We start from the raw sequence: 72,089 nt of genomic DNA, 5'->3' as shown, positions 1-72,089 counted from the left end.
CCGACCTGACCGGCAATCGAACCCGGGGCCTCCGGGTGAGAGGCCCGCACGCTACCCTACACAACGGGGCCACTTGCCGTAGCGCTATACAATAAAGCTAAGATTTAGCATATAAGACAACAAGGTTTGTACAAATAGCTTTTCTAAAATGATTCCCAGTTCCAGCTGACTAAAGTGTAATAAAATGTAATATTTACTCTACAAAGTTGGGGTGGGAGCGACTGTCCCGCCGCTACTGTTTGTAGACACGCCAAAGATGCAGTAAATGGAATCTAATAACTTATTAATTTATACACATGTAGACATTCAACTCGAAATAAGAGTTGATTATATGGAACAAAAACTAATACTGTTCGGCGAAATATGAGTGTAGAAGGCGTACGTCCGTTTGGAGCTTCTGTTGCACTCCGACTAGGTTGTTCAGTTAAAATAATGTCTGTGTATTCACCATTGCTATTCACAGTAGCCATTGCTGATATGCAGACAATAAATATGGTGCGGCTGTACCATACACCACCCTAGAACTATGTGGTCAAAAACGATGTTTACTAATGCAAGGGGTGCATTAGACCGGGAACGCTGAGTAACATGCTGCGAGCAACACTCCGTTTCATATCACTTGACATTCTGACGTAACCTGCCCGCTGTCAGGAGTTCCCCTGTGAAAATCAGTTCGTAGGCATCCCATTCTTCATTTGTGCATGCGGGGCATTTATAAGTAGAAAGTACGGCGTTCGAGAGCCACCTGGTATAACTCAAGAACTGAATATCCATATACAGGTGTAAATGGTACAAATACAATCTGTGTAATTTGGGAGAGACTAAGCCCATGTGGTATTGCGCGTCACAAGAAACTGAGTGAATTGTCTGTGCAGTTCGATCACATTGCTGAGAGGTTGATTCGGGAGGTGGTGGTTTCGAAATCCTCAGTCAGTAGATCTGAAGTGCTTTTCTTTTCGTGGTACTCTCACTCTCACTTTTGGCGAATTCTGTGGCTGTACCTTTATTAAGGCGAAGATCGCTTCCTTTCATTTAACTCCTAGCCCTCTTTCCTATCCCATTCTTGCCTTACAACTTGTCTTTAATCAGAGTGATTTAAGCCAATATATATAAAAATCTGGTAATTGTGTTTCACTCATTATTGCCCCTGTAGATTTTCTGGGTTTCCCTAATGTGGGAAGCTCGAGATACACCAACTTGCAAGCCACGCATACGTTTAAAATGTACCCCCGTCCCCTAATGCTTATTAAAGAAAGAAGAAGACAACATCCAAGCAAAAGGACCTACATGGCAAGTCCTTGAACTTATGGAACTTGCAATAAAATATACAATCTCGGTTTCTCTCCCTGCCCCCTCCCTTTGAGAATACGGTTATAGTAATGCGTACATCAAAATAAAGTCAGGAAATATTGAAATTTAATTTAAGCTGGCGAAGGAGAGAATGTCTGTCTAGCTCGGGTTGGTTTGTTAGAGTCTGGCGGTATTTGAGGGTGCTCAAATACGACAGTCTCATGTCTGCAGAACTACAGGTACGTAAAAGAATTCTTGCGGGACGCAATTTTGGCTCCTCGGGGTTTATGGAAACCATAGAAGTAGTTAGTAGGACTATTAAAATTATCATTCTCAATTCAGCAATGAGTCTGAAAGCTGACCTAATTTCCATCCACATAGCTGAGCACATTAGTTCTCCTCTATGTTTCCTGGATAAGCTTGAAGATACAACCAGCCTGAAAACTGAGAATATGCCGAATAATCTCTCTTACTGGTTATTTAAGGGAGAAAGGAACTGAAAAAAATTGAAAGAGAAGCAGCTTCTTTTGTTCTGGATGATATCCGACAAAAGAATAACGTTACAAAAATGTTGCAAAGTTTGGGCTGGGAAGACTTGAGATAATGGAGACGAGCTGCTTGACTAAGTGGTATGTTCCGAGCTGTCAGCGGAGAGTTGGGGCGGAATGACATCGGTAGACGAATAAGTTTCAGTGGTGTCTTCAAAAGTAGGAAAGATTACAACATGGAGATTAAGCTGGAATTCAAGAGGTAAAATTGGGGCAAATGTTCGTTTATAGGATGGGGAGTGAGGGATTGGAATAACTTACCACGGGAGATGTTCATTAAATTTCCAATTTATTAATAATCATTTAAGAAAAGGCTAGGAGAAAAACAGACAGGGAATTTGTTACCTGGGCAACTGCCCTAAATGCTGATCAGTAGTGATTGATTGATTTATTGATTGATTAATTAATCGATTCATTGAACGATTGATTGATTGATTGATTGATTGATTGATTGATTGATTGATTGATTGATTGATTGATTGATTTATTTATTTATTTATTTATTTATTTATTTATTTATTTATTTATTTATTTATTTATTTATTTATTTATTGAGCGATTCATTGAACGATTGATTGATTGATTGATTGATTGACTGACTGACTGACTGACTGACTGATTGATTGATTTATTGATTGATTGATTGATTGATTGGTTGATTGGTTGATTGATTGATTGATTGATTGATTGATTGATTGATTGATTGATTGATTGATTGATTGATTGATTGATTGATTGATTGATTGATTGATTGATTGATTGATTGATTGATTGATTGATTGATTGATATGTAAAATTAATTTGAGCAGGAGTAAGAATGTGTGTTTATTTCCTTAACCTTTTCATCGCCAACGTCCGATTGATCAGGCGTTCGATGTTCAGTCTAAAATCGCCAACATCCGATTGATCGGACGTTCCGGAAAAAAATTCTTTCCAAGTTATTTATTCGTTTTAATAATGTATAATACATGTTTTGGACTAGTACTGGATTAAAAAAGACTACATACAACAAGTTTGGTTGAGGAACTTGGCTGCCGAGTAGCTTGGTGGCCGAGCGGCAATTCAGCTCCCGCGGGTGGGTAACGAACCCCTTACTATTTTACCGAAAAAAAGGAACGCAACTGTTCCGTATTCAGAAAGATTAGTACTAGTCAAGGTGGTAAATGGACAAAGTCCAGATACATTTGTGAACAATGTAAGGAGGGTTTACAACCCTTTGTTCCTCCCTAAGCACATTTGCTAGAACACGTAATGAATATGTGTAAATATTATTAAATAATTTTTGTGTCATAATTTTACGGCAAAAATGAATTTTTGAGCGTTAAATCTGTGTGAAATAGACATTAGTAATCATTTTTACTTAAAACGAACCAGGAACTGCAGCATTTGCATATAATGTAGGATTAGAAAATTTCACGGTAATTTAATAATAATAATAATTTTAAAAAATATTGTAACTGTATTATTGTACATAAGGCCCTATATTTTTATATGTAGCATAGGGAACACCACCTCTCTAAAATAATGCAGATTTGATAGTAAAATATTTTTTCTGACCGGTTTTTGATCATGAAATAATTTATTTTTCAAAGAAAGGAAATATTTATTTGAATTATCACTTCATAAAATAAGCATTTATAAAATAAGGGTGCATTAATTTACGTCAATAAAATGCCCGAAGCATTACCTTCGAGAAAGAAAATGCCCATCCAATTTACATAAATTGAACATAATTTATTACGAATAATTTACTGGAAGGTAAAAAGTGCTCATTAGGCCTTGGCGGCATAGGACATGGACACCGCGTATGAGGCTGGCGGTCAGATGCATATATGGGTGAATACAAGATTGAGGCTACGGATTCGATCCCCGTATGATTTCCTCACTGAGCGCGGGAACTGGCTTAATTATGAATATCTTGATTTGTTTCATCTTAAATTATATCATTTAATGCTGTAAGAGAACGTTCATGATGGATGCATACAGTGAGGTTAGTTTGTTATTGTTATGTCTAGTGATTGTCATGTTGGCGGGAGTGATGAGCCTTAAGAAAGAGATTCGGGCGGTGATATTTACTTTTTAATGTAGGGCCTTAAGTGGCCATTACTATAACTAGGGTGCTTGGTTGCGTCCTCACCCATATCTGCATCTGAAGGCTCAGTACCTGAGGGTACTATGAGCACATAATGAAGAAGGAAGACAATCTTCGAAGGTCCTAAAGAATGCCTCAAAATTGCCTCCGATACTCCAGACTTCGTGCCCTTCCACAAAATTGAGATAACGCACTGGTCACGGTCATTTTAGATTCAGGAAATATTATGCCCATCATTTTGATAGAATGACATTCGAATCTGTGGTACTGTTGTAAATTTTCTGAATATGTGTCATCTTTATAATGTGTTTCGGCTAACTCTTCCCCCCTAGAAATTTTGGGATTTATCTATGCCAAAATTCGTATTTCAAAATTTACGTGGAAATCTATGTTATTTGTTGCTAAAAGTTTGCCATGCCCTATTATACTAAAAGCAGATTTCCTGTCACATTCCTCTATGCACGATGTTCAAAGTAAATTCTGCACATTCCAATCTAGGAGTAATTCTCATCTTCCGTACCTCTTTTGAAATGTAATTCTGTAGCATCTTCTATTATTTCGCCTCCCCATAGTGAGATGTCGTTTGACCGTAGGCATCTACCTGAGGATCAGGCAAGTTGCATTCTTAAAACATGTCGGTCATTTTCCAACGTATTTTCGGAAAATCTAGGTGTGACTGACTTAAGTGAATACAAGATTGAGGCTACGGATTCGATCCCCGTAAGATTTCCTCGCTACAGGTTTTCTCCGCCGAAAATGTAGGTCCTCAGTTAAATCATTGACCAAATGCTGAGGGATGGTGTCATTTGACTCTCCAAGTCGGCGTATTCTGTAACCATTTTTCTGGTGTCGAAACCTCCAGGTGGCTTCAGGCCAGTAATTGGTCACAGGGCGTTAAATATTAAGATTGTTCTACAAGCAGTACCCCCTTCCCGACTTGCATTCATGTTTCTCTTTGTTTCGGAAGGCTACGTTCTTCACCACCTTAGATCTCCACCAAGCCTATAATGAGATACGTCTGGTGGAAGAACCAAAACATAATCTGACTGCCTTCGCTACCGACTGGAATCTGTATGAATACAACCGCGTGCCTTTATCCTCACCATGGGCACGGTGGTTCTTATTAGGCTGCTAGATATGGCCTTCTGGGATATTAAATTAGTATATCTGTACCATTATCTACAATATGTTGTTTTATTGAGACCTTTGAAGAACCCTTAACTCATCTAGATGAAGCTCTAAAACGCCTTCGTAATGCTGGACTGACGTTGAAGTTGTAAAATGTATCCTTTGATTAATCATCTCTGTTCTACTTGGGGCATATTGTGTCACCTGATGGAGTTTCAGTCGATCATTCCAGAACGCATGCAGTCCGTAACTTCAAGCCTTGTAATGATGCTAATGGTGTTGTTAGATTTCTTTAAGAAATTCATCTCCAACTTCGGCAATTGGGCGGCAGCCCTAAGCCGTCTCCGCAAGAAACCTGTCAAGTTTGAATGGAGGCCGTTGCAGCAAGCAGCGTTAGAGGATCTGAAATTTGCTCTGGGTAACGCCCCGGTTTTGGCTATGCCAGATTTCTCCAAGAAGTTAATTGTACACACAGACGCCTCTCAATCCGCGGTCACTGCGGTTCTTCTTCAGGAATCTGAACTAGGATGGCGGCCAATGGCCAATGCGTCTAGAACCTTGCCACCTCAAGACGCCAAGTACGCTACGTACGCGTTAGAAGGACTGGTCTTCCCATTCCGCTTAGAAATTTTTCGTCTTTACCTTGAGCATGTTAAATTTCAATGAGAGACTGACAATCATTCACTGAGGTGGGTTCTGTCTAGGCACCGTCGTACCGGGCGAACCGGATATGATCGTTTCACTTTTACGTGCGAGATATTCGGTGATCTGAAAGTATGGTCGCAGCTGGATTAAGCCGAATGTTTCCCGGCGATTCTGATGTTGTTGACTCGAAGAAAAGCCCTTTGTCTTCTATTCCCACACCTCCTATTATAAGTGCGATACTAACTGATGCCCCTTTGTTATTTCATGACATAGCGAAATACCAACGTGAATGTCAGTGCTGGCTCCTATTACAGAAATACTTCCTTCTGGGGAACATGTTGTCTATTGTGTTTTGATGAATGGGGTTCGGTGTTGCCCTTCGAGGCGTGATCACAAGATGCAAATTGTTGTTCCAGCTGTTCTATTGCCTATGATTTTCAAGTATTGCCATGAGGCCCCATTAGATGGACATCTACGCATTTTCAAAACAAGAGAAAACATAAGGGAAGTGTTTGTCTGGGAGAGTATGGACGGCGAGATTAGGGAACTGGTTAAAGCATGTAAGTCGTGTTTAATTAGCGATTGTACATCGATTACGCCGGACCCTAGCCTCAATCCAAAGGGAATGGGAATACATTCATTCTTGTGTGTGTGGATCGTTTCACACGGTTCTCATTGCTGTTTCCGACTAGGAATGACCCTGATCAGTCCACTGTTTCTTGTTTCAACACTATTTTTCCATCTTTTGGACCCTGTCAATATATTGTTTCTGATATCGCTAATGCGTTCCCCTCTAAGTTATTTCACGAGTTCTGTTTCGATCTGTCTATTCATATGTCATGACGTCTGCGTACCACTCACAGCCATCTCTAGCCCAGCGGGTTAATCATAATCCCCGAACTGCCCTTATTGCTTTCCACCACGAAGATCATTCTCGTTCGGACACTTCCTTACACTGGTTATCATGAGCCTTTAACTGGGCTGTTCATGTGTCCCACAAGTATCCTCCACTTCCTCATTCTTTTAAGTTTGTCCCAAATATTCCTTTGTCAAATTTGTAGTCGATCAATGAGCTATTGCCAGATGCAACAGACCCAGACAATATCTGGGATTTATGGAGAAAAGCTAGAAATAACCTTAAGGCCTCTCATAAGAAAGTAAAACTTGGGTATGACCGTGGACAAAGAACCACCAATTTAGAAATTGGAGATCAGGTTATGGTTAAACATTTTGTTACCGCGGGAAAGCTTGCTCCCAGATTTCATGGAACTTGCATTATACTCGATTTCCTTTCTCATGTCACCTTATGGTGAATAATAATAATAATAATAATAATTATAATAATAATAATAATAATAATAATAATAATAATAATAATAATAATAATAATAATAATAATAATAATAATAATAATAATAATTGATGGTTAATGGTGTCGGTTACTCTGGTCACGTTCTAGTTCGTGAACCATGGGCAAGAGCTGAGTGCCCTAGTAAGTGGTCCTGACGGTCGGGATACCAATTGCTATGGAACGGGATTGGGTTCTCGGACATAACCTCTGCAATGGCCCTTCTTGCGCTCAGGAGGCTAGGACTAAAATTCCACTGGTTGTCCCTAACCCGTTAAAGAAGAGATCGTCACTGTGACTATGTGTAAGTAGGATACCATCCTGCTTCATGAATTTACCGAGTTCAGAACGTTTGAAGCAAACCTCCGAGCTATGGGAGTAATGGAGTCCCAGTCTCATTTGACAGGCGAAGGACTCCTTTGAAACAACTTGTCGAACGAAATTGAATTCGATGGGGAACTATCAATATTAATTATGCTAGTGGAAGAAAGAAAGTAAAACTGGCTGCTTCAGCAAACGGGACGAATCCGGCTATACAAGGTGTACCGTGAGTGATATTCAGGTAAGAAGAGATAACGGGGAAGAGACAGGAGGTGATAAAAGTTACTTGATGGGTGTTAAAAAGGGAAGGGCAGAGTATGTGGAAGGACTGTTTATTTGGAAAACTACTGTACGCAGCATAGTTTCTTTTAGGCGCGTGAATGAGCGAACGCTGTGGGTATATATAGCAGTTGGAGGAATTACGACGAGAATTGTCTCAATATATTCACCGTGTGAGGGTGCAGATGAGGATGAAGTTGACAAGTTTTATGAAACATCGAGTGACATCGTAGTCAGGGTCAACAACAAGGATGAGGAGGGTGCTAATGGGCGATACCAATGCGAGAGTTGGAAATAGAACTGAAGTATTCGAAAGGGTGATTGGTAAATGTAGGGTATACACATAAGGGGAATGGGAAGCGTTTGTTGGACTTCTGTTCTAGTTTGTGTTTCGCAGTTACAAATACATTCTTCAAGCTTAAGGCTATTCACATGGGGGGGTAGAGTTGGGTCGTTCATGAACTAACTAGTTCATTTGAACGACTCGTTTATTTGAACTAGTACGAGTTCGTTCAAATATTTTGAACGAGTCGTTCACGCGAGCATACAGCATATTAAAGGACGAAGACGTAAGCAAGCACCATCTATTGTAAAACTTACGTACTAGCTCACGTCCAGCACGGAATACTATCTGGTGCTGTTGCTAAGGTAGCTTTACCTAGTTCATTTGAACGAAATGCCGCGAGGGCTGCTTCCATGAAGACAGCACAAATGAACTACGTCGTTCATTTGAACGAAATGCCGCGAGAGCACAAATGAACTACCTCGTTCATTTGAACGACAAAATAAGCACGCACGCAAATGGCCAATGGCGTGCCGTGTTAATGATTACATGACAGCACATTTCTCAACTGGTGATGGAGCAGGGAGAAGAGTTATAAAAAATTAGAAAGTTTACCTGTTTCTCTGTCTCTCGTAGATGCCTTTTCTCCACCTAGGCAGGCTGGCGATGCTGCTGGGCACTGGGCAGCTGTTTTCTGCTCATGCTAGGCGTTCCGCAAGACGATGAAGTACCAAGTTCATAGAATGTCGTACTAGCCGCCTAGCTTTGTAACTGAGCGCATGTTGGTTCGAGTCCGGTCCTATGCAAGATACGGTCCTCGAAACACACGATGGGGTGATAATGTCGCTCGTGTACCTCTTATAACAACGATATCCCACATAATATTATCGAACAATACCGTATTCAAGGTTCCTCAGAATTCCATTACGAAAAAAAAAACACGTGTTCACTGTCTGGCACTTACGTAAGCGTTCTACCATACACGACAGTTGTGGGGAATAATACACGGGCACCGGTAAATCAATACTCTGTCTACACACAAAATAAACAATGTCAACAACGAAATCACACGCACTTGGAGCGGAGTAGCAAAACCATGCTAGCACATGGTAACAGATACAAGACATCAGTATTATAATCAGTACACATAAGTTATCTTAAGATGCGATTGACACAGAATACGCCAAAGTTTTCATCATTTCCAGCATCATAAACCACATTAAAAAATAAGCCTTAAGAATATTTTCTTTAAACAAATACATCTTAAGCAAATATTACCGTAAACTACGCTAAGGTGAATCAGGAGTGAAAATTTGGCTATTTCCGTTCAAATAGGCCTATCAATATTTCTGTTTCGGGCTTTAAAAACTGTTCAGTTTTTCCTGTATAAAAATGTAATTACTATCACCCTACCACCGTTTTTACAGCTCAAAGACCAAATTTTAAATTTTAAAAGGAAGTGGTCGTGTGTGTAAAAAGTGCACTCATTCAATTGCTATATTATAATAATAATACCGAGCTCGATAGCTGCAGTCGCTTAAGTGTGGCCAGTATCCAGTATAAGGGAGATAGTAGGTTCGAACCCCACTGTCGGCAGCCCTGAAGATGGTTTTCCATGGTTTCTCATTTTCACACCGGGCTTAATTAAGGCAACGACCGCTTCCTTCCTACTCCTAGTCCTTTCCTGTCCTACCGTCGCCATAAGACTTACCTGTGTCGGTGTGACGTAAAGCAACAGCAAAAATATAATAATAATAATAATAATAATAATAATAATAATAATAATAATAATAATAATAATAATAATGTCCACCTCTGTGGTGTGATGCTTTACGTGATTAGCTGCCATCCCTGGAGGCCCGGATTCGATTCCCTGCTCTGCCACGAAATTTGAAGAGTGGCACGAGGGCTGGAACGGGGTCCACTCAGCCTCGGGAGGTCAGCTGAGTAGAGGTGAGTTCGATTCCCACCTCAGCTATCCTCGAAGTGGTTTTCCGTGGTTTCCCCACTTCTGCTCCAGGCAAATGCCGGGATGGTATATAACTTAAGGCCACGGCCGCTTCCTTCCCTCCTATTTGTCTATCCCTTTTGATTCCCCCCCCCCGCCACAAGGCCCCTGTTCAGCATAGCAGGTGAAGCCGCCTAGGCGAGGTCTAGTCCTCTTCCCCAGTTGTATCCCCCGACCAAAAGCCTCAAGCTCCGGAACTCTGCCCTGAGGCGGTAGAGGTGTGATCCCTCGCTGAGTCCGAGGGGAAAACCAACCCTGGAGGGTAAACAGATAAATAAATTTATTATTGAAAATGAAAACCTACAACCTGTTTTCCAGTCATTGACCGGGTCAGGGATGTAATGAATGAAACATATATAGGCTGGTATTACAGTGGGGTCGCCACTCCCAAGGTGATTTATATTAATGAGTGATAAATGCTATGAAATGATAATGGAGAGTGTTGCTGGAATGAAAGATGACAGGGAAAAGCATAGTACCCGGAGAAAAACCTGTCCCGCCTCCGCTTTGTCCAACACAAATCTCACATGGAGTCACCGGGATATGAACCACGGTATCCAGCGGCGAGAGGCCGACGCCCTGCCGTCTGAGCCACGGAGGCTCCCAAATTTATTATTATTATTAATAATATTATTTTAAGTACGTTTCAGCTACCATGTACAGGCATTTTGATTTGACGTTCTGTTTTATTGATCTGACTGACTTAAGGTAAACACTATATGTGTTACCAGCGATCTTTTATATGCCGATAAAGCACGATATATTTTCGAACGGATTTCTTTCCGCCCTTCAAACATCCGAGTACTTCTGCCGGGTTTGAACCCCCAATCTTGCGGATAGGAAGCAGACTACTGATCTACAGAGGGAGTTTTTCATTCCCATTAACCTATGTACGTATTTATTGTCACTTTGTCGTATACAAAATGTTTTTCTATCATATTCCTTCGAAATTACCATGCATTCTTATGATCAAGTGAATAGAGCAAAGAACTACGCTTTTACAATGGTGTGATGAAGATAAATTGAAATTGTGTATCTCCTACATTTCTTCCCTGACAACGAAACTATTAATTACGTCTGGGATAAGAATCAGCTGACCGCATTTCAAGTTCATAATGTCAGTCACAACTCACTGTAATATGTTGTAATATTAATGGGGAATGTTTATCGATGAGGGAATTAGATATTTTATACCTATAGAGCATATCATAAGTTAATGGACTTCTGATAAATTTATGTGCATACACCTATCATCGTCAGTGGATAGGGCCTGACACATTCCACTCTGATGGGTGTAATGTCAGGCCTAAGAAGAAACTCTAGTTTTATACAGCAAACGCCTTGAAGGACTTACATCTGACATTATTAGTCAGCTATTCAGGAACATCCCTTATTAACAGGACGCTTCATACGGTTCGTCCTCCCAGCTCTTTAACAGATAAAAAGGACAATTATCATCTTAGAGCAATGTTTTCCCGTGTATAAAGGCGGTAAATACAGTAGCTTCTTCTCTCTCAAACAGCTGATTCATACGCCCCTTAAAACCACCGAGCTTTAAACAACGTAGGTTGGGTGGGGTCAAGGCTGTATGGTTTGCTATTCAATTAAAGGAAGACGTACGCAAGTACCATCTGTTGTAAAATTTACGTACTAGCTCGCGTGCGGTACGGCAAACTACCTCTCCTCACGCCGCTAGTGCTGTTGCCAAGAGAGCTCATAATAAACTACCTCGTTCATTTGAACGACTTCGTTCGTTTGAACGAAATGCCGCGAGAGCACAAATGAACAACCTCGTTCATTTGAACGAGAAACTAAGCTCACTCAAAAATGGCCAATGGCGTGCCATGTTAATGGTCACGTGACAACAAATTTCTCACCTGCTTATGAACTACCTCGTTCATTTGAACTAGTTCATTTGAACGACTCAAGGCGATGAACGGTATCGAATGAACTAGTTCAAGCAAATGAACTGACTGGACCCATCCCTACATGGGGGGCCAGGGGTACCAGATTCATAAAATAGACTATGATTTAACCGACTTTATATTCAGGAAGTCTGTTAGGAATGTATTTTTTTCGGGAATTTTTCGGTGATCCAGACCACTATCTGATCTGTAGTGAACTAAGTATATCTAGGACTAGGATAAGGAAAGTGAAATATGTCTGAAAACGAATAAGAGTAGAAAATCTCCAGGACGAGGAAATTAGACAGAAGTACATGGATTTGATCAGTGAGAAGTTTTGAACAGTGGACAGTAAGCAGGTTCAGGATGTAGAAAGAGAATAGGTGGCAAACAGGGATGCTGTAGTAGAAACAGCAAGAGAATGCCTAGGAACAGCTACGGTATGTGTAAAGGTGGGGAAAAGCGAACATCTTGGTGGAATGATGAAGTGGCAACAGCTTGTAAACGTAAAAAGGAGGCTTATCAGAAAAGGCTCTAAACAAGGGCCGATGCCGACAGGGAATTGTACGTAGATGAATAAAACAGCGAAACACATAGTTGTTGAATCCAAGAAGAAACCACGGGAAGATTTTGGTAATAACCTTTAGGCTATGTCAAACAGCAGCGAAACCTTTATGGACAGTAAAAAGGAATCTTAGGAAGTAAAGGAAAAAGGAAATGAGCAGTGTTTAGGGTAATTCAGGTAAACTCATAATAGACCCCAGGGTATCACTGGAGATGTGGAGGGAATATTTTGCAAATCTTCTCACCGTAAAAGGAAATCTTTCTGGTGGTGTCGCGCACAACCAAGCAAGTGGACAGGCAGAAAGTGATGTTGGTGAAATTACGCTGGAGGAAGTTGAAAGGATGGTAAATAAAGTCCATTGAAATAAAGCAGCAGGAATAGATGAAATTAGACCCGAAGTGGTGAAGTATAGTGAGAAGGCAGGTATGAAATGGCTTCATAGAGTAAGATTAAAATGGCGAGTTGGTAAGGTACATTCAGATTGAACAAAAGTAGTAATTGCACCTACCTATAAGCAAGAGAACAGGAAGGATTGCAACAACTATCGAGGTATCTCGTTCATTAGCATAGCAAGCAAAGTATTCACTGGCATCTTGGAAGGGAGGGTGCGATCAGTGGTTGAGAGGCCGTTGGATGGAAACCAGTGCGGTTACAGAGCCCGGAGGGGCTGTCAAGGTCCGATGTTCAGTACGCACCAGGTGAATGTAAAATGTTACGATATGAATAGATAGTTGTGTTTATGTTTCGTAGATCTAGAGAAAGCATATGACAGGGTACCGAGGGAAATGATGTTCACCGTACTGGGGAGGGATGGTGATATTAAGGGTATATTATTTAAATCAATCAAAGGCATTCATAATGACAATTGGCTTGCAGTGAGAATTGATGGTAGAATGAGTTCTTGGTTCAGGATACTTACAGGGATTAGACAAGACTGTAATATTTCACCTTTTCTCTTCGTAGTTTACGTGGATCATCTGCTGAAAGGTATAATTTGGCAGGGAGTGATTCAGTTATGTGGAAATGTAGTAAGCAGTCTGGCCTCTGCTGACGACTTCGTCTTAATGGGCAGATTGTGCCGAAAGTCTGTAGTGTAATGTCTTGGAACTTGAAAATAGATGCAATGAGTATCGAATAACAATTAGCCTCTCCAAGATTGAAATGTCAGTAGGTAAGAAAGTCAACAGAATTGAATGTCAGATTGGTGATACAAAGCTGGAACAGGTAGATAAGTTTAAGTATTTTTGTTATGTGTTCTCCCAGGATTTCATATCAATGTATATGAACAAAGACAAGACTTATTGTATTGATGAGGTGGTCAAATTAATAAATTAAATTGTTATTATTTTTCCCCCAGGATGGTAATATAGTAAGTGAGATTGAATCAAGATGTAATCAAATCAAATACAGTAGAGACAATACACGACACTTACGGGATTCCGCTGTGCTAAAATGGGAGACAATTCGACGGTGGCGCTCCTAGTGACTTGACCTGAACAAATCGCGCTAAATTCAAATATCAATGGAAATGTATATACGGAAATGGATAAATAAATTACGTCTAGAAAGAAAGTGGTATTGAGATATTAACTTCGAAGTTGCTAAAGCAAATCTGGATAAATGAATGAAGAATTATTTAAAAGGTTATTATTCAAAGACTGAAATTAGACATATAAACAAGGTGTGAAATGGACTGCTGTGAAATGGCTTGATCTTTCATTTAAGCATTACTTTTTTAGCTTTAGCATACCTGCCTGAAATCTTACGGTTGGATTTGTCTTTTTTTCCTCATTTAATAACACTGTATCATCACATTCAGACATTTGTCAATAAAAATATCGGCACATTCCTTACACATATGATGCAATGAATTAACATTTAAAAGCTGGACAATTTTCCTCTTAACATGAAGCCAAAAGAAAATCTATAAAATCCCGCTTTAATCTGAGAAGAGGGATAAAAGAAAGAAAAGTTTGAAAATGTTGTCGATAGTGATGCTTTGAGGAATATTTACGTACAATTAGAGTAAAAATGTAACATACCCTTGGCTGTATAGTCGAGGATTTTTAAAGTCGCTGGCCTGGAAATGATCTGAACAGATCTTATAATTCTTATACAAGCGTAACGTCCCTTCTTTCTTGTACACTTTATCCAAATCACATCTGTGACATTTCAAAACCCACAGATCACACCTACAACGACACATCGGTACTGAAGGTTAACTGCTGCACTATACAATAAAATATGCGTATTATATTTTAAGCCCGTTAAAACATGGGTCGAGCAGGTCAGAAGATTATGAAGTACTATAAAAATCTCTGTCACTGGAAGAATATATATGCAAACACAATATTACTTACATGTTCTTGTCACGAGGGAACCTGAAGAACGACCGCGCAATTTTCTCTACTTCGTAATTACTGCAGCCAAACACAGCACATACCTTTCCCCTCATGTTGAGAGGACATATCAAGGAATGACACACGCTACTATTTCACTATGTCAACTCACTGAAAACGCATAAATAACACCAAAAACTTCACACAAAAATACACGTGCTCGTATGACAGAATCAGTACCGTTCAGGTCTATCCGCTAGAGTGAGCTCCATTAGCTGTCCCTCGATATCTTGCGCAGTGTCGCGTATTGTCTCTACTGTATTTGATCAAATACAGCAGAGGCAATAGGCGACACTTCCGGATTTAGCCTTGTTTAAATGGGAGACAAGTTGCAAGTGGCGCTCCTAGTGGCGTGACCTGAAAATTCGCGCTAAATTCAAATATCAATGGAAATGTATATACGAACATGGACAAATAAATTACGTCCTTAAAGAAAGTGCTACTAAGATATTAACTTCAAAGTTGCTAAAGCAATTCTGGATAAATGAATGAAGAATTATTTAATACATTATTCTTTAAAGACTGAAATTAGGCATGTGAAATGGACTGCTGTGAATGGCCTTGATGTTTCATTTAAGCATAACTTTTTTAGCTTTAGCATTCCTGTCTGAACGTTCAAGGCTAGATTTGTCTTTTTTCTCATTTAAAAGCATAGTATGATCACATTAAAATGCTTGTCAACAAAAATATCGGCACATTCCTTACACACATGATTCAATTAATTTACATTTATGAGCTGGACAACTTTCCTTTTAACTTGAAGCCTACTAACAGAAAGAAAATCTATAAATTTAGCCTCAAAAACATTCAATTTTTCCCTATAAGCAATACTTGGCACAATGCCATTTCATTATGGTGAAGCAAATTTGCATCATCGTATTGTTTCAACAAAATATATACATTTCTTAAATCACCCATATTTTCTTCACTTCTTGACAACGCATTACGGCATTCCAAATGGAACTTGGAACACAACTAACCACACATATATGCGTATGTATTTTCCTTAATTAAATAAAACCCACAGATCACACCTACAACAACACATCCATGTTGAAGGTTAACTGCTACACTATACAATGAAATAAGCTTATTATACTTTTTAGCCAATTCAAATGTCAGTCGCGCAGGTCAGAAGTTTAGGAAGTACTATAAAAATATCTTTGTAACTGGAAGAATATATATGCAAACACAATATCTACTTACATTTTCTTGTCACGAGGGAAACGGAAGAAAGACCGCGAATTCTTCTGCACTTCATAGTTATTGCAGCAAAACACTGCAGATATCATTCCACTCATATTGAGAGGAGATGTAAAGGAATTACACACGCTACTATTTACTTATGTCAACTTAATGCAAAGGCATAAATAACGCCAAAAACTTCACAAACAAATACACGTGCTCTTATGACATAATCAGTAACTCTCAGGTCACCCCGCTAGAGGTAGCTCAAATCGCTGTCCCTCGATATCTCGCAGAGTGTCGCGTATCGTCTCCACTGTATTTGGTGTAGTAAAGCTAATGCAGTGAGCAGGCAGTTGCGATAAAGAGTGTTCTGTAAGAAGGAAGTCAGCTCCCGGACGAAACTACCTTTACATCAGTGTGTTTCCAGACCATCCTTTCTTCACGAGAGCGGAAGCAGGGTGGACTCAGGATATCTTATTCGTGAGTTAGAAGTTACAGACGTGAAAATAGCGAGAATTATTGCTTTTACAAATAGGTGGGAACAATGACAGGTGAGTACTCGGAACAAGCAGATAAAGGCTAAGTTAGGAATGAACTCGATGGATGAAGCTGTACCATCTTCGGTGGTGGGGAAATATGCGACGAATGGAGGAGGATAGGTTACCTAGGGGAATAATAGTCTATATTTTGGAGGGTAAGAGGAGTAGAAGGAGACCAAGATGACAATGGGTTGACTCAGTTTCTAACGATTTAAAGATAAGAGGTATAGAACTAAATGAGGCCACGGCACTAGTTGCAAATAGAGGATTGCCGCGACGGGCCGTTTTGTTAAACTCACAGAGGCTTGCAGATTGAACGCTGAAAGACATAGCGAACTATAATGATAATGCATGTATATATGTAGAAAAACCGTAAGATTTTATTTCCGTTAGTGTACGAAGAATTGGATCGTATAGTTCAGTCAGTTGATCCCTCCATCCATGTTTGTCCACGGTACGTTAAGAGCTATGGACTTGCTTTCTAGTTTTTTTTTTTTTTTTTACACCCGGAGAGACTCCTCTCTTATACATCCTCTTTTAGCAGGACATAGCGTAACATTGCACCCAGTGCTGCCAGTGCTACAACTCTGCCCACAGTTTTGTATTTTGGTATATATGAGTGTTACAGTGTGATTTATTACAATTATTGGAACTGGGTGATATAACAAACCCATTCATATTTCAAGAGAAGAAGAAGTGTCGCATACTCTGCAGTGTAACTAGTAAAACATGCTTTCCTAAATTCTGCCTGTTTTACTGACTGTTACAAATGAAATTTGTTCTTCAAGAGTTTGTTTTAAGTGATTAAGCAACATCCAAATACATGGTTTTGTTTCCAAGTGGCTGGTATGTTGTTATATAAGGCGCGTATTAGCCTATTCTACAGCTTATTCCGTTAAGTGAGTTATGGATTTTCTTCATTGAGGAATTGTGATTTCTATCATTTTACTCTGTGTCCACAACCTCTAACATACTCTCGGTAATGTTCAAATTCAATAATTAAATTTTGCTAAATATATAGATCTCAATTGAGAATGATAGAAGTTAATAGTAATCTTTCTCAGTTTCAGCATTTACATATTTTTAATATTTAATGTTATTAATTTTCTTAAATTTTATTTTAAATTAAGCATGAAAAATGAATACGCATATAACTAGCTTGCTTTTTGTAAAACTCCCAGCCTTTGCGTTACAAGTGCCTGCAAGTTGTGTGTAGAAGCCAGGGTGCGAAATCGCGGGGGGTGGGAAGGGAAGGATGTCTCCCCCCACCGATGATTTTATCTCAGAGGTTCCCCTCCCCCCCACTAAAATTGCCCGGGGGTACCTTTCATTATAAAATAAACAGGAAAATGTAGAACCGATAGTTTATTACTGAAATTAATGACTTTAACTGGGCATATTTTCATAAAAACAACAGAAATAATTCAAGTGACTGCCAGACCTTGAGCAATTAAACAACGCAGCAGTGACAACTCCGCACCTGCAGCCTATTGTTGATGTTTCACCCTGCCAAGTCCGTCCTCACTTGTCATTGCTATAAATAGCTCGAGTTTACACCACTCCTGTACTTCTTGGAGTGGGTCTGTTTCCTATAGGTATCAATAGGACAATATTCACTTGAGCAGGGTACAAACTGACAAATTTGTTCAGTCAACACATAGCCCTGGTAGAGGAAAGTTCCATTAAAAAAGCAATAAACCATGGAAACTCGCGCCTCGTCTGGCCTTTCTTAAGATGGCGAGTCTCTCATAAACTTCTCAGCTGATTGGAATAACGTTCTAATGTTTATCATTCCTGTTATAACAGCTAAATTCGAACAAAAATATCTCAAATTTACATTTTTTTGGGTGGAGAGGGTAATTAAAATACAGGGGAATTTTAACCCCCCCTCCACCAGGTACTGCCTGAAAAAAATTAGTAGTTAAGCCCTATGTTCCTTCTTCCCCCCTCCCACCACTTCTTTCTGATTTCACACTCTGGTAGTTGCAATATATCTTACATCTAAATTTAGTGGAATGAGGATTTTTTTCTGAAGAGCAACGCAGATGAAGAAATGCAGATGGTAGTTTCAGAAAGAAATTGTGATATGTAGTATGTAATTTTAATTATTATTTTGCTGTGTTACTTGCCTTTTTGTGCAATTTTATAGTGATGCTGTGAACATTGAGTTGTTCTTTACTCTGTATGCTGCGACGTATGGTAGCAGGATTCAAAATCTTGAGAGGTTTCTATTTAGGATATCTGCATCTTGTTACATCAGTGTTGTTATGGAGATTCTCCTGTATCTCATCATTACCCCACAGCAGCTATATCCGGTATTTATTCGTGATGATTTAGGTAACAGTAGGCTGCCTCTCTGATTTATTGGTGTGTAAAAGATTTTTAGGGGTGAGTGACGGTGAGTTTGCATGGGGTCGAATCCTATGATGTGCAGTTCTGAAATACTTTTCTGTGGTTTCCCCATTTTATCATTAATTAACCTTAATTAATGCTGCTGCATACCTAATCTTATCCCTTTCTTTTGGAGTTGTTAGTGCAACATTAAACTGCTAGCAGGAATGGAAGAACAATCTTCAGGAATAAATTCTGGCTGTGGAAACAATAAAAGTTAGTTGCTTGAAAGTAAATTCAGTAACATATTATTAGAATAACCTGTGATGGCCAGAACAAGTAAACATGGCACTCTTCAGTATTGTCCCCTCCAGTGAAATATACAAAATACAATTGATCATAGTTACCTGAATAGATATGTGTTTACATAGAAATCTGTTCCTTGGCAATGCGTAAGAATCAACTCGATTGGCCACAGGAACGAAGCTTGTATAACCTGTAGGAGAAATTTTAGTATTCATTGTTAGTGCAGTATGTTTACATTTACAGTAATATATCACAAAGTGACTAACGAACACTGCTATAGGGTGAAATGAATTCTGAGGCACTACTCGAGGTATTCAACATAGACAATTTTTTTGCCACCTGGGGAACAATAAAAGCTGCTAAACATTTAAACCACTCATTTGACATGGAACTCCCTACAAGGGGCACTCTGGTAAACACCACTCGATTGTGTAATTAGACAAGACATGCATAGAAAAATAAAGAAAAGGCACTTAATTAAAGGTTGGTGGCATTGTTCAATGAAATGAGCTGATAGCAGTATTATATAAATTTTTGTCTTTATTTCATCAGAATATTCTACATTTCCCATTTCCAGTCTTTTGGGTAGAAATGTGATTCAAGAACCTCCTCAGTTTTTCTCTCTCCACCACTCCTTTCCTACCTCAAATTTTTTTTCTACTTTTACTCTACTCTTCTCAGTACTCTCCTTACCGTAGCCATTCACCCCTTTCTGGGCAATCCTTGATGTCTTTCTCCTATGACTTCCTCTGTAAATACTTACTGTGGAACTCTATCCTCTTCCATTCTCATCATTTGTCCATACCATTTCAGCTTACAGGTCTCTATCTTGCCTTTCAGTTCAGGGTATCCAATTCACTCCCTCATTTCTATGTTTCTGACTTTATCCCTTTATGCCCTCCCTATATTTCTCTAAGGAATTTCATCTTGGCCTGTTGCAATCTGCATTATCATGTTTTTGTTGTTGTCCATGTGCTTGGTGCATATGTCAAAATTGGTGTGTAATACATTGGGTGCAAAATTTTCTTGCAATCCATTGGATGTCCCAGTTACAGACTATACATCTCACACATTGGTAAAACTCATTGGCTTGTTCAAGTCCCTATCCAATTTCTTATTTTATTTACCCATCTTCAATTATTCTCTCCGAATACTTGAAGCTTTCCACAACTTCTAATGGTCTTCCATTTACTTCAGTATTCCCACTTCCTTCTTTATTACCTCTCGTCACCACTACTATCATACTCTTTTCCACACTTATTTTCATTCCATATTCCTCCATCTCCTGATTCCTTGCATTATCTTGTTCTTGTGCTTCCATTTCATCTTCTGCCCATATTACTGTCTCATCTGCAAAGTGCGAGGCCTTTGCCTCCTTGGTTCCCATTTTTTGTTGTATACTCTTGTGGATTTCATCCATGATTGTAATGAAGATTGGCGGGGATGAAACACATCCTTTTTGAAGTCCTGATTCTACTTTGAAAAAGTTTGTTTTTCCTATCGTAGTATTCATACTACATACTCACTCTTCGTTCATGGCTTTTATAATTGGCTCTTCACCTCTCTCTACCTTCTTTTTTATCAATGCATCCAAGACCACTTGCCATGGTACACTGACATATACCTTCTCAATATCGATAAATATCATCACTGAATCCAGTTTAAATTCCCATCTGTTCTCTATCACGTTCTTTAGGTTCAACAGATTGAAAAATTTTAAAATTATTTTTACACTGAGCAAGGAGTATGACACTGTATGGAAGTGAAACACAGATAATAACTGGTGCCAAGAAAAAACAGAGTTGAAGCCTGTTAGATGCCGTGTTATCAGAAGTTCTTGAAGATGAGATTGATAGAACATGTCTCAAATAAAGAGATAGTGAATAAGCTTAATGAGAGGAGAATGGTTTGAGAGAATTTGATCCTGGGCAGGTAAATTTTGATAGAACATATCTCAAAGAACTGTGAACTTTTTCAGTTAGTTTTGAAGTTGATTACAAAAGATAAAAGTGGTAGGAAGATTCCAGTATATGGACCCGGGTGATCAGATTGATATGCAAACCATACAGTCACTGAATTTTCAAGAAAGGTCATCTTGTTGCGGTTTCAGTACCATATAAAACTGTATGTTAAATAGCTATTAATATGATATAAGGTGTCATGTAATACTAGGGGTCCTATGACTATGGTCTTGATATCGACAGATAAGTTAAATTATATTACGGATGTGATCACTGTTTTAGAAATCATGTAAAACTGCAGGTCCTTAGCGTTGATTGAAGTATTAGTCATAGAAAACTTGAGGTCTTATAGGTATGATCACAATATCAACAGTCATGTAAAATTTTGGGTTTTTTGTATGATCATAATATTGCTGGTCATTTAAAATGACAAGGTTGTTGCTTAGTCTGTTAACAAAGACCATAAGTATCAATGACATTAATAAGGTAATATATTTTTCTGGCTTATGTTTCAGTGTAAGGTCAGTAGAAGTAATCAACCATTCCAGTACCTTCTAACTACTTCAGTTTGCAGTGCAGAATGGACCTGGAAGCAAAGATCAAAGAGGAACCAGGCTGGATTGAAGGAGAAACAACGGCATCACTTGTAAGTCTCATACCAGATAACTTTATAGGGGTCAGAAATTAACCCTTAATATCTGAATAAGTTTGGCAGGGGCACAATTTTCTATGTGCTTCCTCAGTATTAACACCAGCAGTCACCAATTGCTGAATGAGCATCTATGCGTAGTAAACTCTGTTTTTTTTTTTTTTATATGTCTGGGAATACACCCCAATGTGCTACACAAAGCTGCCAACTCTTAGGAACTTAAGGATAGACTTGGATTAGTCTGTACTTTTTACTGTCAGTATTGAAATTACTTTGGTTTAGGGGTTGCACCTTTTTTATTTTTCCCCTTTGATTATAATAGATGATGGTTGACCGATCGTACTTTTTAAAAAACTAACATCCTCCTACAGTACTGCACCACCATTAGCACCACATGTTAAGAATTATTACTCCTACCATAATTAGTGTAGAAGGAGTTAAATCACAAATCTTTCATTAGTGTTTCTGAGCCTGGATACACTAGTCTGCTAAACAAAATGTCAACACTGGTGTGATAATTCTGGGTTACCCTCACACCCACAATGTGCTGGAAGATATTACGTGTTTCAAGGAATGGATAGATTTGCCTATGACATACGAGGGATGAAATACCTCAAAATCTGAATGTATATTCTCTCAAAATAAATATTTTGCTCATATGTTGCATTCTTCTAGAAAGACGGAATAGTGATTAGCTCATTTTATTCCTCAAATACAGGTCAGGTTCTATGATATATATACAGAAGAGAACCATGTCTAACGGCTCTAGAATGTATGATTTCTGAGAATAATTTCTTTTATATGCCCCTTCTTAGTGGGCTCTGACAATTTAAGGACTTCAGGCACATTAAACAGAATTTTTTCTTTCCTCATTGTCATTATTTCCTTGTCCTTTTTGTGCATCCTTTTCATCCATTCCTTAGTTCAGCCACTGTTCTCTTCTGTATTGAATTTGTTAAGTTGGTATATTCTAGAACTTGTTACTTTAATTCACTTTTATTAGTTACTTAACTTACATTAGAATATAAGCTTTTCATCACAGTCCCTCCCCCCTTTAATGCTGACAAGGTTTTATGAATCCAAGAGTGAAATTTAAATGTCTCGTAGTAGATCATAAAAGATCTTCCGAAACTGCAGATATACACTCCAACACTGCTGATTCTCCACTGTCAGTGTCCTCATCCCCTCAGCTCCTCACAGAACACTACATAACATGCTTATAGTAGTAAAATATTTCATTTCTAGCTGCTTTAACTTTGGGCTTCATCACATCTTTCACTGTTATATGACTGTGATAAGTCTGCTTCTTTCATGTTTATGTTTTTTATTTTACACTTGGAATCATTGAAACAGAACTGTATTAATGTTTTATGTAGCTCCTATGATTGCAGCAAAACCATAGTAGAGAATGTGATTCCATTATTTCAAGTAATTTTAATCTGTCTTTAAACAGACTCTGTGCTGAGAACAAAAATCATTTAGAAGTGTTGTAATGCTTCTAATTGGTTCAAACAACTTTTATGATTTGACTGATATGATTGAACATATGAAAACAGTTCATACAATTTAGTGTTTATGCATATGGCTGCTTCCTTCCAAATTCTGTGTGAGATAGCCCTAATTCCATCCGTGGTATTATATCTTCTGATATGGCTAGAAAATATTTCGCATTTTATATTTTGTTCTCAGTCTCATCCTTTCTCTGACATAAGGAGTGAGCAAGAATAATAACACCTTTCTCAGTACAGCCTTTGGTTATAACAATCCTCTGCTGGAAGAAATCTTCCTTAAACATTAATGAAATTCCGAAAGTACCTGTAATACTGGAAATTAATGAATTAACATGCTCATTTGTTAATGACTGTATTTGTAGATGTGTGTTATGAGCATACCTAACATATCTTATTTTCCACAGGAAAATTTCGAACATGTATCCGAAGTGATAGCTCTGAAAGAAGGAGTTAAATCAGAGTTAACAGAGCCAGGGTCGACGCAGGAAAACTCTCTTGAGGTAATGTACATAATTTGATAAGCCATCGTCAGATAATCAAAATGGGTAGAAAATGGCTCAACAGATACTGGGGTTTGATCCATCTTTTTAGTGCACATGATTCATAGTCCTACTGATAATATATGAGATTGACTGTTTACATACCTAGTTTTCACTTTTCCTTCAAGTTGTTCCGCGATCTTGCGTTATGAATTGTGCAGCAGTTAGGATTATTCCAAAGACCTCTACTCTATGTCATTTGGTAGCTGGTATCATTCCTACTAATACTTATGAATTCGTAAATTAGTTTCGAACACCAAGTAGCTGAAAGATACATTCATTTTTTACTGTTACAGGATATTTTACTAGTTGATTCCAAATGAAACACTTTTGTTATCTTATTGATTATATTAATTATTGATTTCTAGGTAATACAGTAATTTGTTGATACAAGTTGCTGGTGATACGCTTGTTTATTGTGGGTGTTCGCTTAATATACTACACACATTGTAGCCATCTCGTGGCAAGTGACCTAATGTGGTCTGTGGTGTTACTTGTCCATTGTGACTTATAATATTTGTACTAGGAGGTGCACCTCAACCCCGCACATGTAAAAGAAGCGCCTTAAGGAACACTATCTATCGAACAAAACTTGAAACCGCTAATGCATAAAGTTGGGACATTGATCAGAAGACCTCACTACTGAATAACTGAGTAATATGTTATTTTAAAGTTTCCTAAACTGACTGTATATCTTTGGTTTGTTTTGGTGTACATCAGATGTTTGTATTTTTATCCATAGATATCCCTACAAACAGTGGAGGTCATGCACTCTGGTGCAAGGTGGAATGATTAATGATTTAAAGAAGTTTTGGGTTTATAAATTTCCTCAACTACATTGACTTTCATTTATTTTGATACTTCAATGATTTACAACACTTCCTTCTCATCCTGCCAGCTTTGAAGTCTGGCCAATCACAAATTTTCTGTATTTATTTTTCAGCCAATCATAAGCTTCTTGTAACTTTTTGAGTATTGAATAAAATGGGAGGGTGTGGTCGGATTTAGCCCAGAGCCTTCTTGAACCCTCCCCTTGGGTATAAAAGCTGCGGCCTTTTCTAGTTACCTTGTCTTATTCTCGTCAAATTTCTGAGTGTGTGTGTTAAGACAGGAGGTGGGGTGCCTAATTCTTTGGCAGGCAGAACGTCAGTCCAGGTAATGGCCACCAGTATTCTATATCTTTAGCTGTCTCCGCAAGCTCACAGCTGTTTTCAAAAATGTAAACTTTCATTCTGCTAATGTAAAATTTCATACAGACTTAAACTGTAAATTGGGGATAGAGAGTGAGTTTCCCTCTCAAAATCCCTTTCAGTTTATCTTGAGGTGACTACGATTTTGTAACTTTTTTCTCCTGTAAATCACTCATTAACTTCTCTTTTGCATCACCTCAGTTGTGTAGAATTTGTCCCTGCATCATCGGGCCACAAGCCCAAGTAGGGTTTCAAAACTTGGTTTTCAAGGAGCGCAAATTTACGACTGAATGCATTTTGAGTTTGGGCCAGTAATACAACCTGTTGTTCTTTTCCATGAAGGCCCAGTATTATGGGTACTAGATACCCCTGTGTAAAGGAATTGTAAATTGTAGGTTGTGCTTAGAGATGCTAGAAATTGTAAGGTTTTGTGTGATGTTTCCTTGAGTAGACTGTAAAGAATTGGGAGCACAGCCTCCTTGGTTGAATTTAAAGAGCATGTAAACTCTTGTCTGATATTGGTACAATTTTGAGTGGGGCCTTTGGAAGGCCGTATGTGTAACCTTTGGAGGAAGGTGCTCTTGAACTGTGCCTTGGGAGATATCTCTCGTTATCTAACCAAACGCAACATTTATGAAGTTGTAAACTTGTAAATTGGAGCTGGAAGCTCAAAACTTGTAATTTCCAACCCTTGGATTTCTATTCTTGTGTGCTATTTTGTACCTGACATTTTGTTCCTTGACTTAGTGAGGAATTTTGTTAAATTTGAGATCTGAAAAGAAATATAACCTTTGTTTTAAAGTTTAAATTAATCTTCGATATCGTAGATAGACCCATTCAAGCTGACACCTTCTTTCACCTCACTGCGTTCCACAGGTAATCTCACAACAATATTACTTAAACACGCAATGAATAAATAAGCCATACAAGAGTTACCTTGCCTTTCTGTTTCATACTTCGTAAGGGATAGTGTTTGTGAATAGACCTTGTAAGTTCACCATTACTCACCTGAACATTCGTTGCATATATGAATTCATCATTACCAGGATGCACATTTGATCACTGTCATCGTCCACTTCATAGCATGTGTGTCATCTTCTTTCACTATAACTATGTTGCTGTGGGGTATTTCATTGCCCATTTATTGAGATATTCATTTCACCATCTCTTCCAGGAGTTCTGGGTTAACTGCAGAAAATATAGCCATGTGGGCAAGGTTGTGATCAGAGAGGAAGTATAATCGTGATCAGAGAGTGTAGTAATTGGCTCTCCTATAAGGAAATGTGTCGTAGTTATGTAAAAAGTGTCAAAAGGTTGATCATTTAGCTTTGGTGAGAGGATGTATGTGTTTCAAGAATGGTCCATTCTTTGTTGTTGAAGTGATAAGAATCCATCACTTGTCTGGGGCGTTAAATCAGACTCTTGACAGCTGCTTCCCAGATTCTACCAATGTGTGGTGTTGAAGGAGGGTTGAAATGCCACGTCAGTCCCATGCCTGCAGTTGTGCGAAGAGTTGGTTTTCTGAGGGTTGTTTTGCAGGAAGGCCTTGATTTCTGTAGCTGCTCCAAAGAAGTTTGTGCCATTATTGCTGAAAATGTTCAGGGTTGACCTCTATGAGAACTAAGTTGTTAAAGTGCGGAGAGAAATGTTGTTGTGATGAGATCAGGTATCGTGTCTGTGTAGACAGCCTTGGTAGCTAGGCAGTCTGGTCTTGTTCGATTTCACACAATTTTTTTTATTAGAACTGGGCCAGCACAGTCTATTCTAGTTTTAAGGAATGGGTATGTCGAGTTTAAAGGCACCATTTGTGTATTTCTCATTAATTATTCCTCTATGTAACACTTTGACTACAGTAATCAGGATCCTGATTTTTATCCCCCAAGCATGAGATCACGGCTGACGATGCCCATGCAATGGGCGAAACATAAATTATTATGACACGATGTAACACCTGAGACGTGTATGAGTGTGGCTTCTTTCCGTTCCCCTTTCTGAAGAGATTCTAAACTTGTCTCTCAGAGTGTTGAGTGCCAGGATGAAATAGTCCAAGGTGTTCTGCCATCATAATTATATTTGTGAGGTGATACAGAATTTCTAATGTTTCCAGTCCACTAGTATTGGAGTATTGTGCGGACATCCACTGACAAGAAGATGGCCTTCTTAATCTATGATTGGATAAATAGTGTTTATACGAGTTGTTAGTTTTCTGCACAATATTAATGTAATATTTGTGTACAGAGTTCAACTCCGATACAAACAGTGGACTTTAATTTCACTCCGTGGATTGTTTACAACAATCTCAGATAATTATATGTTACAAATCTCATGACTGGTCCATATTGAAATGTACATTAATTCAACAATGTTACAAAAGTTTATTGAAATCCACGTATTCAATATGCATTGGGGTCTTAAAATTAAGATTTATATATTGTAATACTAATTTAAGGGGACATGTTTCGCCCAGTGTTAGGGTATCATCAGCCGTGATCTCATGCCTAACGGATTAAAATACAATCCTCATTACTGTAGTCAAAGTGTTACGTAGAGAACCGTGTGTTATATAAAGGAGGAAACTTGTAAGTTCACAAACGACAATTTACACAATTAAGACACGTTAAAAAAATCTTTGGTGAGAGGATGTATGTGTTATAAGAGTGGTCCATTCTTTGTTGGTGAAGTGATAAGGATCCATCACTCCTCTGAGGTGATATATCAGATTCTTGACAGCTGCTTCCTTGATTCCACCAAAGTGTGGTGCTCTCAGGGAGGGGGGTGAAATGCCGTATCAGTCCCATGCCTGCGGTTGTGTGAAGAGTTGGTTTTCTGAGGGTTGTTTTACAGAAAGTCCTTGATTTCTTTAGCTACTCCGAAGCAGTTTATGCCATTATCGCTGTAAACTAACTGTAATACTGAAAATTAATGTAATAATATGCTCATTTTTTAGTGACTGTATTTGTAGATGTGTGTTAGAGCATACCTAATATACGTTATTTTCCACAGGAAAATTTTGAACATATATCAGAAGTGATAGCTCTGAAAGAAGAAGTTAAATCAGAGTTAACAGAGTCAGGTTCGATCCAGGAAAACTCTCTTGAGGTAATGTACATAATTGATAAGCCATAATCAGGTAATTGAAATGGTTAGAAAATGGCTCAACAGATATCAGTGTTTGACCCTTCATTTCATTGCATATGATTGATAGTCCTACAGAAAATATACTTTTTTATGAGATTGACTGTTTACTTACCTATTTTCACTTTTCCCTTGAGTTGTTCCATGATCTTGCGTTATGAATCGTACAGCAGTTAGGATTATTCCAAAGACCTCTACTCTCTATCATTTGAGAGCTGGTATCAATCCTACTAATATTTTTGAATTCTTAAATAGTTTTGAACACAAAGTATTTATAAGGTACATTGTTTTGTTACTGTTTCAGGATATTTTACTAGTTGCTTCCAAATGAAACACCTTTGTTATCTTATTGATTATATTAATTATTGATTTCTAGATAATACAGTAATTTGTTGATACAAGTTGCTGGTGATACGCTTGTTTACTGTGGGTGTTCGCTTAATATACTACACACATTGTAGCCATCTCGTGGCAATTGACCTAATGTGGTCTGTGGTGTTACTTGTCCATTGTGACTGATAATTTTACTTAACCCTTTCACATACCATTTAACTGAACTTATTTATGCCTTGGTGTACCATTTATTTTCATTACTTTACATGATATTATCACTGACACTGAAAAAGCATGCTTTACTGCAAAATAATGAGAGGAAATATCCAAACTGCCGGGCTGAGTGGCTCAGACGGTTAAGGCGCTGGCCTTCTAACCCCAACTTGGCAGCTTCAATCCTGGCTCAGTCCGGTGGTATTTGAAGGTGCTCAAATACGACAGCCCCGTGTCGGTAGATTTACTGGCACGTAAAAGAACTCCTGCGGGACTAAATTCTGGCACCTCGGCATCTCTGAAGACCTTAAAAAGTAGTTAGTGGGACGTAAAGCAAATAGCATTATTATTATTTGAAATATCCAAACTACTGTCAGATGTACTTTGTGAAGTCTTTATGAATATGGTAGATCATAAAACAGTCACATTCGTGCATCGCCACCTTGCACCGGTGGCATTCAAATAAAGATTCCTTCCTCAGAGCCCGTGTCACACTGACTTTGCATCTCTGTGATGGGATAACCTTCTTCGTTGTTGGGGGTATTTTGGTCGGAAAGTGCCCCAGTGACTCTCTTGAAGCCTCAGTGGTGTATCCCCAGGGCTTGGGTGCCTTATTTTGGATAGTCAGGCTGGTCTCACTTGCCAACAGCTGTTCGGCCAAATTGATCCGGAAGGTGGTAAAGCCTACTCGCTTCTTTTCAGGGTTGAGGAGGGGATGAGTGATGTTGGAATTCAGAAGTGTCATGTCTAGCATGTAGAAGTATATTTTTTATATCCTTTTACATACTTCCTCATCAAGGGGAATGATGCGAGTCTCTGGTCATGGGAATCAACACCACCCTTTCCACAGTTGTAGTCAACAACAAGATTGGGTCTGTACTTCTTCTTGCCATCGTACTTTACCACTTCAAGGTAATCTGGCCTTCTTTACATCCACAGATACAGGAAACTAGAGTTCCTTTCCAAATGACATTACCCCATTTATTTCCTCGGCAGCCGATACAAGACATTTAGTTGCATAAGCATTTACCTCATTGGTTAGATGTTCCCGAAAAGTCTGCTGTTAGAAATTCATTCACAACTTGTACTTCGTTCGGGCATTGTCCTAGGTGCCTGTGGAAAACACTTTTTCACCACTTGCGATGCATGAATGATACTCTGGAGTATTACTTACGTGCTCCCAGTTCGATTGCCTATCTTGTAAAACATGATTAGAAGCCGCTGGTGCGGCATCAGTTGTAGGCCTAAAAGTGACATATTTGACGGCAAAACACCACTTTGTTCACCCCTACTAGCGCTGAAGTTTCTATCACATGAACTACTTTCACTACTTTCCATATCCACTAAATACTTCGTCACTTATTTCTATATCAATGTCATTCTCTTCTAAAAATTCCCATATAATCGCTTCATCACTCAACATGGAGGCAGCCATGATTTCGCTTACGATGGGGTTGCTAAGATACTGGTTATTCTTTCCATGGAATAAATCCACAGACGTGTTTATCGAATACATCAATGGAATAAAACAGTGATTCCATCTGTCAAGAGGTTACCTAACTAATATCAAATCCTTCGCAAAGGAAACCTGCTTGGAGTGGGTCCGGAAATAAACAGTATGCGCGGACGGAGCGATCCGTCTTTGTACCGGAGTGCAGTCGAGAGCCAGGACGGAGAGATCCTTCAAAGTACATCAAGTGGTTAAACATACAATGGAATAAATAAGCCATTCAAGAGGTATCTTGCTTTCCTGTTTCATACTTCATAAGAGATAGTGTTTGTGATAAGCCTTATAATTTCACCATTACTCGCCTGAAAATTCGTTGCATGAATGAATTCGTCATTACCAGGATGCACATTTGATCACTGTCTTTGTCCACTTCATAGCATGAGTGTTCTATGATGAATGCAGATACCTCAGAACAATTAACGTGTAATACACAAATGGTGCCTGTAACCCAGAATTACCCATTCCTTAGAACTGCTGGCCAAATTCTAATGAAAAATTGTGTGAAATAGAACAAGACCAGACATGTATCAGTGAGGCTTCTTTCTGTCCCCCTTGCTGATGAGATCCTAAGAGAGTTGAGTGTCAGGATGAAATAGTCAAAGGTGTTCCGCCATCATAATTATATTTGTGAGATGATACAGAATTTCTAAATTTTTTACTCCACTAATATTGGAGTCTCCCGCCAACAAGAAGATGGCCTTCTAGTCTCCTGCACAATATGTATGACTATGTTGCTATGGGGTATTTCATTGCCCATTTATTGAGATATTCATTTCACCATCTCTTCCAGGAGTTCTGGGTTAGCTGCTGAAAATATAGCTATGTGGGCAAGGTTGTGATGAGAGGGGAAGTATAATCAATATCAGGGAGTGTAGTAATTGGCTCTTCTATAAGGAAATGGGATGTAGTTAGGTAAGAAGTGTCAAAAGGGTCATCATTTAGCTTTGGTGATTGGATGTGAGAGTATGTATTGTAAGAATGGTCCATTCTTTTTTGGTGAAGTGATAAGAATCCATCACTCATCTGAGGTGTTATATCAGAATCTTGACAGCTGCTTCCTAGATTCCACCAAAGTGTGATGCTGCACAAGGGATGAAATGCCACATCAGTCCCATGTCTGCAGTTGTGTGAAAAATGGTGTCTGAGGGTGGTTTTGCAGAAAGGCCTTGAATTCTGTAGCTGCTCCGAAGGAGTTTGTGCTGTAATTACTCTAAATGTACTCTATGAGAACTAAGTCTATAAAGTGCAGAGAGAAATGTTGTGGTGAGATCAGATATCATGTCTATGTAGACAGCCTTGGTAGCTAGGCAGTCTGGTCTTGTTCTATTTCACACAATTTTTCATTAGAATTTGGCCAGCAGTTCTAAGGAATGGGTAATTCTGGGTTACAGGCACCATTTGTGTATTACACGTTAATTGTTCTGAGGTATCTGCATTCATCATAGAACACTTGACACATGTATCAGTGAGGCTTCTTTCTGTCCCCCTTGCTGATGAGATCCTAAGAGAGTTGAGTGTCAGGATGAAATAGTCAAAGGTGTTCCGCCATCATAATTATATTTGTGAGATGATACAGAATTTCTAAATTTTTTACTCCACTAATATTGGAGTCTCCCGCCAACAAGAAGATGGCCTTCTAGTCTCCTGCACAATATTAATATAATATTTGTGTACAGGGTTCAACTCCGATACAAATAGTGAACTTTAATTTCACTCCGTGGGTTGTTTACAACAATCTCAGATAATTATATGTTACAAATCTCATGACTGGTCCGTATTGAAATGTAAATTAATTCAACAATGTTAAAAAAAAGTTTATTGAAATCCACGTATTCAATATGCATTGGGGTCTTAAAATTAAGATTTATATATTGTAATACTAATTTAAGGGGACATGTTCCGCCCATTGTTTGGGCATTATCAGCCATGATCTCATGCCTAATGGATTATAATCAGGATCCTGATTACTGTAGTCAAGGTGTTACATAGAGGAATGTGTGTTTATAAAAATGAGGAAACTTGTAAGTTCACAAACAACAATTTACACAATTAAGACATGTTAAAAAAATCTTTGGTGAGAGGATGTATGTGTTATAAGAGTGGTACCTTCTTTGTTGGTGAAGCAATAAGAATCCATCACTCTTCTCAGGTGATATATCAGACTCTTGACAGCTGCTTCCCAGATTCCACCAATGTGTGGTGCTGCAGGAGGGATGAAATGCCATGTCAGTCCCATGCCTGCAGTTGTGTGAAGAATTGGTTTTCTGAGGGTTGTATTGAAGGAAGGCCTTGATTTCTTTTGCTGCTTCAAAGAAGTTTGTGCAATTATCACTGTAAATGTTCAGCCTACAGCCTGCAGCGCATAAGCTCAATGTTCCGCCCATCTCCTCTCCTCCACCACACCCCCTTCCATCAATTACACACAGATACAATACAAGAAGTGCAACTGTCATTGGTTCTGATGCTGCAAAGGCAACTACTTCCCACCAGAAAGGTCGACGGGGTGAGTAATTTTGTACACAGCATTTTTCGTCAAATTTTTCCCTTTTTGCTATAATCTTAAAAATCCTTCTAGCCTCCTCTCGTTACAGATTCTTCACCACATATCCCTCAATATTCAATTTCAACAATGAAGCTGTAGCCAACTTCTAGCACAAGCATCCCCATTTGACTAACAGGACAAGAGGAGGCTATCACATCAGCTAGTAAAGACACACATGGCAACACACAGTCATGAACCTTTTTTCACGTTTTCAAAAAAAATAAGAAGACTGTGGCCTCACCAAACAAATACGGTATTAACAGGGTGTCCACCCATATGGAATACTGGTAACCGGGGAATGTCAGAGAATTCCAGAAATAGTGGGAAACCAGGAAATGTCAGGAAATTCAGAAAACAATCTGGAAATTCGTTCTTCTGCCAGATAAAATGGACATACCCTATTTGTTCGTTAATAGAAGCATATTTTTAAATATTTGTAAGATTAATCTTGGGCATGATTTTTTATGCCAGGAATAAATTGTAAAGAAACCTGAGTTAACATTAACAAAACCAAGTGTGATTGCGAATATGAAGTAACTGATATCTTCAATAGCTATGTGAATAGCATATAGCAAGCAGTAGCGACTATGTTCGATCGAATTTTCAATGTTTTGATCTGCTTACTATTGTATATTCTGTGTTGTTGGGGAATGGTGAGGCTTATATTGCGTACTCAGTTTTCTAATCGCTTAAATGTATGGCTTCCACAGCAAAATATGCATATAGACAAAATTCCACTACCCAACAAATTACTGTTTGTTTACTATGTAATGACGTGTGCGATAATCACTACCACATAAAATGTAAAAAGAGAAAAGACACTGACTCAATGCAGGAAAGTGTGAAATTCGCTTAAACTTAATACTCCTTCGAGTGCTTATTATTATTATTATTATTATTATTATTATTATTATTATGATTATTATTATTATTATTATTATTATTATTATTATTACAATAATTATTATATGTGCTGATGTAGGTAAACCTTGTGTAAATGTGACCAGCAATGTGAAACTGTTCGAGTCGCGCCATGTTGAGTTTCTAACCTATCTGATGAAATGGTTGGTGACGGACGTCAGTGAGTGAGGCTCCACAGTAATCAAGTGATTTGAAGGTGTTGTACTTCAGTGGAAGTGATAGAAACTTGCGGAAGCGTTACGTTTGTATTTACGAATCGATATACCCATATTTTTTGTCGGTGTTGATCTTTTTCTTCCAAATTTGCAATGTAAAGAAAATGGAGAAATGATGGAGTTGGAAGCCCAGCCACTACCAGTGCTGCCAGCGTAGACCACCTCGTGAAGTGTGTGCTGGATGATTTCAATAACTCGGACAGCTTCTTTGAAAAAATTGTGCAGGACATTTCGACCCGCATGACACAACTGGTTGTAAATGAATTTGAAAAGTGTTTAAATTTTAATATCGAAGCATTTTTCAGATTTAACTGAAGAACATGGTAACAAGGAGGCAGAAATCCGCAAACTGAAGGAGGATATGGATGCCAAGTGCAATTCATTGGAGCAGTACAGAAGGAGAAGTAATGTAAGAAATTTCGGCATCCCTAAATGTTCGAACGGAAACTGTGATGAACTAGTGCTCAACGTGTGCAAAGTAGTAGGTGCAGATGTTAGACTTAATGACATTGATAGGTGTCACAGAGTAGGACCTTGATTACCAGAGAAAACAAGGCGTATCCTAGTGATATTTGTGTCTTATCGGTCACAGCAGGATGTCTTCACTAGGAAAACGAAACTGAAAGGCTTATCCACAACAATCCATGAAGATTTTATGGCTATCAGAATGTCCATCCTGAAGAAAGCAATCCAGTGTTTTGTTCTTACAAACACTTGGACTGACTCAGGAGACATCGTAATCAAGAAGGCGGACAGGATGGAATTAAGAGTGTGCCAGTTAAAGGAACTTCCTATGGCATAAGCTTCTGTTGCAGTGCTGCCTTATCACTTGACAATGTGAGACAACTCCCATCCTTTACTGTAAGTCGCAGCTGAGAAGCTACCTTTTTAAATTTTTTTCAAGTAACCTTATCTATCTATCTAGGTATCTTTCATCTGTCTACGTATCTATCCATGTACCAAATTGATTTATCTATTTATCTAAATATCTATTCGCTTATCTGTTTTCTTATCCTACCACCTGTCCATCCACTTACTCTTTAATAAAATTTTCCTATCTGGATCTAATTTAAGTCGGGCCTCTGTATTACGTCTACATAGATCTAACATCAACACTACATAGAGTAAGCTCCTACTTGAGTATTCTGTACTCCTAATCTGCTGTTGCACGTTATCACTATTATTATTATTATTATTATTATTATTATTATTATTGTTATTTATATTATTATTATTATTATTACTCATAATTTCATTATCTAAAATACATAAATTGCTGACCGTTCTTAGGATGTAGTCGCATGCTGTTTTCTAGTTAGTTTCATTTTAGCAGTTGGTAATGCATACCACAAACAGCCGTAATCCCTGTGACCATAGCAGTACTTGCCTTGCCACACTTCCCCTTCCCCACCCATCCCTTCAAACTGTCTACCTGCTAGTCCATTGACCCAAACTCCACCCCTTGAATCTACAACACACATTCTCTAGTCAGCCCTAAATAGACATAAAAGCGTACTTGACATGTCACCTTAATGCCGAGAGTTTAGTTTCTCAAACTCGTATAGATGAAATAAAAGCGATTTTCATACCACTGTCCTTTGATATAATCTTATGCAGTGAATGTTGTTTTAAAGTCAAATATCAGGCTAAGAATCTGGAATTACCTGCCTACTGCCGTCTGAGGAATGACAGACCTGGCAAAGGGGGAGGTGGGTTCTGTGCTTTTGTCTCTTAGCGCTTTAAACTTCAAATTATCTGTCAGTCTTAACAGACTGTTACCTATATGCAAACATGTTATAATGATGGGTGACTTCAGTACAAACCTTCTATATCCTGATTCATCTGAAACCACCCATCTATTGAATACGTTTCAGGCATGCAGCATGGCGATCCTGCCACTTTCCCCCACTCAGCACATTAAAACTACACACATTACTGGACCTGGTAGTAACGAACCACCCTGACAGAGTATTATATCAAGGCCAGACGTCTGCTCCCAGACTGTCAGCCCATGACATTTTCTTTATGTCTTACGCACTGCAGTGCCCCAGACATAAACCTAAGTACGTGACTTACAGAGACTCTAGCCGTATTGACAATGCAAACTTATTAGAAGACTCTTTTTCGATGCCGTGGCAGGATATAACTCATAAAACTATCATTGACGACATGGTCACGACTTTCAATACCATGATACTACATACTATGAACAGCACGCATCTGTAAAAGACTCTCCCCGTGGCTAAATGATGATAGAGCAATGATGCTTAAGCGGGATGCAGCTCTTACGAAATATATTCTCACCGCTCACCACCCTCTAGGACCCCGGTTCGACCTAGGGATGATGAGGTGAATAACCTTACCCACCAGGGTGAGAGAAGAAGAGAGAGGAAAAAGGACAGAGAGAGAGAGGAAGAGAGAGAGAGAGAGAGAGAGAGAGAGAGAGATAGATAGAGACCCTGGTCAGAAGGTTGCTAGCGTGTCCGCCCCAAAATGGGAGTTATAGCGAACACGAGGGAGAAGATGGGCACAAGAAGAGCAACAACAAATGTTCAAGCACAATGAAAAAAACAAGAAACCATAGAAATAACTTACCGGAAGCCGCGGAGGAAGACGACTTAAGGCCGTGGTAGTTAATGAACAAGAAAATCGGTGGCAGTGCTCCACCGAACGTGGCGAATGAAAACCAGCACTCAAAAAGGTTAAAGAATTTTAATGGAAGGGCAAATAGTAGGTAACAAACCAAGTCATTATGTTGATAAAACCTATGTTTATTTTAAGACGTAAAGCCAAAATGTAAATAAAGTCAACGTAAAGTTGAAAGGTGGAAAAAGTAATTAACAATAAATAAAATAAATCAGAATATACCCACGTATGGTTTAAAAGAAAAATTAATTCATTATTAATTAACAATTAATGGTAAATAAATACTCTTTAACAGATAATAAATTGAAAATTTTATGAAAACAACAAGAAAGGAAAAGGATGACCTCCGTACCTAATAAAATGTGATCAGAAAACAACGGAAAACCAATTGACTTCCTTACATAAATACTACCTTGAAATAAAATGTGATCGATCACGGATAGTTAATTAATAAAAAAACATACTCAGTTAACAATTATTCGATAAAATGGATCTTCAACGCGGCCGCTTCTCATAATTACCAAAATTAAAAACGTTCAGTTTCCACCAAAGGACAGTTTCCAAGACATATAGAATTTTACGTAAAAATACACACCACCCGGGGCAAGAAAATAGTAACACAACTTTAAAGGGTGGTCAAAATTAATAAATTAACTTTAAAACAGAGAACGATACACTCAACTCAGAAATATATACTTCTAGATGCACACCGGCTCCATACGCCAGTCAACATTAAAACCCCACAACAATCACCCACCAAACGTTGCCAAGGTAACCACCAAACAAAAGCAACGCCTCCAAATAACAAGGAGGAAAACAGGCTAGAGAAAAAAATGTAATTCACCCAAAACCCCAGAAGGGGGAGGGGAGAAGAAAACATACCAAACGAATTAGAAAACAAAACACAGGAAAGCAAACAGAAAGCCGAAGAAGGTAAAGCTCTCTACCTTGGAGACTGTACCTTGGTTCACAAAGAAGGTTACAATTTAAAGTGCCAAAAGGAACTCAGTAAAATTTTAAACTAAAAATCCCAATTCAGTTCACTGTGAACCTTCCACATTACTGTGATTAGTTGCCGAAACTGTTTTTCAGATTTTCGATACCACACACGCAAATAGGTATTAATTTAACGACGAAGTCCAAATATTTATTATTATTATTATTATTATTATTATTATTATTTTTCCTGAAATCTTCGAAAATATCAAAATCCTCTTCTGGACGACGTTTAAAATGATTCAAACACTGGTACATACCTTTGGCGGTGAAGAAATGAGAGGAATTTAAACCTGGCCATTGTTGACGAAGAATGCAGTCACACGACCGGCATCAGACCTTGTTAGCGAGTATCCAGACGAAATATAGATCCAAAAACATGATCAGAAGAAATGGCAGAAGGTCTCCAACTAGTTCACCTGGGGAAAATCCCCGTTAATGCAGTAACTACGGGGGTTTTCTGGTAACCCACCGCTCCATGGCGCGGGACACAATCGCACACACACTCGACATGGCTGCCTCAAGCGAACTGACTTTCGCGTCAGACGCGAGGAAGAAGCAAGACTCTCTGGTAGTAGGCCGGCGCATGCGCAGTTATGCGCAACCTCACGGAGCCAGAACAATGCCGCGCGGGATACATTAGCTTAAAACGGTATATTGCAAAGCAGCCAATTGACACAGATATTCTAGGGCGCAAGGCCAGTTCAAAATGTTTATAAAGGGGCGGCTCACACAATTTAATATTGTCTCAGCCCTCCCGCCCCGAAACGACGACCAAAATCTCATGCCTATGCCATCAATGATGTGGTGGTCACACATATACTAAATTTGGGCGAAGTAGTCCAACAGAAAACGACCACCAAGATTAACTAATTTTAGTTAGGAGTTCACATGACCAGGTTAATAGTCCAAGACACAGTTCCATATCACATAGTTTTTAGAAATAATTGGCGGGGTGCGATCAACATCAGTGTCCAGAAACGTTAACCGAGCACTCGGAAAATCACCAGAGTAATGTTTGTCATCCAATAGAGAGCACAATGACCAGAGTTCACCAAATATTCAGGTTCACCCAATACACTTTGTTTCAATGCATCACACAATGATATAGTTTATGACACATGACGCAGTTCACCTTGAGGTTTGGCAACTCTCACACTAATCACAGATATACTGACAAAAATTAAACGAAAACCACATGATTATAAGTCCACGCATCCAGGTTATTTTCTCAAGCACGGTGGTAAATTGATTTTTTTTAATGCACGAATACCTTTACAAGTCTCCTTTGATATTAAGGAAATGCATGATCTCGTGTTGCAAAAAGGTGAAAACAGGGGAAATGAAACACACCGGAAAACCCGAATGGGGGCAAAACCACAAGAAGTGGGAGGAAAAAAAACCCAGGAAATTTAAAGTAGGTGAGTATTCAGTTACAGGATCCACAGATCCGCCAATTAACTTTACATAAGCTAGTTACCAACAAACTAGCTGAAGCCCAGAGCTTTCCACTTGGTCCGATATAGCACCGAAGGAAAAGAAGGGTCCATACAACGACAATTAAGAAATCAAAGGGAAACTACATAAAATATACCATGTTACTCTTCCACGAAGGACACTTAGCCATGACACGTGGAGAAACAATTAACAAGAACACAAGGAAACATAGGGTACAATCCAACACATAATACCAACTAGGACTAAGACAGATATCCCGAAGGATCATGAACATAACGGAAGGGAAAGCAGTAATATTACTCAAGCACAAATCACCACAAGAAAAATATATAAGGTACAGGACCACTCCAAAGAATAGACGTCCTTGGAACATAATGGTTTAGAATAGCAGGAGTTAAACTAAGAGGACACATGAATGACCTATCAAATTACACTTTTAGATATTGGAGTGACACACACACAACCACGGAGTGGCGAACTCGTCAATCGGTCCAAGGGTCAAGAACGAGGGGATGAGCAAAAAACACACCACACTGGGATCGGCCACTTATCCTAGTTCACCAACCAGACACAGGGAAAGACTCAAGCATAGAAACCTAATTTTTGAACAGACCAACGGAAAACCATCAGAGAGAAAGGACGCAGAAACCACTCGAGTTACAGAGAGGTAAGACAGGCAACAGTAGCATCGATGGGCAATCAGGAGACTCCTATAGGTTACCAGATGGAAAAATCGCGATCAGTCAGTCATCCATAACGGCCACATCGAAGTACAAATACAAGAAAAATGCACGGGGCAACGTGGTACAGAATAGTAACCACAAACCTAATTCTGCGAGAGGAAGAACAAGTCGAAAATCCCAGAGCCAACAGATAACTAAGAATTGCCCACCCGAAGGTGTACTTCCTCGGAGTAGTGGATACCAAACCAACAGCCAAATCTACCTTGACACAGAGGTAAATTAAAGGACAAATCACATCCCAACCAAGGTGTCTTGATAGCAAACAACGTAATCCCAAACACGATTACCTACATAATGACAAGCTAGCAACACGGGTTATTCATAGAGAGATAAAGGATACCTATCCTCAACGCGTGCTCACAGACCACAACCCAACAGCACAATACAAAGCAGAAATTACAACAGCAAACCCGGTACAGATAAGGACTAGGTCCATCCCACAGAAGCACAAAAGGAGAAATATCCTCAGGAAGGAAATCCGACTGTACCACCGAAAACTCCACACGCCAACCGGTAGATAAGGAAAATTACACTACGTTACAAATGGTCCACATTTCAAAAGGATCCTAACAACTCACAACAACATTACCAAGTTACAACACAGGAGATACAACCATAATGCTGGCAGGAGTGCACCAACCGAACGCCCACAGAAAAAAATCGGAGACAGATTTTCTACATAACCCCAAAACGACCCCCAAAATCAAAAGGTTAGGAAGATAAATTCAGCCCAAAAACCCATTACAGGAAAAATAATATAGAGGGTTCACGCATAGAATACCACTTTTAGAACAGCCGCGAAGAGCGCCCAAAGAAGGAGTGTCAGATCACTCAATCATGGATGAATACAAACATCAGTATCCGGAACAGAAACACCTTTCAGACGCGCAGTCCATGCAGAAGGCAAGCAGGGAACTTTTCCGACACCGATAGATCGAAACACACCACAATCAGAAATCGTACAATACTAAAATGGCATAAATAGCAACCCAATCATGACTAAGCACCACACATCTTCAGACACACGCACACAATGAAAGGATGACAAAATGGTAAACACTCAGGCACCAGACACACTCCCTTACATTCCATCCCAAGCACACCATAGCTCAGCAATGATTAAGTCACAAGATGATCGAAGGGTTCAGCGGAAGGAATCCGATGCGGAGCCACAGAAGAAACAAGTCTTTGAAATTACATACTAAAAGCCTAGAGAAAACAGAGGGACAACAAAGCACAATTTAAGTTAGATGTCATTAGATTTCCCCAATGGAACTTCGGTAGCGCACCACATAAGCATAAGGTCAGATAACGAGGATATCTATTCCAAGGTATTAATACTACCATCACGAGACAATTAAGGAAAGACAATTTCTAACTACAAGGATCCACACCTAGAAACAGTAACATACAAGGAGTACTAAATTAGTGTCACCAACACGAGGCACAGAAAGGACCAGATTGACTCGTTCGCCATCCCACAGTATGCGTGCTAAATTCACTAACGATACAGGTCAGTTACCAAAGGTGCATCCATCCAGCGGAAGATGCGGTACAATTTGCCAGATCAACCGGGTTTAATTTGAGAAACATGAACGCGCCTAATTCGTTTTGCTACAGGGTCACTTACCAAAATAGAAACGGGAGACAAGAACTCCAACACCGTGCACGGGCCTTGGTACCTAGGGGCAAGTTTTGCCGAAAACTTATTCACGGCCTTACTCATTGGGTAGCACTTAACATACACGAGATCACCAACATTGAATTTTGACGGTTTCCTACCTTTATCGTACTGTCTTTCGACCTTTTTGTATGACACAGCTAGATTCCTTTTTGCTTCGTTCCAGATCTTTTGAACATCATTAGGCCTAGATAGGTCCGGGAGAAGATCCTCAATACATAGCAGGTTAGACATAGGGGAGTACGGAGTATAGCCAAACATTAAAGACATAGGCGTCTTACCATGGGACTCATGAGTAGCGGAATTAAAAGCATGGGCCAACCAATGCAGACTGGAGTCCCATTTGGACTGGTTGTCGTGATGATACGCTATCAACGCAGATTTTAAGTTCCGATTCAACCTCTCTGCATAAGAAGGATTTGGATAGTATGGAATAGTGGTGACATGTGAAATGCCCAACTCAAACAGATACCTTTTGAAGGAGTTACTGGTGAAAGAACTAGCGTTGTCAGATACTAAGAACTTAGGTGGGCCAAACGATGCAAAGATGGAATTTAGACAGGAGATAGAGGTACGTGAATTAGTGGACCTGGTGGGAAAGATCCAACAGAACCGGGAGAAGGCATCTATACAGACTAAAATGTGGGTGTTTCCCAAGGAAGATCTGGGGAGGGGTCCTACGAAATCGATGAACAGTCGCTCCATGGGGCGCGACGCTTGTGATGAAGACAATAATCCCACCCGATTATTCAAATTAGGTTTGCTGATGGCGCAAGATTTACAAGATTTGACCATGTTCCTGATATCACTATCCATTTTCTTCCAAACAAAGAATTGCCTGATTTTCAAACGAGTTTTGAAATTTCCTAGATGACCGCCAAGGGGTGAACAGTGGTAATACTTGAAAATGACAGGTACCAGAACTTTAGGAACGACAATTTTGGAATTATGCTCCTTGCGACCCTTACAACAGAGAACACCCTTAGATAAGGAGTAAGGTTTTACTTCGATCCCGCTACTGATTGTATCAATGATCCTTTTCAGATCCGGATCAGTTTTTTGATGATCTCCAATATCTTGGTACAGCAATGGGGAATCGGTGAGGATGGCACTAACTCCAACCGTATTGACAGCAAGCTCATCGACACACGGGTTGGCTTCCGCACAAGGACTACCTTCAAACATCCTGCTCAAGCCATCGGCAATGACGTTCTCAGACCCACGAATGTGGCGAACATTGAAATTAAAGGATGAGATCCGTAATGACCATCTAGTTATCCTACCGGTCCTTTTTGGTCGGTTCAACACCCAAGAAAGAGCCTGATTATCGGTTTCCAGATCAAAGTTGACGTGTTCAATGAAAGATCAAAATTTTTCCAGTGCAAACAGCACAGCTAGACACTCTAGTTCATAAATGGAGTACTTAGACTCCAGATCATTGAGGACCCTGGATACGTAGGCCACGGGCCTACGCCCATCTTCATGTTCTTGTAACAGAACGCCAGCAATAGCACGCCCGGAGGCATCAGTTTGGACAATGAAACGTTTCTCAAAATCAGGAATAGCTAACGAAGGTGCATTAATCAGTGCGATCTTCAATGAATTGAAAGCTTCCTCCTGGGCTTTACCCCAAGTAAATTTTACATTCTTTCTCCTAAGGTCGTTCAACGGGGCAGCCACTTCAGCAAAGTTAGGGATGAATTTTCTAAAGAAATTGACCATACCAATGAATCGAGCAACACCCTTGACGTCTTTGGGAGGTGGAAAATCCCTAATGGCTTGAGTTCTGGAATGATCTATGGAAACGCCCTCAGAAGAAACTACATGTCCCAAGAAAGACATGCTGGGTCTGGCGAAAGCTACCTTTGATAACTTCACTGTAAGGCCAGCTTTCCTTAACCGTAGCAATACTTCCCTCACGTGCACCATATGTTCCTCGAAGGTATTCGAATAAATTAATAAATCGTCCAGGTAATTAAAGACATAGCTGAACTTAATGTCAGAGAGAATGGAATTTAACAACCTCGACAACACGGCTGCTCCACAGCTGAGCCCGAACGGAAGTCTGAGGAACTCATACAAGTTCCAGTCGTTGATGAAAGCAGTGAGGGGAATTGATCTCTTCGATAAAGGCACTTGGTAATAAGCCTGGTTCAAATCCAGGACAGTGAAAAATTTCGCACCTGAGAACCATCCAAAACAAGTATGAAGGTCAGGTAGGGGAATAGATTGGAGTACAATCTTACTATTTAGGGCCCTATAGTCAATCACAGCACGATAACCACCAGAAGGTTTGGGTACCAAGAACACAGGGGACGCATACGTGGAAGTCGAAGGTCTGATCACTCCGTCTCTCTCCATTTGCTCAATGATTTTCTTTAGTTCCAACATACGGGGTGGGGAAAGGCGATAAGGAGGGGATCGAACAGGCTGCAGGTCAGACAACTCAATGTCATACTCGAGTACGTCGGTCAAGCCTAACTTGCTAGTGAACACATCGGGAAATTCCTTGCAAAGATCACGAACTTGCCGTGCTTCGGCATCTCCTAAATGATTCAGGTCAAGCCGATCGATATCACTAGACTCATCTGACTCAGTGTAACCCGCACACAAAACTTTAGGCATTTTCAAGGGAACGTTAATCAATTCAAATTTCAGGTCAGGAGAAAATTTAAAAAAGAAATTTCGACACTGAGGATCCAAAACAACACCGGCCCAAGATAGAAAATTGGTACCCAGAATAATGTTACATGATAAATTGGATGTCACCAAGCACTTGATCTTCCAAGTGAAATTCCCAATCCTCAACTTGACCTTCACAATACCCAAAATATTTAAAAACTGACAATTAGCCGAAACGCATCTTAGATTAGTGGGTTTTATTTCCGGAAGTTTACACGAGGATTTCTTTTGACAATACCAGGCATAATTCATCAAGCATACTACGCTTCCAGTATCAAGAAGGGCATCTACGGGTTCATTGTTGACCTCGACAAATGTGCACGTGCCAGAGGAGGGGGCATGAGCAGAAATACTATTGCACCTTGGGGGACACACCGGTCTTTTACGAGATTCAGGGTTTACCAACTTAGTATGGGCAGACCTTGCCCTTTCCCTTTCTAGTCATTGAGTACCATTTCTGTCTACCAAGGGGCAATTTCTTTTAACATGCTGCCTAGAGCCACAGGAATAGCAAGCGCCTGGACCACGTCTAACGTCAGGGCAGGAATTTCTTAGATGTTTTCGGGACCCACAGTTGTAACATTTACAGGCATTCACTACTTTAGGTGTTGACGGAAGGACGGGACAATTGGTAGTAGTAGGGGGAGGGAAATTCACAGGTCTGGAGGCATCCCCATGTTTGACATCTTCAGCAAAGGAACAGGCCTCTTCCAATTCTTGAAAGGTAGTAGGGCAACTGGTTAAGGAAAGATAGGAGCGGTACGCAGGAGATATTCCTTTTAAAATTCTAGAGACCATTTCACATTCTGGCACAGAAATTCTAAAATCCTTGCAAAAGAATCGCAGATCCAGCACATAAGTTAGCAAGTTCTCATGCAGGAACTGGGTCCGGAAACAGTGTTGGGGCACAAGACTTTGGAGAGCAAGAGAGGGAATAAATTTGGAAAGGACAAGTTCATGAAAGGTACTAATCGATAAATTTTTAGAGATAGCTTCAGAAATTTCTCTCTTTAGAATCCCTTCACAATGAGGAAAGAGGGCGCGGAAAATCCCCAAATCATCGACTGAGTACACATTACCAGTCTCAGTCAACTCCACCAGAAACCGTAGGAATCGAATACACTCATCGATAGAATTTACAGAAAAGGAATTCACTCCGCGAAAAACTTCCTTTAAACAGTTAGGCGATGACGCCGAATTTAGCTTAGATACTAAGGTTTCCAGTAAAGGAGCAGTCACACAACACGGACCTTGGGCATGGGACGAGGACACAATTTGGTGGGAATGGACACTCAGGGTAGGTACAGTAGGGTTAAGTCCAGTAGAAATAGAACAATTCTCCATATCTCTGTTAATCAACAGCAAATCTAAATCAGAGGTGATGCCAGAAACCACCGTTAACAATCTAGCACATTCTGACACAAAAACAGAATCATGCTTAATGGATAATATATCCTGAATTCGGCCCGAGTAGTGGTCAGCTCTGGCCCTCAGCCGGTTTACTTGGGCCTTGGACGGAGGCAATTCAATAAATTCTTCACGAATAATGTTAATTTCGTTAAGATTGTCACAGATTAGATTAAGGTACTCACCCACTCGACTCCTGTCAATAGAAAATACATTAATGGGGACCTGGGAGTTGGCTGATAGCAAGGCAGCGCATTCAGCGACAGTACGGGCAGGTTCAAGGCCACGAATGGATAACTCGTACTCCAGTTCGGCACGACGCAGGAAGGAGGGGTTCGTAACGGCACGCGCCATGGTAGCAAACATGGAACAAAATAATTTAAAAAATTACACAAGATCCTTGCACTCCCTTTCACAATAGTTATTGACAATAACACTTTTAGCTTCTTAATTTTTGATTTCCATCCACCAACATTCGCCACAGCACTGCACCAAGCAAGGGTAGGAGGGGAGGAAAGTTAGGCTGCACAAGGCAGAAACAACAGAGATTAGGCAGCAGAGCAACAACAACAACAACAACAACAGGTCTGCTACCACTCAAATCGGGTTCAGAACAACAGTGGAACAACAAACAACCACCGCTCTGATACCACTCTCACCGCTCACCACCCTCTAGGACCCCGGTACGACCTAGGGATGATGAGGTGAATAACCTTACCCACCAGGGTGAGAGTAGAAGAGAGAGGAAAAAGGACAGAGAGAGAGAGGAAGAGAGAGAGAGAGAGAGAGAGAGAGATAGAGACCCTGGTGAGAAGGTTGCTAGCGTGTCCGCCCCAAAATGGGAGTTATAGCGAACACGAGGGAGAAGATGGGCACAAGAAGAGCAACAACAAATGTTCAAGCACAATGAAAAAAACAAGAAACCATAGAAATAACTTACCGGAAGCCGCGGAGGAAGACGACTTAAGGCCGTGGTAGTTAATGAACAAGAAAATCGGTGGCAGTGCTCCACCGAACGTGGCGAATGAAAACCAGCACTCAAAAAGGTTAAAGAATTTTAATGGAAGGGCAAATAGTAGGTAACAAACCAAGTCATTAAGTTGATAAAACCTATGTTTATTTTAAGACGTAAAGCCAAAATGTAAATAAAGTCAACGTAAAGTTGAAGGGTGGAAAAAGTAATTAACAATAAATAAAATAAATCAGAATATACCCACGTATGGTTTAAAAGAAAAATTAATTCATTATTAATTAACAATTAATGGTAAATAAATACTCTTTAACAGATAATAAATTGAAAATTTTATGAAAACAACAAGAAAGGAAAAGGTACCTCCGTACCTAATAAAATGTGATCAGAAAACAACGGAAAACCAATTGACTTCCTTACATAAATACTACCTTGAAATAAAATGTGATCGATCACGGATATTTAATTAATAAAAAAACATACTCAGTTAACAATTATTCGATAAAATGGATCTTCAACGCGGTCGCTTCTCATAATTACCAAAATTAAAAACGTTCAGTTTCCACCAAAGGACAGTTTCCAAGACATATAGAATTTTACGTAAAAATACACACCACCCGGGGCAAGAAAACAGTAACACAACTTTAAAGGGTGGTCAAAATTAATAAATTAACTTTAAAACAGAGAACGATACACTCAACTCAGAAATATATACTTCTAGATGCACACCGGCTCCATACGCCAGTCAACATTAAAACCCCACAACAATCACCCACCAAACGTTGCCAAGGTAACCACCAAACAAAAGCAACGCCTCCAAATAACAAGGAGGAAAACAGGCTAGAGAAAAAAATGTAATTCACCCAAAACCCCAGAAGGGGGAGGGGAGAAGAAAACATACCAAACGAATTAGAAAACAAAACACAGGAAAGCAAACAGAAAGCCGAAGAAGGTAAAGCTCTCTACCTTGGAGACTGTACCTTGGTTCACAAAGAAGGTTACAATTTAAAGTGCCAAAAGGAACTCAGTAAAATTTTAAACTAAAAATCCCAATTCAGTTCACTGTGAACCTTCCACATTACTGTGATTAGTTGCCGAAACTGTTTTTCAGATTTTCGATACCACACACGCAAATAGGTATTAATTTAACGACGAAGTCCAAATATTTATTATTATTATTATTATTATTATTATTATTTTTCCTGAAATCTTCGAAAATATCAAAATCCTCTTCTGGACGACGTTTAAAATGATTCAAACACTGGTACATACCTTTGGCGGTGAAGAAATGAGAGGAATTTAAACCTGGCCATTGTTGACGAAGAATGCAGTCACACGACCGGCATCAGACCTTGTTAGCGAGTATCCAGACGAAATATAGATCCAAAAACATGATCAGAAGAAATGGCAGGAGGTCTCCAACTAGTTCACCTGGGGAAAATCCCCGTTAATGCAGTAACTACGGGGGTTTTCTGGTAACCCACCGCTCCATGGCGCGGGACACAATCGCACACACACTCGACATGGCTGCCTCAAGCGAACTGACTTTCGCGTTAGACGCGAGGAAGAAGCAAGACTCTCTGGTTGTAGGCCGGCGCATGCGCAGTTATGCGCAACCTCACGGAGCCAGAACAATGCCGCGCGGGATACATTAGCTTAAAACGGTATATTGCAAAGCAGCCAATTGACACAGATATTCTAGGGCGCAAGACCAGTTCAAAATGTTTATAAAGGGGCGGCTCACACAATTTAATATTGTCTCAATATACATTACCCGAAGGAGGAATCCTTATCTATTACAAATGACTACATAATAAAACGACTCAGACAGTAAGAAACGCTGAACTATATTACGCCCATGACCTTATAAAACCCTACTAAGACCCGCTACCTTATGGAAGTCAATGCGACTATTTGGCTTAAATAAACCGGACAAGGTAGACAATTTGGAGATTTCTCTTGATGAATTGAATGATCACTTTGTATCCTCCCATGTTCAATTAATCGAAGAAGCAAAAGAAAATCTTTTGAGGGCAAATAACAACACACCACCCATAGGCAGAGATAAATTTTATTGTAGTTCTGTCTCACCCCTGCAAGTGAAAGCGGCTATCTTGCGAATTAAAACTAAATCCACAGGGGTGGACAATCTATGTCGACACCATTATTACAGTATTGACATTCATATTCAACTTCTCCCTTCAAAACAGTGTATTCCCAAATGTCTGGAAAATGGCCCTCGACACCATTATTACAGTATTGACATTCATATTCAACTTCTCCCTTCAAAACAGTGTATTCCCAAATGTCTGGAAAATGGCCCTCGACACCATTATTACAGTATTGACATTCATATTCAACTTCTCCCTTCAAAACAGTGTATTCCCAAATGTCTGGAAAATGGCCCTGGTACATCCTTTACTGAAAATAATATCTCCTACACTAAACTGTAACTTCAGTCCTATTAATATACTGTATATAACAGCCAAGAGACTCGAACACATGGTGCATAATCAAATCACGAACTATCTCAACGACCATGACATACTGGACCCACACCAGTGAGGCTTCCACCGAAATCACAGTTCATGTACTACGTTACTAAGCATGACTGAAAGGCAGGCTACTGATGAGCAAAAACTGACAATTCTAGTCTTATTGGACTTCAGCAATGCATTGAACTCTGTAGACCATGAGTTGCCCCTATCCAAACTTTATCGCCTAGAGTTCTCCCACAGTACTCTGAAATGGATGGGAGCCTATTTACATGAACGTCAACGTGTCGTTCTGTCTATGTCAATGACTTAGCTAAAGAGCTGACACATTGTAAATGTCACATTTATGCTGACAACGTACAATTATCCATCCATGCAAAACCAACAGATGTTTTGAAAGCAATTGAGCAAATTAACATGGATCTAGAGGCCAGAAGCAAATGGTCTTTCCAGCACGGACTTATTATAAACCCCAAAAAATCCCAAATCATTGCATTTGCTCATCCAAGACTTATTTCCAGTAATTACCACATGTCCATCCCTGATGTATGACTTCAGTATGAAGCTTTACCCTCTTGCAAGAGGGTAAATAATCTCAGAGTGATCATTAACCAGCACTTCACTTGGATGGATCAGGCAATATCTGTGAATAGATTATTTTTTGCAATGTTGCACATATTAAACAATTTCAAATTTACTTTCCCGTTCAGTTTAAAGATGAAACTATTTGAAGCCCTCGTATTTCCAATATTCAATTATTGTGACGTAGTTTACACAGACATGAAAACTGAGCTTCGAGATAAACTACAATGTGCACAGAATATGTAATCTGAAATATTGTGATCATCTTACCCAGTTTTACGTCGACCTCGGATGGCTACGCCTTGAAAATAGATGGAAGCTGCATACCCTGACTTCATTGCACCAAATCTTGACCTTACAATCCCCATCCTACCTGTATGAACGATTTCATAGCTTCCCTGAACACCATGTTAAAAACATCAGAGCACTGAGCTCGACATTGCTCGCTATTCCTAAGCATAGATCCTCAACCTACAATTCCTTCACTGTTGTGGCCATCTGTGAATGAAATTTCCTTCTGCAGGAGGTCAGAGGGATACCAAACCTGGGAAGATTTAAAAGTATGTTCTCAAAATATCTATGAAACAAGCTTGTAGTGCGACAGATTCCTTTTTCTTCATCTTCTTCTTCTCCTTCTCATCCTGTCCTTTCTTCTTCATTTTATTATTATTATTATTATAATATCATTCATCAATAGTATTAGAGAGTACTCAGCTGTGGTTCCCTGCATAGTTAACCTTATCCTGATCCCCATTTTTTAATGTTTTTGGCCAACAATAAAAACCCGAAAATTATAACATTTGTCAGTGTAATATATGTCTGGAATTGGACAAATTAATTGCAAGTATTAGGTTTGTCTGTATTGTTATTATTGTTATTATTATTATTACTGTTGCAATTCGTTGTATGTTTTTTTAGCAGTTATTATATTATTATACTTAGGAAATGTAAATTTATATTGTGTTTTATAATAGATATTTTATGTACAGTATGGTAGCACAGTAGCATAGTAATTTGTTTGTCTCTTCTTAATTCAGTATTCAGAAATTTGTGTTTTATATTATTTATGTATTTCACTGGTTAAGAGTAAGACAGGGACACATGTCCCTAACTTTGCCAGTTAAAATAAACCATATCAATCAATCAATCAATCAATCAATCAATCAATCAATCAATCAATCAATCAATCAATCAATCAATCAATCAATCAATCAATCAATCAATCAATCAATCAATCAATCAATCAATCAATCAATCAATCAATCAATCAATCAATCAATCAATCAATCAATCAATCAATCAATCAATCAATCAATCAATCAATCAATCAATCAATCAATCAATCAATCAATCAATCAATCAATCAATCAATCAATCAATCAATCAATCAATCAATCAATCAATCAATCAATCAATCAATCAATCAATCAATCAATCAATCAATCAATCAATCAATCAATCAATCAATCTATCTACATATCTATCTATCTATCTATCTATCTATCTATCTATCTATCGGTGTTTGGAAGCTTGAGGCATGACTAGTGGCTTGTAATATCACGTGTAATTTCGTGAATACAGAACAAGATTTAAAATAAAGTGACATCACATTGTAAGATGAAAGTTGTTTTTTGGTTTGGAGTTTTTGAGGCATGATTCTGTGTATTCAGTCTTGATCCAACCAGTCCCAAGCTGCCATTCATATCGATTTATATAGTTTAAGTGCAATCTTGAAACCTGGCTGCCGACTATATTTTCTACAATACATCGCCATGTGGTTAAGCTACCTAGCTCGGCGTTTATGGTATAGGTTTAATAGTGTTCAGTGTAGATGTAATTTTATTTACGTCCGTGTGTTGGTTAGTATATTGTTTGTCTGTGTACCGTACCTGAGTATAGTTCATCAAAGACAAGTGAGAAGAATGTGACTCCGCAAAAATTGGCACCATGGTCTCAATCAGCCAAAACATCCTTCCTATGCCAGTCATTAGCTGCAAATAATTTATTTCTTTTATTTGTAATAATAATGTACGTATTCTTATTTTAGTGTGGGATATTGTTAGAAAGTGCATACTATGTTAGTGATAGTGAAGTAGATACTCTTTTGAAGCTGTTACAGTTTGGGATTTTTTTGCCTCTGTTTTTCCATTCCACATATTTGTCAACATTAGGTAGGTTATCCATATCACGTTCAGTGACTTTCAAATTTTCAAGCCATCTTATAGCACAGTATTTCAAAGGAAGTACGTTTGAACCTGAATAATGTCTTGCAGGAACGTATGAAAACAAGAAGTGAAGTGCACTAAGAAACTCAGCAATATTCTACTGGGTTCCTTTTACTGGCATTTTATATGAATTGTGCACAGTATGCAAGCCACAAGGTCCAATGTGCACTAAAATAGGAGCATCTGGATCATCATTTAATAAATTACCGATATCCTGAAGGCACTTTTTATTAACATTTGGACCATTCATTGAAATTTGTTACAGTTCTTTACATTGAGTCCTTGCAGTGCTTGCAAGAAAAGAAAAAATTAACAAATTCTAGGAGGTAGAGTGACCAAGAAACACGGAATCAAAATAAGAAGTGCATACCTCATTAGTATCAGGATTGAAACCGCAAACTACAAGATCCATTTGGCCCATCTGAGAAACTTTATTCAGTGACTCGTCGAAACCAATGGTGAAACGTATGCACTTACTACACATCTCAAGAACTTGTTTATGAAAATAGGGAGCCAAACCATGAGTGATTGTATATGCAAATTTCGTTCTGTGCAGTTGAACTTTCGAAGCAATTTCAGAGTCTGGAAACATTACAGGGAACATACGTACACTAGCTTCACTGGCTCGTAAATAATGGTGTTGATGACAGTTTGCATGCCCCATATAATGTCAGCTTTGGTTACTTGCTCTCTTGAAAGATAGTTCTGTAGACATCTCTCCTCTGGTGAACCTCTGTAATTGAAGTAGAAGAAGAAGAACTGGAGTCATAAGTGATAGAGTTCATTTTGGTAGCTGTAGTAGGCAGAGGACAATTTGTGTTTGCAGCCAGGGTATTATGGCCACTTTGTTGCTGAAAGAATTAGAAGAACAGAAGCTCAACAGTCTCTGGTGTCTATAGACAAAGGAATTTGTTCGCTGCAGCAGTAATGGTAATCAGTTCTTTTAAAATCTTCAATTGAATTTAATTAGAATAAATTCAACTTCCAAGTTTCTAAATTTAATTTGCACATTAATTGCTCATTTATTTTTTGGATGTTAAGCTTTAAAAATGTATTTTAATGTTGCTGTCATAGCTGGAAACTCCCTTTATAATTTTATTTTTTGTTTTTGTGTGTCAGGGAAAAACTGGTTTTTATGTCTGGAAAACAGGGAAATGTCAGGGAATTTCAAAATCTAATTTTTATTCTTTAGGCATGAGATCACGGGTGATGATGCCCATGCAATTAGTAAGACAAGATGTAAATCTTAATTATAAGAACGCTATGTGTACTGAATAGGTGGATCTCCAATAAACTTTTGTACCAGTGTTGAATTAATGTGAGATAATTGGCAAACAATATGCAGCTACTCTCTATACCTTGTTTAATCTTGCAACTTTTATTATGAACAGATCACCATGCATGACTGTAAGAAGCATTAGTGGCATTTTTGAATTGGGTGATTAATTTGAACATTACGTTTTCATTTTGGGATAGTCCAGGGATCTTCATTCAACCATCTAGGACCATGGCAACAAACTGTATTGTTGATGATTATGTTCATTTGTAGTTGTCTTGTCACTAAGTCAGCGTGTTTCCCCTATCCTTTTTTACTTGTTTCAATTTTTATGTGATAGGTAGCGTTCTTCAGTGCACTTCATTTAAATGCACGGGGTTGAGGTGTACCTCCCGGTACAATTATCATTATCAGTGTGTATGTGTTTTGGCACTTAATAGTTTAATTGCCTAGCTGAGTAGCTCAGGCGGTTAAAGTGCTGGCCTTATATTTCTTATTGTGCATGAATGTTGAGTATTCAGTACGTCAGCAGCTTGGTTCTTGAAACTTATTATTTCAAACTTTTCAAACGTTCGAGTGTAGTTATTAAGACGTAAATCGAATTTTGTTGTTGTCGACCACCCCATGAAAGGAAGTCGAACTTGATGTGTTTCAATTAAACACACAAGCTTTTAATGTACAGTCATTTAGTTAGCATGCTCGTTTCATGCACATGTGAAGAAGCTACTGGTGCGATTCCTAGTCTGGTCGGTGATTTTTTAATCTCTTCTGGCTCGAAGGTTTATTTATTTATTATTTTTATTTATTGTCTTGTTTTATATGGCGGGAATCAGGCTATGAAGCCTGCTATCCTGTCCGACCATACATTCATGTACATGAAGAGTTAAATATCCACTAAATTATCTACATTTTAATATCTTAAGGTATCAATTACATGTTTTAATTAATCTAATACTTAGCTATGATCTAATCCTACTATGTTATAAGAAATTATTATTATTCATTACCAGGTTTGACAGAGTTTCTTAAAGTGGAGGTGGTTTGACACGCTCCTAATTTCAGCAGGTAGGGAATTCCAAGTTCGGCTGGCGGCGACTATAAATGATCTCCTGTAGCCAGTTGAGCGGTAAATGGGAGTGCTTATTACTGCTGTGGGTGATGATCTGGTAGGAATACTAGAAGGTGATGCTAGGTAATGGAATTGTATGCCAAGCCTATCAAATGCGGGAGAAATATGGCTAAACCTTGGTATATCTGAAATAAATCGAACGCATGCGTTATGTACCTTTTGGAACTTCATGGAAAGTGAGGCGTTCAGGTTACTGTATACTACGTCACAGTAGTCGAATATTGGCATTACTTTGGATAAGCAGTTTTCTTACATTTGGGGGGAGTAAATCTCTGAGGTTTTTAAGGGAATGTGAGGAATAAAACACTCGCTGACATATACCTGTTATATGATCGTTCCAACTAAGGTTTTTATCCATTATCATCCCTAAGTTATTAACTGTGTCTTTGAATTGTAACTGAGTGCCTCTTAATGTTACTGAGTGGGTATGGATGTCTGTAAGTCGTGCGTGGATTTTTTGGGTAGCTAAAAGAATACACTGCGATTTTTGGGCATTGATTTTTAGTGCATGGTCATCGGTCCACCTACATATTCTTCCTAGGTCGTCGTTCATATTATTTATTGCAGTCGGTAAGTCACGATGATATGCGTGTGTATATATCTGTATGTCGTCTGCGTACTGTAACCTGTGCTGGCATCGTAGCCCTAATTCTTATCAAGTTCCACGTTGGACCGACAACAATATATGTATAACCATCGCGCTGTACTTCCTCTCAATTTGCTTCATGTTGTATTACTAATTTAATATGCTGTTGTCCGTGCTATCTTTCCTCTTAAATGCTACTAATTAATTATATGAAATCGGGGACGAATATACAGATCAAGCGCGGTGGTTGCATGTCAATGTTTAGTCAGCATCTCAGGGTAAAACATCCATATATATCCGATAATACTATCTACCTTCGTAAGTTCCGTTGAAGAGGGTGAATTTGTTCAATAAGTTACTCATTTTCCCCCAAAATCCTATCGTAAAATCAATATGAGCCTCTAAATATATCATAACTCCGAAATACCAGTCTATATATTATCTTATAACTAATCTTCCTATCTCTACCTTGCAACATAAACGCTTAAATAATCTTAAAACTAATTTATTAGCATGCTAATACTACAAATAATAAAATAATATCAATCTCTGGTAATAGAGGAAAATAAACTCAAATGTAACACATTATCATTCTTGACAAATCAAATTCTTGAATTAATACAATTAAAATAGGGTAGGTTTCATTAATTCATTTGTGCATTAATTATTATTTTGTTGTGTGACCACATTTCATGATTTTATTTCATCATGGGGATAAATAAGGTTTATTCTTTATTAAAGGAGGGAGTGGTCTTTCTTTCCTTTAGGTCTATTTGCAGTCTTCTTTAGGATTGGTTTGGAAATACGTATTGACTTGTTTGTGGCATGAGATAAGTAACTCCTTTCCAACTATGGCTTCAAAATGCCATCGTAAGTAATTAAAAGAAATTAATCGTAACCATATTAATATCAACTCCAACATCCTTATATTTTAAAAAATATGTGCCAAAATAAAATAAAAAAATTTCATTTACGAGTGCCATATCCATGTTCATCAATCGTCATAACCTGCTAGAGTCGTACAGATCAATTAAATACTATGTGCATATTCAATTAAAATGAATCCTTTTACTGCCTACCGATGTGCCATGTTTAGGTTAAAACGTACTCCAATATTCACTATGTGAGACAAATATATTGCTAGGCGACTATATCTCTTTCCCATATGTGCTTCAAAACACATGTTAATTACGATCAACCTATCTCAATATTTGATTTAAGTTCAACCAATCGACCATCTAACCTCTATGCTATACTTAATATTCACGTATCTAGGCCTTAATTCCATTGCTTGCCTCATTTTCAATCATAACATAACCGTAGCTAGACCATAAATTCGCGCCTATGTCATTGAATCATTCTTTACACAATAACTATTCAACATTTCAAAAACACCAACAACATATTATTATTCACGCATCTAATTACTGCGATTCCTCCGCATACAATCAATATCTTTACTCAACTTCCCCATATTTAATACTACGTCGCAGTAAAACACTTCTTTTACCTCAGTATCTATTCATAACACTGCAAGCTGCTACTTTATCCAATTCTTCGGAAATATGACCGATATTGGCCTTGTTAGTCGATCTGGTCGTTGGGTAACCTAGGTTTCTTACTATACACTTCACTTTCTTATCTTAGCCTCGCCTAGTTTGATATACGACGTTCTCTTAAGCATATAGGATCAAAAACATCATCATTCACTTCCCGATACTGCTCACATTAACCTAAGATCAACTTATGAGCACGGCAGTATATTACTATACATACATAACACATATCTGTGGTTATTTTCTCCGGCATATGCCTTAGAATTCACATGTTGGCACAAAGAAGTTATATTTTGGCACTTCAGCACTTCTACAATTATACTACACTAAATGAAGTAATTTGATAGTTAAATTTCTTGAAAATGTTACTTATCTCAAGCCATTTTTATGTCCGATGTTGGTTTCTTCTTCCTCCTCATGGCATCTCAGAACATCTAGCATCGTGCTGGATTACGCCATAATGGATCTCTCTAAGTCGCCGGGCCTGAGCTTACGATGATCTGGTCAGCCTTCCTCCATCGATTTACGCTAGCTCCATTTCGAGTCCAAATTCCATGTAACGAAAAGACATTGTTAATTTCACAGAATACATATTAGTTTTTCGTATACACTGACTGACAGAGCAAATGCAACACCAAGGAGGAGTGGTTCGAAAGGGATGAAAGTTGGGGAAAAAACAGAGTCGGCACGGAAGAATAATTGATGTTTATTTCAAACCGATATGCAGGTTACACAATGCGCACGGCATCGACTCAGTAGGATGTAGGACCACCGCGAGCGGCGATGCACGCAGAAACACGTCGAGGTACAGATTCAATAAGAGTGCGGATGGTGTCCTGAGGGATGGTTCTCTATTCTCTGTCAACCATTTGCCACAGTTGGTCGTCCGTACGAGGCGGGGGAAGAGTTTGCAAACGGCGTCCAATGAGATCCCACACGTGTTCGATTGGTGAGAGATCCGGAGAGTACGCTGGCCACGGAAGCATCTGTACACCTCGTAGAGACTGTTGGGAGATGCGAGCAGTGTGTGGACGGGTATTATCCTGCTGAAACAGAGCATTGGGCAGCCCCTGAAGGTACGGGAGTGCCACCGGCCGCAGCACATGCTGCACGTAGCGGTGGGCATTTAACGTGCCTTGAATACGCATTAGAGGTGACGTGGAATCATACGCAATAGCGCCCCAAACCATGATGCCGCGTTGTCTAGCGGTAGGGCGCTCCACAGTTACTGCCGGATTTGACCTTTCTCCACGCCGACGCCACACTCGTCTGCGGTGACTATCACTGACAGAACAGAAGCGTGATTCATCGGAGAACACGACGTTCCGCCATTCCCTCATCCAAGTCGCTCTAGCCCGGCAACATGCCAGGCGTTCACGTCTATGCTGTGGAGTCAATGGTAGTCTTCTGAGCGGACGCCGGGAGTGGGCAGGCCTCCTTCAACCAATCGACGGGAAATTGTTCTGGTCGATATTGGAACAGCCAGGCTGTCTTGCACATGCTGAAGAATGGCGGTTGACGTGGCGTGCGGGGCTGCCACCGCTTGGTGGCGGATGCGCCGATCCTCGCGTGCTGACGTCACTCGGGCTGCGCCTGGACCCCTCGCACGTGCCACATGTCCCTGCGCCAACCATCTTCGCCATAGGCGCTGCACCGTGGACACATCCCTATGGGTATCGGCTGCGATTTGACGAAGCGACCAACCTGCCCTTCTCAGCCCGATCACCATACCCCTCGTAAAGTCGTCTGTCTGCTGGAAATGCCTCCGTTGACGGCGGCCTGGCATTCTTAGCTATACACGTGTCCTGTGGCACACGACAACACGTTCTACAATGACTGTCGGCTGAGAAATCACGGTACGAAGTGGGCCATTCGCCAACGCCGTGTCCCATTTATCGTTCGCTACGTGCGCAGCACAGCGGCGCATTTCACATCATGAGCATACCTCAGTGACGTCAGTCTACCCTGCAATTGGCATAAAGTTCTGACCACTCCTTCTTGGTGTTGCATTTGCTCTGTCAGTCAGTGTACAAAGCTCTGCCAAGTACATTGACTAATTGTATTCATGCTTCTTATTCTTTAAGGATAATGCTCAGAGTTAATTATATCTTTATAAATTGGTTCTTTCTTGGTGAAATAAATTGCCTAAACAATGTTATTTGAATCTTGTAGATGGATTATTCGTATCGTTTGAGAAAATCTGGCCGCTTATTAAGTTACTATTGGCCTTATTTATGAATGCCTTAATCCGACACCTCTTCTTCAGCACAGTACTTGGAGTGTATTATACGTGCTTCCCTGCCGTTTTTTTAAAAGTAGTTTTCAATAGTTTGTTATTGGATTCTTCCCGCGTACGGATTCTAGTACGGTTCTCTCGATTATAATAGTTGTCCTTCTGGTTAGGTAATCAGAATTTTATAGTTCGTTTCTGGTGTAATCTTTCTTTTTTTTTTTTGCCAAAGTAGATAAGAATAGGACGTTTTCAATTTTTTTACGTACAATTGTTCATTTTTCATAGAGTTTCCTTTCCTTCTCGCCGGGCAATGCCTCTTAATTGCGATCAACTTGTCATAAAAGGTTACTCCGTGCATTCTTGACGCTTGAAGCTGACCTACGCCATTCTTCATCCGATCTATCTTCATGTCAATTGACGTCAATTGTAACGTAATGGTACAGTACACATATTATTGACAATGTTTAATTACTTGTGTTATTCCTGAAGGTTGTGGGTTTTGATTCCTTTGGCTGTTATGTTAGTTTGTTTCCCAGGCGGCCTGGTGATTTTTTTATTTGCTCGCTTCTCTAATGTTAGTTACCAAGTGATGTAAACCATCAGGCAATTACACGTCTCCAGGGTTCAAATCTGTAGCCTAGAGCTCAATGCGCGAACAATAAACTTTGTACTCCCTGTCTTACTAAATAAGTTACTTCGGAGTCTAGTCAACTTGCTCGTACCGCCAATGCTCTTTTGCTGAGATGTGCATACTAGGCTAATTGCAAAAATAATGAACTTTGTATTTCGTATCACAGCAAATATTTCGAAGTCTAATCAGAATGTTCTTGGAATCAATCTTTTTTTTTTGTTTTGCTAAGATGCACATATGTCACGACCTCACTTAGTACAGAATTTGTTGCATTCTCTTTTCACATTCAATTGACATAGTTTGTGCTAATCGTTCACACCTAGTCTTTAGTGAAAGAAAAGCCCGTCGTCGATTCTGGGTCGGGTTGAGGACTTTTAATATTTTTTCTGCTTTAAGACTTTAAGTTATGATTCGAAGTTAGCTCCAGGTTTGAGAACCCAATTCAGCGATTGTTTTCTTTGTTCAGAATTAAAAGTTTTAATTTTTGGTGTTAGATATTTGAATAGCACTTCAGCTTTGGGTCCAAGCGAGCTCCATGTTCAAATCCTAGTTCTGTAGGTGATTTTTTCCTCTGAATCTTGTAAGGCTAAAGCTAGGTGTTTTAATGAAACACATAAGCTGTTAATGTACAGTCATTTAGTTAGCACGCTTGTTTCTTTCCCAAGTAAATGATTCCCGGGTTCGAATCCTAGTCGGGTCAGCGAATTTTTCATTCCTTGTAGCTGAAAGGTTCGGTGTTTTAGATTCAACACACAATCATTTAGTTACTATGGTAGTCAGCAATCCAAGGGAAAGATTGCCGAGTTATATTCCCAGTCGGTGTGGGGATTTTTAATTTCTCTCAGCTCAAACGTTAGGTGTTTTGAATTAAATGGACACTTTCAGTGTGCAGTCATTTACTTAGCAGGATACTCAGCAGTCCAAAGGGATGAGCTCTGTGTTCAGTTCCCGGTCACATATACTGCGAACATATTTTTCCAGTTCTGAACACTTGAATTTTATTCCCTTGAGTGATATCAACAGTATTATAAGCTACTATAAGCCTCCAGAATTCAAATCTTTGAGCTCGAATTGTTACAATAAGAAAATTGGGGTTCCAAGCACTAAATACCAACAGCACATTACGCATCAGCCTACATGCTAGCATCTTTGACTCTGCAGTCGCTCAGTTTAAGGAGCTTGAGGTAGCTATATAAAGGTATGTCCCTAAGAATAATGCACATGCATTAAACCTTTTACCATCTCCGTAGTCCCATACCACCATCTTGTTCCACGTTCAGCTCTTGAGTCCTAGACCGTAGCTCATTCCCTTTCGCCCTTTAGTTTTAGCCCTATTGCCATTTTGTTCTTTAGCCATTTAACACTTTTGCACATTTGTCCTTTGCCATGTTGATCTGTATCAGTTTTGCGCTTTTGGCCTTTTGCAGTCACTCAGTTCCATGATCTGATGTCACCTTTGAGCGTTATGCCCCTATGAATATAGCACACCTATTAAGCTTCACACCATCTCCCTTGTCCTATTAAAATAATGTGAATGGCCGCCATCCATTTCCAACCTCAGCTCCTAACATCCATGGACCATATCTCATCTTGTCTAGCTAGGTTAAGCCTGGGATCGAATCTCAAACTCGAGTCTATAACGCCCTTGCAAGGTTAAACCGGGCAATAAATCCATGCCTGATAGATTCAGCCAGTACTCTTGGACATCCAACTTGTCTGTAAAGCTAATGACCTTGTAAGGTTAAGCCTAGGGTTGAATCCAGGGCCTGCGATGTTAGGCCCCGAGTCGAACCCGTGCTCGTTAGGTTAAGCTTGCACTCTTGGCCAAGTCCTACTTTCAAATCCCCCCCAATTTATGGTCATGTGAGGTTAATCATTTTATTTAGGCATAATTTTGACATTACGTATCTTCATCATTTATTGAAAACTTTAACTTCATGAACATTCGAGAACTTATGTCACTCTCACTATAAGAATCATGATCGATTAACTAGAAGAACGATCACTTTAGGGCAGTGCGAAGATTTGTTAATCTATCTTCACTAATTATAGAAGACAGACTAATAATGGTTTAAAATTTGCATTAATTTGATACGTTTTTTAATTAGACAAGCTCGGGGTTGTTGAGTGAGCACAGAGAGTGATTATTATTTTAAACTGCGGTTGTCGATTCATGTGCTCTGCAATATACTCTCCATAATGCAGTATTCGTTGCTACTTCCTCACAGAGCTCGATAGCTGCAGTCGCTTAAGTGCGGCCAGTATCCACTATTCGGGAGATAGTAGGTTCGAACCCCACTGTCGGCAGCCCTGAAAATCGTTTTAGCTGGTTTCCCATTTTCACACCCGGCAAATTCTGGGGCTGTACCTCAATTAAGGCCACGGCCGCTTCCTTCCCATTCCTAGCCCTTTCCTGTGCCATCGTCGCCATAAGACCTATCTGTGTCGGTGCGACGTAAGGTAACTAGCAAAAAAATAAAAATAAAAGCTATTTCCTCAGTGATCATAACTATGTGCTATGGTACCATTCTGTCACTTGACAAGGCTAGGCTATTTGCATTTAGCACTATCTGCCTTCATAAATAGAGCATCCACTTTCATTACTTTCAACATAACTTATTTTTATATCATACGTTTCGTCCTTAATATACATGAATAACATTTAGGTGACAATTTATACTTCATTGATGAAATTATGTAAGATGAGGTGTCATATTCTATAAACATTCGGAAATAAATACATCATATCCATCCCAATTCGTCTTTTAGGTTCTAAGTTTAACAAATTGGTCTATGATTTTTAACACTTGATTGCTAGTGCACTACACTGTTAATGAAATTCAAATAATTGATGACTTACAATATCAACACATTTTATCTGATAGAACTACATTCATGTTCATAAAAAACAGAACACCATGAAAGACTAGAACAGGAAGTTCTTATTCACAAGACGTGTTTATTAGTATGTTCTGCTGAAACGAGTAGCGTTTCAGTCACCCACAATCGGCATATGTCCCGTTGCCTAGTAGGCACTGGGTCTTCCAAAGGCACTGACAGTTTATTCCATGTGTGATGGCATCGACATGTATAAGGCGCGAATGGCGTCCTGGGGTATAGCCATCCATGCTTTATTCACCTCGTTCCACAGTTCATCTTTGGTGGCTGACATTGTGTCACAGCGAAGCACCCGTCTTTTCACCATACCCCACACATTTTCAATTGGCGACAAGTCCAATGATCAGGTGGGCCAGGGCAACAGTCTGACATTCTGTGACAACAAGAAAGCACGTGTTCGTGCAGCGATATGTGGTGTCTGGGGTGTCGTGCAGAAAGGGTATGTCATTCACGTAGGTCAAACTGGTAACAGTGACCTGGACACGCACCAACTGTGATTTGTAGTTGTACCCAATAGCACTCCACACCATAATGCCTTGAGTTGGCGGTGTATGTCTTGTGTGAATGCAGTCAGTGTGATGTCTCTCCACCAGTCTGCGGCGAACGAAATTGCGGCCAACGTTTTCAAACAGACAGAACCTGGATTCGTCTGAAAATACTGTCTGCTGCCATTGCTGTCCCCAGAGACGTCACTCCATACACCATTGCAGTCTGGCATGTTTATGCACATTAGTCAAAGGTAGGGGGAGGAGTGGACGATGCGCCGTTAACCCAGATCGTAATAAACTGGGACGGACTCTCACTCCTGAAAGTACGATATGTTACACTTTTCCACTGTTGCGCCAGAACCGAGGAGGATGAATATCTGTGATCTGTGCTGCAGTGCTATTCCGATTAGGTTTCGATCTTCTTGGGGTTGGGGGAGGGTTGTGGGCGGTGCGAGCAGACCCATCTGGTCGTGTTCTATAGCCTTCTGTGAACGTTCTGTACACACCGTTTGCACAGCCGACGCACTTTTTCGTACGCGAGCTACAATTTCCCAGATAGATGTATATCACATTCTCTCATGCTTCTTTCAAAATCACTCATCTGACAGTACTTTTCTTGCATACGTCTGCGAGGCATCCTGCTCATTTGCTCAAGTCACACTGATCCAGTACCTTCGGTTTACAGCGACAATGAGAGCCGCAGGTACAGTTTACCAGCCAATGGTGGTGCACAGATGTATCGATGAGGACCTTGTACCTGATATTCGACATGGTTCAAATGCTAATCATTTCTTCAGAACATACTAGTCCACATGTCTTGTGAATATGAACTTCCTATCTCTAGTCTTTCAAGCTGTTATGTATTTTAAGGACATGAGTGTATTTCAGTCACTCACAAAATTTACCAACACCAATAAGTAGATGAGAAGCGGTAAGGATCTGTAACAACACAAAATGATCCATAATATTATTACAATAAAGAAGTCCTTCTGAAAAGGAAATTAATATTTAAAAAATGTATTTAAATTTTTATGATGGAAGTTGATTCAGTTGGTTCTTGTTTGTGGGTTACTGTAGTCACGTCCTAGTTCGTGAACCATGGGCAACGGCTGAGTGGCCTAGTAAGTGGTCCTGAGAGTCGGGATACCAGTTGCTGGCCCTCCTTGTGCTCAGGTGGCTAGGACTATACAATTCACCGGTGGTCCATAACCCGTTAGAGGAGAGATCCTCACTTGGACTATGTGCAAGTAGGGCAGCATCCTGCTTCATGAATTTACCGAGCTCAGAACACTTTAAGCAAGCCTCGGACCTATGGGAGTAATGGAGTCCCACTCCCATTTGACAGGCGAGGGACTCCTTGGAAACAACTTGGCGAACGAAATGGAATTCGATGGGGAGCTATCAATATTAATGGGGCTTATGGAAGAAAGAAGGTAGAACTGGCTGAGTTAGCAAAGAGGATGCATCTGGATGTGCCAGGAGTAAGTGATATTCGGGTAAGGGGAGATAAGGAGGAAGAGATATGAGATTATAAAGTGTACTTGACGGGTGTTAGAAAGGGAAGGGCAGAGTCTGGGGTAGGGCTCTTTATCAGGAATACCATTGCACGCAACATAGTTTCGGTTAGACACGTAAATGAGCGAATGATGTGGGTAGATTTTTCAGTGGGAGGAATTAGGACAAGAATTGTGTCCTTGTATTCACTATGTGAGGGTGCAGATGAGAATGAAGTTGACAAGTTTTATGAAGCATTGAGTGACATCGTGGTCAGGGTCAACAGCAAGGATAGAATATTGCTAATGGGCGATTTCAATGCGAGAGTTGGGAATAGAACTGAAGGATTCGAAAGGATGATTGGTAAATGTGGGGAACATATGGAAGTTAATGGGAATGGGAAGCGTTTGCTGGACTTCTGTGCTAGTATGGGTTTAGCTGTTACGAATACATTCTTCAAGCATAAGGCTATTCACCGCTACACATGGGAGACTAGGGGTACCAGATCTATAATGGACTATATCTTAACAGACTTCAAATTCAGGAAATCTTTTAGAAATGTACGAGTTTTTCGGGGATTTTTCAATGATACAGACCACTATCTCATCTGTAGTGAACTAAGTATCTCTAGGCCTAGGGTAGAGAAAGTGAAATCTGTCTGCGAACGAATAAGGGTAGAAAATCTCCACGACGAGGAAATTAGACAGAAGTACATGGATATGATTAGTGAGATGCTGTAGTAGAAACAGCAAGGGAATGCCTAGGAACAACTGTGTGTAAAGATGGGAAAAGGCGAACATCTTGGTGGAATGATGAAGTGAGAGCAGCCTGTAAACGTAAAAAGAAGGCTTATCAGAAATGGCTCCAAACAAGGGCCGAGGCAGACAGGGATGGGTACGTAGATGAAAGAAACAGAGCAAAACAAATAGTTGTTGAATCCAAAGAGAAGTCATGGGAAGATTTTGGTAATAACCTGGAAAGGCTAGGTCAAGCAGCAGGGAAACCTTTCTGGACAGTAATAAAGAATCTTAGGAAGGGAGGGAAAAAGGAAATGAACAGTGTTTTGGGTAATTCAGGTGAACTCATAATAGATCCCAGGGAATCACTGGAGAGGTGGAGGGAATATTTTGAACATCTTCTCAATGTAAAAGGAAATCATCATGGTGGTGTTGCAAACAGCCAAGCTCATGGGGAGGAGGAAAATGGTGTTGGTGAAATTATGCTTGAGGAAGTGGAAAGGATAGTAAATAAACTCCATTGTTATAAGGCAGCAGGAATAGATGAAGTTAGACCTGAGATGGTGAAGTATAGTGGGAAGGCAGGGATGAAATGGCTTCATAGAGTAGTAAAATTAGCGTGGAGTGTTAGTAAGGTACCTTCAGATTGGACAAAAGCAGTAATTGCACCTACCTATAAGCAAGGGAACAGGAAGGATTGCAATAACTATCGAGGTATCTCATTGATTAGTATACCAGGCAAAGTATTCACTGGCATCTTGGAAGGGAGGGTGTGATCGGTCGTTGAGAGGAAGTTGGATGAAAACCAGTGTGGTTTAAGACCACAGAGAGGCTGTCAGGATCAGATTTTCAGTATGCGCCAGGTAATTGAAAAATGCTACGAGAGGAATAGGCAGTTGTGTTTATGTTTCGTAGATCTAGTGAAAGCATATGACATGGTACCGAGGGAAAAGATGTTCGCTATACTGGGGGACTATGGAATTAAAGGTAGATTATTAAAATCAATCAAAGGCATTTATGTTGACAATATTGGGCTTCAGTGAGAATTGATGGTAGAATGAGTTCTTGGATCAGGGCACTTACAGGAGTTAGACAAGGCTGTAATCTTTCACCTTTGCTGTTTGTAGTTTACATGGATCATATGCGGAAAGGTATAAAATGGCAGGGAGGGATTCAGTTAGGTTTGGCCTATGCTGACGACTTGGTCTTAATGGCAGACTGTGCCGAAAGCCTGCAGTCTAACATCTTGGAACTTGAAAATAGGTGCAATGAATATGGTATGAAGATTAGCCTCTCGAAAACTAAATTGATGTCAGTAGGTAAGAAATTCAACTGAATTGAATGTCAGATTAGTGATACAAAGCTAGAACAGGTCGATAATTTCAAGTATTTAGGTTGTGTGTTTTCCCAGGATGGTAATATAGTACGTGAGATTGAATCAAGGTGTAGTAAAGCTAATGCAGTGAGTTCGCAGTTGCAATCAGCAGTATTCTGTAAGAAGGAAGTCAGCTCCTAGACGAAACTATCTTTACATCGGTCTGTTTTCAGACCAACTTTGCTTTGCGGGAGCGAAAGCTGGGTGGAATCAGGATATCTTATTCATAAGTTAGAACTAACAGACATGAAAGTAGCAAGAGTGATTGCTGGTACAAACAGGTGGGAACAATGGCAGGAGGGAACTCGGAATGAGGAGATAAAGGCTAATTTAGGAATGAACTCGATGGATGAAGCTGTACGCATAAACCGCCTTCAGTGTTGGGGTCATGTGAGGCGAATGGAGGAGGGTAGGTTACCTAGGGGAATAATGGACTCTGTTATGGAGGGTAAGAGAAGTAGGGGGAAACCAAGACGACGATGATTAGACTCTGTTTCTAACGATTTAAAGATAAGATGTATAGAACTAAATAAGGCCACAGCACTAGTTGCAAATCGAGGACTGTGGCGACGTTTAGTAAATTCTTAGAGGCTTGCAGACTGAACGCTGAAAGGCATAACAGTCTATAATGATAATGTATGTAATGTATGTAATGTATATATGTTGATTCAGTCCTTGCTGGCAACGTCTCATGATTGGTCCCTTACCACCCTTTAGGTTGTGGTGGCATCACCCCTTTTAGTAGCACATTCTGGAAGGAATATCCTTTGCAAGGTGCACCGTGATGGATGTAGAGATTTCTGTTGCAAACAACACGATGATTCCCCTTGTTCCTTGCCTTGCAGGCTTCCTTTTAGGCTTGCTCTCTCTCTCTCACACACACACACACACACACACACACACACACACACACACACACACACACACGCACACACACACACACACACACACACACACACACACACACACTGAAACTAAAACAGCACATTAATATGTGCTCCAACCCTGCCTATTTAAATGTCAGTCGACACTAAACTTGCGGGTTCAGATGATTTATGCATACCCCACGTGCTCCTGAATTAATATTGTAGTGGTTATGTCTTGCAGAAGACGCAATAAAGTGTTCTATTTGCAAGACATAACAGCTAATAAACGTCTATTGGCGTAGAATAACTTGTAGGATTGTAGTGGGAAAGCGAAGCGAAGTTGTGCTCTAAAGTAGAGCTGTATGAAAGCAGTAGAGTAAGAGCTGAGTAAGTTGAGGGTCGATTACACACTGCCTTTATCAGTTCTCAGCCTAGAACGTGTGATGAGTTGGAAAACAATCATTAAATTTCTTCACGTCTTCTTTGAAAATCATGGTTCGAAACTGGTCTTCTGAAGAGTTCTGAAAACTTGCTGGGCAGTGCTAGCCTTGAAAATGTTAGCTATTCATATCTGTCGCATGCAAAGCTCCTGACCAGTACGAGAAAAGGAACGGATCGCCACGCGGTCATGCAGCTATGAGCTTAAAGGCAACTTGCTCTAAGGTTTTTGCGGCAGTCTCAATGTTAACTGTAATTATGCCATATTCGGATACAATATGTTGTAGACGAAGAATTCCTTTCCACAGTATATACTACTGTATAAATTATACAGAAGTATTAAAAGTGTATTATTTTGATATTTTGATGCGTTGATATTTTGTTGAAATCCTATGTGTGATGTGATAATTGCATTTTTGGATTCAATTGTTGTGTAGAACTTTAAAGTGAAACTATCTGTAGATTTGTACAGTGCTTACTCAGTGTCATTCTACATTATTAACAGTTTTCTAACATGCCCAGCGATCTTTTAGCTGTTAATTTTAATACTGTAACTGGTTTTACAGTAAAATAGTGATAATCATTTCATTTACTATTTGTTAATTGATAATTTACCCAAGTGTCGTTGAAATGTTTTTGATCCAATCCAATCTTTTCCCTTTGGAGATAAATTGACCCATGACCGTTTCTCTGTGCCTAGATACCTTTGAACCATAATTCCCGTTTACAGCATATACCCTGCAGTTTACTAGTGTTTTCTTACACTTCTCTGAGTGTTAGCTTCCAAATATTCCATGGAATAATTACGACGGTTTATCTTCAAACAAGTGCATACATTGTTTCTTAATATGGATAGATCTGTCTTGATATAGGGCAGTCAAAGTTCATAGAACTATTGTGATGAACCTATTTCTTGATTGTTGTCACTTTTTTCTGTACATCAGAGGGGGAATTTGTTTGTTGTATCGTGTGGTACTGAATGTTCACATTGTCAACCAAAGTTAGTTGAAGTGAATTGTTTTTGAGTGTTTCACTCTAACTGAAGTTCTGTTAGGTTCAACTTGCGTTAGTTTGATCACCTCAAGAATAATGTCTTCGCAGTTTTTCTGAGTAGAGTTCTTTCGTGCAGTTTTCTTCGGACTGTGCTGCAAGAATATAAGCATAAACTTGGAAGCATGGTCTATCGTAATTACGATGCCGATATGCTTGATAAGTCTCGTAAAGGGGTTCTTGGTGAATGGCATACAGAGAAGCTGCGAAGTAAGAAGTAAGGGCTACCTCGATCCTAGAAACGAAGAACATAGGTAGCCTGCCCATCTTGACTTCAAGGGAGGAAAGCATGCTCTGTATAGAATTTTGAAAGATGTGCATTTGGGGTTCTACTTTACTCTTTAGTTTTCCAATGTCGTAAAATTTTGGACATGTATATGAAAACTTATGTCCAAATGCATGTAAATATGGGGAACTGCAAACACCGATTTTTTAAAAATAGACTTACTTTTAACATATTGTCTGAAACTACATATAAAGATACTCTCACAATAAGTACTGGAAGAGAAGGAATTCAAGCACCGAGCAAATGGCCATTTAGCTATCGGCCTGAATTTGGGAGATGCTGGGTTCGAACCCACTGTCGACAGCCCTGAAGTGCATGTTTTCCATGGTTTCACATTTTACAGCGACTGTACTTTAATTAAGGCCACAGTTGCTTCCTTCCCACTCCTAACCATTTTTAGCTCATCATCGCCATACGACATATCTGTGTCGGTGTGAAAGGGAAATGGTAGAAACCATCAAATAACAATATGCCGTAGGTTATGTTCAATTAACTTTCATTAATGAGGCTTAAATTTGTGATAATAACTGGCCGCTGTTCTTTGACTGATAATTACATTCAATCTTTTCACCTTTTGTCTCTTTCATAAACCAAGGAAGCTAAATGTTATGTACGTAGTCAATGAAAAGTTACATTCTCATAAGTTCCATAGATTCAGAGTTTAGGAATATTTGTTGCTTCAGTTAAACTATTGTAATTAGGATACATCTAAATGTGGCTTAGAATTATTGTACAATATTTATTTTATTAGTAAATATCATTCTTCCTTTACTATTACTAAATTTTTCATTGTAGGGGAGATTTCTCCTTAGAAATTTAGTTATCACTAGAATTCTATTGTTCCTGTTATATTCGTGTGTATCTCTGTGTTCGGTAACCCATTCGATACTCTAGCATTTAACAAATGGCAGGTTTCACTTCTGTTAGAGCACAGAGAGGTAAGGTAGTACTAATTTAATAATAATCTGTCTAGGCGTTTGACTTTGTTTGTAATCCTTGAGTAGTTCTTGCGAATTTTAAACTTTAGGCCCAATTGCAATTTTCATTTCTGTTTGTGCTTAGTAATAACCTATTGTAATTAGGATACGTCTGAACGTAGTTTAAAATGATTGTAGTGCATTGCAGTAACTTATTAGAAATTAGATTGCTTATTCTATTATTTTGCGAATTTCAAACTTTAATTGTAACTTCCATTTCTGTTTGTGCTTAGTAATAACCTGTTGTCATTAGGATACGTCTGAACATATTTTAAAATTATTGCAGTGTATTGTAGTGTCTGAACGTAGTCTGAAATTTGTTTAAAATTATTGTAGTGTATTATAGTATCTTATTAGATATTAGTGTGTTTATTTTATTACTGTGAAATACGAGTATTTGTGTAGTATAGTGTCTGCAGTATCTGTGATAACTCTCTTACCAGAATTCTGTGGTAGTCATTATGGTAGACTTAACTGCAGTTTAGAATTGTGTAATTCTAGTGTATTATTTTCTGTTTTCAATAATTAACAGCGATTTTCATCCTGTTAGGGTGTTGTAGGAAAACAAAATCGTACAACTAAATAGTGTTGTAGTGTAGTAGTAGCCTATATTCACTACCTTATAGTCGTGTGATCTTTGTGAACTATCCTAGACAATATTTCCTTCCTTTCATTTTTATCTTGCTCAGAATAAGTCATCTTACTTTTCCTTTTGTTTTCATTATTCAGTAAAGAATGGCTAAGGAGTGCAAGTGTAGGAACTGTAGATGTGGCCAGGCATTAAGGAGTATGAGAGAGGAGTTGGAGAGTTTGAGGGAGATAATTACGATTCTCTCAGAGGACAGGAATGAAAGTAGGCCTCCCTCAAACAATGTACAGGATACAGTAGGTGTAAATGAGGGAATGGAAGGGAAAGAAAAGGGGGAACTATAGAAGACAGGTGGTTCAATGTTTTAAGTGGAAGGAGATTGCAGGCTAAGGACTCCATTCAGGATCAGAATTCAGGACAGGTGTCTGTGAGAAATCGGTATGAGTCACTGCAGGTAGAATAACCGAGGGAAGATGAACAGGGAACTGTTGCTGAGAAGTGTGGAAGTAGGAGGAAGGGAAAATGTAAGAAAGGGAAATGTGGAGTAGTGGATAGGAAAAGTCAGGTGGAACAGGGTCATGGGATGGATAAAAGGGCGGAGAAAGTAGCTTCTGCAGCTGTTAGGGTTGGTAGGCCTGACCATGAGGAGCGGAGATAGTTATCAGTGGAATACTGTGTAGGAGGGACACCGACTAGAAGGTGATTGGGGATTTAAATGAGACTATGGAGTGGGTATGTGGGAAACTGGGAGTGAGATTTCTAGATCTTAATGGTTGGGTAGGAGATATGGATGTGCGCTCAGATGGCTTCCACTTACACCGCAGTGGTACATATATGTTAGGAATTTTTTTAGGAGGGTTATAGGGAGGTAAATTCAGGGAAATGGGGAGCGGTGATAAGGGAACAGGGTACTGGAAGTCAAGTAGGGGTGACATAAAATTGTTAGTGCTGAACTGTAGAAGTATTGTAAAGAAATGAATTGAATTAAGTAATTTAATATATATACTGACTTAGCAAATGTCATGGGATAGTCACGTAATAGCGTATGGAGCCTCCTGTGCCCCTGCGAACTGCAATGAGACGCCGTGGAAGTGAGTGGACAAGTCCCTGGTAGTCCTCTCGTCGCAACTGACACCAAATCGTTTGCAGAGCGGCCGCCAAAACTGGTCTGTTCGTGGGTGCAGGATCCATGGCACGGAGCCTGCGTTCCACGACATCCCAGATATGCTCGACAGGGTTCATATCGGGCCTCCTGGGTGGCCATGGTAGTCGTTGGACCTCCGCTGCATGTTCCTGGAACCATTCCCGGGCGACGTGGGAGCGATGGGGTGGCGCGTTATCATCTTGAAACACCGTAGAACCGTCTTGGCGCTGAAAGGTCAAGAATGGTTGGAGATGGTCTCCGAGCAGCTCAACATGTCGCGTACCATTCAAAGTCTATTCCAGAACAACTAGGAGGCCCATTCCATACCAGCAAGATGCACCCCACACCATAACAGAGACACCAGCGCCCTGGACCACACGTTATTGGCAGGCGCAATCCATCGCTTCATGTGTTCTGCGCCATACACGATGCCTTCCATCGGCATAGTGCAGTTGAAATCGTGATTCGTTCGACAATATCACGTTACGCCATTATTCCAGTATCCATCCCTGGTGACTGGCGACAAATGCGCGTCGTTGTGCCCAATGACGTTGGATT

Source organism: Anabrus simplex, chromosome X (genome assembly GCF_040414725.1).
Source record: "Anabrus simplex isolate iqAnaSimp1 chromosome X, ASM4041472v1, whole genome shotgun sequence".
NCBI lineage: Eukaryota > Metazoa > Arthropoda > Insecta > Orthoptera > Tettigoniidae > Anabrus > Anabrus simplex.
The sequence above is the reverse complement of the archived record's forward strand: the minus strand, read 5'-3'. Positions refer to the sequence as shown.